The sequence below is a fragment of the Coptis chinensis genome, chromosome 7, assembly GCF_015680905.1.
Source record: "Coptis chinensis isolate HL-2020 chromosome 7, ASM1568090v1, whole genome shotgun sequence".
Taxonomy (NCBI): domain Eukaryota; kingdom Viridiplantae; phylum Streptophyta; class Magnoliopsida; order Ranunculales; family Ranunculaceae; genus Coptis; species Coptis chinensis.
In genome coordinates, this window is record NC_141462.1 from 28,160,021 (window position 1) to 28,223,657 (window position 63,637).

Below are 63,637 nucleotides of genomic sequence, written 5' to 3' on the forward strand. Positions count from 1 at the left end.
GCATGAAAAAAAAGGGTTTTGGAGGTTTTTAGTCGGGTTTTGGAGGTTTAATATAATTTGGATGTTTTTATCTATTTTAGAATATTAGGTAAATAGGACTCTTCAAGCAGACACTTTAGTATTAGGTAAATAGGTTTTGGAGATTTTTGTCTATTTTAGAATATTAGGTAAATAGGACTCTTTAAGCACTCTTTAGTATTAGGTAAATAGAACTCTTCAAGTATTAGCACAGATCCCGAGAAAATCAGGACCACCACTTAAGCCTTTATAACTTTGCTTAAAAACTGAACTATTTTGTATTATAGATAGATATAAAGATAATTTACATAGGGATCAACTAGTTTAGTGCGTGAGCTGTGTTTAGAAGCCCTCGATTAAAATTACGGTTCCTAATTTTTTCGAAAGAAGATTTTACATAATAAGAAGTAAAGGTTGAAATTGGAGGGTAGTGGGAACTGGTAAATGGTGTGAACGGGAGCTGCGGATATATATGTGATGGGGGGTTGTTGGTTTTGGGAGTTTGGTGAAGTAATAGAGTGCACGAAGAAATGAAGGTGGCAGTAGGTAGAGAGCTTTGTGTTTTCAACACTTAGGGCGTTGAAGAAAGCTACTGCTGTCTTAATAATGACGTAATAATCACTTCGAAGTGACCTATATGGCTACATGCTCCGTTGCTTATAATTGGATGAAAATTAGGATGTAGGCGTGCACCATACTTACCAACTACCAATTCCAAATTTCCTGCTTTAAGCCTCTAACTAGTAACTACCACACTTCCTGTTAGGGCCTCTGAATTCGTCTGGCCGTTTTCGGTTGTATTTTTTTTTTCTTCTGAATAATGTACATGTCCAAACATTTGTCTCAATCAAAGAAGTCACCCTCAGGTGTTATTCTATGATCAGTTGATCACCCTTCCTATTTTTTTTTTTTTTCCTAAAAGCTAAGCAAGAATGAAATTACAATTCGGACTTCGGAGTAAGTTTAGAAATTTGAAAGCAGTAGCAGATAAAATCAAATTGGTACAGTCTATTATGGGCCTCCAAGCCCAATATCAAAGGAATATGATCTTTCCTACAGATGTGTCATGTGGATAACTTGTGTGGCGTCTCCCTCAAGAATTACACAAGTCCATTACGTCTGTTCTAACTTTTTTTTTTATAGAAATATTTGTTAGAAAAATAGATTTGTAATATGAATGAGTAATTTGTCTCCCAAGTTACCCCACTTGAGATGAAATGAGTTTTTCTTGAAACAATACGTAAAGTGAGAAAAATCTTTCCAAAAGGATGCAGTTGTTCTAAACAGTGCATTATGCCGAAAAGGTATGACCTTTCGAAATGTGTACTGGTTCGAAACAGTGTATCATGCCGAAAAGGTGTGACCTTTCGAAATAGGCACTAGTTAGAAACAATGTTTTATACCGAAATGGTGTCTTTTTGAAACATGTGACTTTTCAAAGAGTTGCTTATTTTTTCCCAAGAGTCACTGTGTTGTTTCGAAGAGGCACCACTCACCTATAAATAGTGGATGAATTTGGAGAGAAAGACACACCAGATCACACAGAGTTCTGATCTATCTCTTTTTCTCTCTGTTCTTAGTCAAATACTATGTTGTGTTCGCTGATTCTATAGAATTGAAGTGCTAGCTTTATATAGAAGGAAATCCGTTCTATCTTGGGAGATAGTTTCACATCAACCTTCAAGCACTGTGAGGGGGAAAATATGTCTTAAGAATATAGTGTATCTACACTAGACTTGGATTTAATTAAGAAGTGCAAGACAGTTACAAGACAAAAGTTTTGTATAGTTTGGTAATTGATAAAGAGTAAGTACAATTAAATTGTATATTCCTAACAATATTTAGAGGGTTAAAGCAGACCACACCGGTTACCGAAGGACCCTAGCCCGAAGACTCATTAACCCCGGAGGCAGTGGCGGAGCCAGAAATTGTCTCCACAGGGGCCTAGTGCTTAGTACACTGTAGAACCTAAACAAGTACTTTTTTTTTTTACACTATGGAACAATATACACTGATCCATGAGAAGGCATGGTAAGCAAAATAGGTATGCATCTGATAAGGCAAACAAGTAGCACTGTGGGCTAGCTTAAACAAGTACTACTACTTTTTTTTTGTCACATGTTCAGGAGGGCCTACGCCCTACCTGGCCTCCACATAGCTCCGCCATTGCCCGGAGGGACACTAGTCCGAAAGTTTACATTGCCCGAAGACTCATCAACCCCCCGAATGGAACCTAGCCCGAAGTCCCTTGCCGATGCGCCATTTTGAGTAGACCCAACCGCCTCCACCTTGCTAACTTAAGTGAATGCAACACATAATATGAAGACTAGATGGGTTTGGCAAACCAGGATGGCAAGATCAAGTGATCAACGTATCAAAATAGGTGTATCTCTAGTAATGACATTGTTGCTAGAAGATAGGGTGGATTTTTGGGGCCTTTAGGTCGCCGCATCATGACGTAGGGGCGTAAACTCTCTTTTAAAAGAGCTTTACAGAAATGCTAGAGAAATTAGGTGGTGTCTAGTCTGCTTATGCACTGGTTGTGCCGTGTAAGTGTAAGTGAGATTCTCTCTCACACTTGTATTTTTTTGCAACCAATGAATAAAATTTACTTACAAAAAAATAGACAATTTGCGAGAAGCTATGAATAATATACTTCACCAACATGTCTATGATATACTTGTGATATTCAAGGTTATGACTTACTTTGTTAAAGCCATGATAAGGATTGGTACATGCAGTGGCGGAGCCAGGGGGGTCCTAGGGTACACCCTGGCCCCCCTCAAATTTCCTTAACAAAATATATATACTTCACTACAAACCTTTGCTTGGTCAGTGACAAAAAAGAAAGACCAACATCTCTTTTAGTGATGTAAGAAAACATGTTTAAAAAAAAAAAAAAAAAAAACAAGAGCTAGTGAATGAGGGAGAGTTAAGTTGGCAGACCTGAACCGGACCGTGCCTCATTTTCCCAGTGAGGAAGATGATGACGTCATCTTTCTTTTAAATCAAGTCTTAAGTTGGGCAGCTCATGTCTTACGCCCATATATATCAAGTCTTAAGCCCATACAATTGTTAAAAAAGTTCATAAACCCTACTCGAATGTAATTCCTTTTGGCCCACATAGCATTAAATCATATTCGGGCCTTATTTCATTTTGACCGATCACACTCAAGCATACTAACTATCCAACCCATATACTAGAGTAATAATAAAAATAAAAATAAAAGCCAACAAGGAAAAAAAAATAAAAGGAAAAGATCTTCTTTACAATTATTAATGATATTTGTTACTGCCGGACCCCAATTTGTGTTGGGCGGACTCCCACAAAAAAAACGATTATTACAAGTGTGCCATTAGTTTCAAAAATTCAAAAAAAAAAAACAATTATTACAAGTATGTCATTGATTCCCAAAAAATTGAATTCGAAACCCCAAACTTAAACGACCCGGCTAGGTCGTTTGGACGAAGTCCCAAACGACTTGGCCACACTGTTTGGGACTTAGTCCAAACGACCCGGCCATAGGGGTGGAATTTGAGCGAGTAGCTCGGGTTCGGCTCGGGCTCAGCTCAGGCTTGGCTCGTTTAACTATGTGAGCCGAGTTCAAGCTCCATTTAAGACTCGGCTCGTTTAACTATTTGAGCCGAGGCGAGCCTGAGTAGCTCACGAGCCAGCTCAATAAATTAGTTGTGATACATTTTGCACAAGCCCACTCAAAGTAGTCCATTACCCAAGAGTCTAAGTCCGAGACCCAAGATATAAAATGGCAGTTTCTTTTTTCTAGGTTTCCAACTTCCATTGTCTCAGCCTCCATAACCTTTTCATCTTTTTCCCACTCACGTACTAAGACACTAACACTAGTACCAAGTCAGGTACTTTTCTAGTTTCTTACTCAAATTACTAAGCCATCTTCCTTCGTTACTCATTTTACATTTTTTTCCTTTTTAGATCCTTATTTAATTTTAAAAAGTATTGTTATGAATCATTTTTATTTCTTGTTCTTTAACTGATTTTTGTTACTATTACTTCACATAGCCTATTGATTTAAATGTTTGTTGCATACAATTTTTTTGGTCGGCATGTCTCATTTACAACCTCAGTTTGTACCCGACATAGATGGGTCGAATATCACATTACCCCTCCAGGTCGAAAATATCCAAAGTGAAGTGATGAAGTTCCAAATATAGGTAAAACCAAAGAAGAGGCCCAGACCTAAGGCGTCAAAAACTTGGACTGAATTTACTGTGGTGCTTGAAAAAAATGGCGAAGTAAAGGGTGCTCAATGTAATCACTGCAAGCAACCATTTTCTTATAAGAAAGGAGGGGCAACAAGTCATCTTACAAGGCATTTGGGTACATGCATTCCTCATGGTGCTGCTAAGAATGTCAAAGGCAAAGGTATGAAACAAGGTTTGTTGGCATTTGAATTTGGTGAAGGTAATTTAACTGCATATAGGTATGATAAGGATAAAGTAAAAGATATATTAGCAAAGGCTATTATTGCACATGAGTACCCTTTCATGATGGTTGAACATGAACTGTTTGTGTTGTTTTGTAAAGCTCTAAACCCTCGTTTTGATCCAGTATTTCGAAAACCCATTAGAGACTATTGCTTGAAAGTTTATGAAGTTGAAAAAGAAAAATTAAGATCGACATTTGCGAGTATTGGAAAGATAGGTCTAACGTCAGATTTATGGACCTCAAACCAGACTGTAGGTTATATGTGCCTTACAGGTCACTTTGTAGACTCCGAGTGGAAGCTCCAAAAGCGTGTGTTGAACTTTTGTTGCTTACCACCTCCCCACACTGGAGTTAACATAGCTTATGGCATTTTCAGTTGTCTTAGTGAATGGGGGATTGAAGATAAAGTGTCCTCTATTACACTTGACAATGCCTCAGCAAATGATGCAGCGGTCACTTGCTTGAAAGAGAGTTTTGGGGATAGACTTTACTTTGGTGGTAAGGTATTTCATGTTAGGTGTTGCGCACACATTCTTAATCTTATGGTACAGGATGGGCTGAAACAGATTAAAAAAGTTGTAGAAAATATTCGTGAAACTGTGAAGTACGTCACAATGACCCCTTCACGTCTTCACAAATTTGATGAAAATGTGAAACAACTAAAGTTGCCAAGCAGCCAAGGGTTGACTCTTGATGTACCCACGAGATGGAACTCAACTTATTATATGTTGAGGAGTGCACTTATATTCAAGGATGTCTTTCCAAGGTACAAGGAAAGAGATCCTCATTACGATTACTTACCATCCGAGGAAGAATGGAAAAGAGCTTCAGATGTGTGTCAGTTTTTGGAGATATTTGATGATGCGACACTTGCATTTTCGGGACAATGTTATCCAACATCAAATCTGTTTTTTCCTGAAATTTGGAAAGTTAGGGAAATTTTGGATGTAATGTCTTTAGATTCTAGAGAATGGATGATATGTATGGTAGCTGCCATGAAAGAGAAATTTGACAAATATTGGAAAGAGTGTAGCTTATTGATGGCTATAGGTACTGCTTTGGATCCATGGAACAAACTTAAGTATATTGAATATGTTTTTAAGAAAATTTATCTTGAACAAGAAGCCAAGGATGAACTTGAAGTTGTTCGGAAAGCATTAGTAGCTCTTTATGAGGATTATGTCTCTAAAGAAGTAAGTATAACAAACAATGTTAGCAGTGAGAGTGGTGTTGGAGGCAGCAGGTCAAGTGGAAAAGCGAAGTCGAGAGATGAGTTTGAAATGTGGGCCACATAAAATAATAGCACTCAATCTTTACTTAAATCTGAGATAGATGTGTATTTAGATGAAGGCATTTATGTTGGTGATGATGGGCAGCATATTGATATTTTGGATTGGTGGAAAGCAAACACTTTAAAGTTTCGTATCCTTTCGAAGATGGCTCGTGACATTCTTTCGATCCCCGTGACTTTAGTTGCTTCTGAGAGTGCTTTTAGTGCAGCAAAAAGAGTCATTGATGATCATCGAAGCTCATTAAATGAGGACACAATAGAAGGTTTGATTTGTACTGGAGATTGGTTGTGCACTGAATTTGGGATTGGTAAATCAAATGTAAGTTCATTTTATTTGTTCAAGTTTACCATTATTAATATTTCTTTACGCATATATAAATGTGTTTATATAGTGTTGTGTTCTTTATAGGGTTAGATGTAATTTTCTTCCTGTTCATCATGTTCTTTTTCCTTGATATGGTAAGGTCTTATAGAATTTTCAATGTTGTTTTTTTTAATTTCGATTTTGGTGCTAACTTATATCTTCACTGAAGTTGTTTTGGAGATTTTTGGTTGTGTTAGCATGAAAAACTTTCTGAACTTTTGGCCTGTTAAGGTACATTTCATTTCTTTCTACTTCTTTCTTTTTTCTTCTTCTTCTTCTTCAGTTTTCCACTTCCTTTTCTTCTCCTCTCCTACTTCTCTACCTTTTTTTTAGGTGTAAGACCGCACTGCCGCAGAGGACTAAAGCTTGAGATGTTCAAAATGTATTCAAGCAGAATGAAGTAGATCAAATGGTTTAAATGTGTCCAGTGTGGTTGTTGATAACAAATAACTTCTTATTTTGTAGTATGTACTGGACGATGCAGTTGTATGTAACCACCTTTTTGATATGTTTGGAATGAAATTTGAACCTTAATTTGTTCTATTTTAATTCGAACCTGGCATTCAATTGTAAAACAATTGCAGTTTTAAGATGAAGTATTGAAGTGATGAGATGACATGTCGGGTTCAAATTTAGTATACTAAACTGCAGTTTTACAATTTGCAGTTTTAATGTGTGTCGGCCGGCTCATATACTAAAGGAGCTTGTAAAACTAAAACATGCTAGGTTCAAATTTAGTATACTAAATTTAGTTTTACAATTTGCAGTTTTAAATGTGTCCAGCCGCAGCTTTCTCATTTTTGGTTTATCCTGCACTAATCCTCACTTATGGAGGTCAAGGTGCTTTTCTGATAAAGAATCCAGATAAACTAAGTACCACGTTTTACAGTTCTGTGCCTACTCATACTAAATGAGCTTGTAAAACTAAAACATGCCAGTTTCAAATTTAGTATACTAAATTTAGTTTTACAATTTGCAGTTTTAAATGTGTCCAGCCGCTCATATACTAAATGAGCTTTCCAAGCTCAAGCTCGGCTTGGGCTCGTTTGGGTAACTGAGCTTATTGAGCTTGAGCTGAGATTTTCCTATACCCACTAAGCCGAGCTCAAGCTCAATTTGAAGCTCGAAACTTAACATGAGCCGAGCTTGACCCTTCACTAAAATTTACCGAGCCGAACCCGAGCTCACCAATACTCGGCTCAATTAGCTCAAATTCCACCCCTACCCGGCCACACCGGTCAAGAGCCCAAAAAACAGAACTTTGAATTTTTTTTCAAAATTCAAATCCCAAACGACAGGACCACACCGTCTGGACTAAGTCCAAAATGATGTGGCCATGTCGTTTGGGATTTGGACTTATAAAAAAATGGCCACACCGTTTGGACTTAGAAAAATCCCCAACGATATGGCCACACCGTTTGGACTAAGTCTCCAACGATATGGTCACACCGTTTGGACTTAGTTCAAAACGATGTGGGCATGTGGCCATGTCGTTTGGGATTTGAACTTTGAAAAAAATTCAAAGTTCTGTTTTTTGTGCTCTTGACCTGTGTGGCCGGGTCGTTTGGAATAAGTCCCAAACGGTGTGGCCAAGTCGTTTGGGACTTAGTCCAAACAACTTAGCCAGGTCGTTTAAGTTTGGGGTTTCGAATTCAATTTTTTGGGGACCAATGGCATACTTGTAATAATTGTTTTTTTTTTAGATTTTTTGAAACCAATGACATACTTGTAATAATTGTTGTTTTTTTGGGAGTCCGCCCAACACAAATTGGGGTCCGGCAGTAATAGGACCCTTATTAATTACTCTACTTAAAGATATCTCGTGGACTCATTTTACTATGGAGGAGCATGAAGAGCGTATACGTATTGTATTGAGATATTGCTAGACCAGAAATTGTACGCTAAGTTCAGCTCACGCTTTAAGATTTGTAGGAATGACGCAGAAATAAAGTAAAATCTATTTGTTGTCGATTTGGATTCTATAAAAAAAAAAATCGGAGCGTGACAATTACTCATAGGAAGTACAGTAGATGCGAGTTTTGATCTAATACTTCCAAATTTAAAATTTTGTTACCTAAGCTATAATATGATTTTGTAATTGATAACATACACTACAAAAAAATTGTTGTTTGTATAACAGTATTAAAAAAACAAATAAAAAAATAAAATAAAACGATAGACTCACAAATATTAAACTTAAGAGAAAAACAAAAAAAAAACGCATATACGTTTTAATTGAATTTGCGCTGAAAAATTTGTAGTACTAATCGGCTCACCCTGGAATAAATTCCTGGCTCCGCCACTGGGTACATGAAAGTTTTTCTTGCAATTGAGGATATAAGTATATACACTACCTAAATTATGGGGTGGATCAATGACGTACATAAATCACTAGCATGTTCTGTGTTTTGGTTAACTCCATTGATATGTAAGGGTATTCTTTAGAAAAAGACGTGGCTGAAAAAAATGAAAAGAAAAACGTGCATGTGCTAATTAGTAAATTTGGGAAAATTGTTGGGTGATTGTGAGGGAGTAATAATATCACACACTTGTCCAACACACACATAACTACCAACCGACCTTGTATTCTCGTCCTCATAGCTCACTTCATAATGACTCAAATCAGGTAAGCAACATATTCAATTCACACCTAGAGCGACCACACCACCAACTGATCTCACCCAGTCGTACTGGGAGCTCACTTCAAAGTGACTCGAGTCGAGTGGGCGATCACGTTGAGCAACGACCTGCATAGCGCTCACTCCTCTCGTTCCGCAATAGTTTGTAACGTATGTCTTTATTACAACCATCAAGACCAGATCTTCAGGCACGCTTCATGATAAATATCCATAACTCACCATCAAGGCTGGATCTGACCTGACGGGAATGCAAAAGGCGCGGGCACCTTGCCTATATAAAGAGGATGAGAAACTACGTCTGACCTGATTCAAGTCTCCCTCTAGAAGAGAGAACTTGATATGTAGGTAGTTCGTACAAACAAACTCGGTCAAACCCAATCAATCAACCCATCTCCCTCGAATTGCCTACATCAGTAAGGTTAACCAAATATAACATTTACATTGGCGCCGTCTGTGGCTCGATTTCTTGAGTTCATAACCCTTCAAACAGAAAAACCTTCAAACAAGTCTCAAGCCCACGAAGCATGGACAGCCAACAAGAACAAATGAAGAGCATGGACGAACAACATCACCCTCTTACGATAGGAAAATGCCGCACTAAAAAGCCAGGTAGCAGCCCAGAACCCCAATGGAGTCACCGCTGAGGACGGTATTAACGAAGTGAACCAACAAATCAACGAGCTGTCCCAGCGAATTGACCAGAGTACTGTGAAGAAGGACGCCACTCAGATCGTCCAGAAGATGCTGAAAACTTATCGAACATCACTATTCACACCGGAGGTACTCAGTAAACCCTCCTCGCACGATTTCATTCAGCCACGCTTTGCGATGTATGATGGTAGTACGAGTCCTGGTCAACACGTAGCTCGCAACATCCAGAGCCTCGCACTCTATAGTGCACAAGAGTTCGACTACTTGCAATGCCGCTTGTTTCCTACAAGTCTGAAAGAAGGAACTCTTGACTGGTTCTACTCACTGGAACCAAACTCCATCGATAGCTTCGAGAAGCTAACCGACCAGTTCGCTAATCATTACGTCCACAACAGACGTAAGAAAACCGACGTTGACTCACTCTTCATGCTGTCTCAGAAGAAGACGAGTCAATCCGCTCCTTCTTAGGGCGATTCAAGACAAACTTGCTGTTTATAGAAAGTAACCTCCAAGAGTCCTTTGCAACCTTACCATTTACCAAGGCAATCTGGAAAAACACCTGGTTATACAGGTCGCTCATGAAGGAGCGTCCTAAAAAACTGGAAGACTTGTACACTTGCGTGTACAAATATATAAAGCTACAAGAAGCTTTAGATCACGAAGTTGAACAAAAGGAAGTCGCAGCAATCTCAGGATTTGCCCGCCCTAAAAAAGCGACCTGGACCACAAGGACGAAGTCGGTACCGGACGATATGGCTGCGAAGTTCAAGTTGTCGACAAGATCTCCAAGCTACATACTTGAGAAAATAAAAACATCGGCCTATTACCGACCTAAGATAAAACGGCCAGAAGACACACCAGGAAAGCCATATTGTGCTTTCCACAAAGCAAAGTGTCATGAGACCAACGAATGTCGTAGACTCAAGCACTACCTCCAATACCTCATTGAGGCAGGCCATATCAAGCATTATACTGATATAGCCAATGGTGACCTGCGCCACAAGCTCATGGCTCGTAGAGAGTGAAGCCGAACTCCTCCACGCAACCACAACCAAGATCACTCCCGCGCTTGAGGACACTCTATGGACCGATCTCGTCATGATCGTCGCCAACATTTATCTGACAGAGATAGCAATAGAATGATCAACATGATCACCTTCTAGGATGACTCTGTCATGTCCACAAGGGAGAAAAGGAGACAGGTAGGCGCCCTCCAAGAAGTCTACCAGTTCTCCTCACAAGTGCCTCCTACCCCACACGCAATTGCCCGCAACTCAGGAGACATCACTTTCACTGAGGCTGACCTCAACAAGGTGTGCCTCCCGCATAACGACACTCTGGTCGTCCATGTCAAAATTAGTGACTAGACAGTAAAGCACATCCTGATCGACCCAGGCAGCTCATGCGATATTTTGTTATACCAGGCTGTCAAAGAGATGAACCTGCCCAAGTCGGTTATGATTGATCCAATAGCCCCCCTCTATGGCTTCAACGGATCTCGAGCTGACCCAATTAGAGACATAATTCTACTTATCTTAGTCGGATCTCGCGAAGATAAAGTCAGCATCAACATGCGCTTCAACGTTCTGGATGTCAACTTGTCCTATACTGCTATTTTAGGATGTTGGTGGATTCACAAGATGCAAGTAGTGCCATCAACACTCCATCAGGTTTTATGCTTCCCTGGCCCATAGGCATGATAGAGCTCAGAAGCAACCAACTCGATGCTCACAATTATAACCAGGTCCTCTTAGTCAACAAGCTTGCTGGGGCTTCCCTAAAAAACAAGGGAGAGATCGCCAAAACTAAGCTGGCAGAAGACTTCATCTCTAAGGTCAACACCCTGACCAAGACCCCATGAAGTGAATTGGAAAAGAATAACATTCAGGGCTCAGTAAAAAATGCCCCTTTAGAAGCTCAGACCCCAGAGGTCGCCACACCCCTTCCGGTCAAGGAGACACCACAAAAGACCAAGACCCCAGAGGTTGCTCAACCCACTGAGGCGGATGCTCAGACCGAAGCTGAAGGAAAAGCTCAACCTAGGAACTGAGGATGACCCCAAGTTCGTTTATGTAGGAGCTAACCTTGATCTTACTCTCAAGGCACAACTTGTAAGCTTTTTATCATTAAATAATAAAGATGTTTTTGCTTGGTTGTACATCGATGTTCCTAGAATGGATCCCAATATTGCATGCCATAAATTAAATGTTAATGTAAATGCTAAACCAGTTCGCCAACGACCTTGAATGTTATCCCTTAGATTTCAAAAAGCAATCAATGAAGAAGTAAAAAATCTCAAAAAAGTTGGCTTAATTAGGAAGATCGATTACCCTGAATAGGTCGCTAACATAGTAGCAGTCCCAAAAAAGAATGACACAGTTTGCCTTTGCGTGGACTTTACCAACCAAAATCTAGAAACTCCTAAGGATAGCTTCCCCTTACCAAGAATCGACTGACTTGAGGACCAGACCTGTGGCCATGAGCTCTTGTCATTCATGGATACCTACATTGGCTACAACCAAATCCCACTAGCAGAAGAAGACCAAGAGAAAACCTCATTCGTGACAGAGCAAGGAATTTACTTTTACAATGTCCTCCTGTTCGGCCTCAAGAATGCTGGAGCGGCTACCAGTGACTCGTCACCGATATGTTCCAAGACATGTTAGGTGACACCATGGAAGTCTACATAGACGATATGGTCGTCAAAAGCAAGAAAGCTGGAGATTACTTAGATCATCTCACACAAGCGTTCTCCAGACTTCGGTGAACTCAAATGAAACTTAACCCTAAGAAATGCCTCTTTGGAGCGTCCTCTGCGAAGTTTATGGGGTATCAGGTCTCACAACGTGGGATAGAAGCAAACCCAGATCAGATTCAAGCGTTCTTGGACATCCCCGACCTAAAAATAAAGAAGCAGATACAGAAACTGTCAGGAATGGTGGAAGCTCTAAACCAATTCATATCGAGAGCATCAGACAAATGCCGACCTTCCCTACAAATTCTCAAGAAGGGCGAACAGTTCTCATGGAACGAGCAATACTACCAAGCGTTCTTTACTCTCAAGTAGGGCAGGGATCGGGTTGGGTTCGGGTCAGATATGGCTATATCCGAATCCGAATCCAAATCCAAATAATTTCACAGTATCCGAACCCGAACCCAATTATATCTGAAATTTAATATTCGAACCCGACTAACCCGATCGGATAACACTAAAAATTAAAAAAAAAAAACCCAAAAATTATATCAGAATCCGAACCCGAACCCGACATACCCGAATTCGAATCCAACCCAAATACATAAACAGATATGAAAATCAACCCGAACCTGATGTATTCGGTAATCAGGTCGGGTCGGATTCAGGTCTACCCGACCCGATTCCCTACCCTACTCTCAAGTTCTATTTGACAACACCAGATGTGCTGGCAAAACCGATTTATGGTGAAACGCTGGGGCTGTACTTAGTTGTGTCTGACTTCGCTATTAGGTCAGTTATCTTCAAAGAGGAACAGAACGCAGAGAAACCACTACTACAGAATGACACTTATACCACTGTTTTTAAGTGTGATATAAATATATTTACCACTGTTATACAACCGTGACAATAGGTGGTGTGGTATATAATAATAGCAAAACTGTGGTATATATGTTTAACGAATACCACGGTTTTTCAAAGAACCGTGGTTTGTATGCCCATTATATACCACGATTGGCAACAGAACCGTGGCATATAAACTATTGAAACCGTGGTTTATATTAGTGTATGTGTTATAATACCGTGGTATATAGTTATACTAAACACTACGGTTTATGCCAAACCGTGGTATATATATATATATATATATATATATATATATATATATATATATATATATATTTTAATAATAATGCTAGCAACAGTCTTCCACTTAAAACCGAACCTGCATAACAAAATTTACAAAATTTACACATACAACATTTACATACAACATTTCCATCTTCCCAACAAATTCCAAAATATACAATAAACTATCAAACATTGCAAAAAAAGATAATAATAATAAAAAAAAACTTCCATTAATTTTTTGAGTGCACTAAGAAAACAAACTTTAAATTCCTTTTCATAAATTAAAAAGGTAAGACTCATAAATTAAACTGGAGGGGTCCGAACATAGCTAAAACTCATCCTCATTCGCTTCCGACTGAAACACCCCATTTTCCTAGATGAACTAAATAATATCGAGTATAACACCGACAAGTTCATCTTGCGTGTATGTCTCCTTCAGTTCTAAATTTGTTATCTGGATGAGTCAAAGCACAACACTAGCAGATTGATTGACAGCATCTTTCTCAGTCTTACACCTGCAGAGTGGAATGCATTAAACAATCAGCTACTACCTAATTCTAAATTGTAATTGTAATCTAGAGGGAACTGGGAAGGAACCAAAAAGATTTAGGAATAAATATTTCGAAAAGAACACAAACTTAGAAAGCGCAAAACATACAAAACTATGGCTCAGTCAGGCACAATCACGAACATGATGTGATATTGATGGTAAATCCAGAGGTTGATAATTTGAACGTAAGTTTAGCTTGACTTTGATTGGAAAAGTAAAGATTTCTTCGAAAATCTCAATATATTTTTTCACCCAGTATTTTTACGCCGCCATAACTTCATCCACCATATTCATGGCGAGTTTATCATGATGGAGAAGTATATATTTTCACCACGTGGCATGAAATTTGTGTACGCTTATTGGAGCATTTTAAGAAAACTTAGAAGCGGGGGTTTTCCTTTTTCAGAAAACACAGAGGCGGCAAAGGACCATAAGTTTTGTCCTCAGCTTACCAAACGCAGCCTTACATATCATATATAAGTTAGTAGAGATTCGTCTATGAGTTTGAGAGAACAACACGAAACATTCAACTTTGCTAGAGGCAGACATTTTCCCTTGACAAAACCTCAGATAATCATGGAGTCATGGAGAGATGACAGAGTAACTTAGTTGTAGAGACCCAGAGGACAAATAGAGAAGAACGAACACATACCTATTGCACTGCGGACCGTGATGCATAGTTGTGGTTGTTGCAGTTTGTGCACATCCAATCTCCATCACGCCATTGCTTTGCTCTAACACAGAGAAAAGATATGGTTGTACTTTTTCCTCAAACATAAAATTTTTGGCAAACAAATGTGCACAATTGCAAATGAATGTCTCTTTAGCTTGTTAAGATTAAGTAGCAAACAAACATCCTTGAAAGCAATGTTGTTAAAAACTACCGGTTTAGGGCAAACCTCAAAGCCGGTTTTTTATTGTAAATAATTCTTGGGGGTATGTTGTCGGCATTTACATGAACAAATAATTGTTTCATACCCGTTAATGAAACAAAAGTAGACTAAATTAATACAAAATATTCTGAAACAAAAGTAGAATTGGATATAACTACTCGGTTTGGGAACTCAAGGCGGTATACCTGCCAAGGAGGCAATATCTGTGGCCAAATACAACATATTAGCAGCAATCCCCTGACGACGAGCAAACTTCGACACACAAAGATTTGCAACGTAAGCATACTTGTGCATATCATAAGCCTCGTGACTTGCCAAAACTGCGGAATACTTTTTGTGTTCCTGGAGATAAGATGTGGATTTAATATGGACAATGGCTACCATGTTGATTGATGTATTAGAATCAAAGCGATGAGAATCCATAATACAAACAAATAACAGAACATGAAGGAGTTGACATCATGAGGTTTACCCCTGGGTATGTTTCTCCTTGCAAAAACTGGCGGATCCGAGGTCCGATGTTCCCACGACGCTATTTAAGGCAATACGCTTTACATTTTTATCATCCTTGACCTGAAATGAAGAAAGTGTATCGTACCACACCTAAAATTGTACATCATTACAAAGTAACTAAAGAAACTTCTAATGTGGATCAAAGCTTTACCAGGGACTTTCTTAGTTAAGGATACTCCAGGCTATTGATTTAGACTCTTCTGTAACTACTAATGACTCAATTCTTCAAAGAGTTGCAGATAGTGTAACTTACTTCAAAAGTTCTTTAACAAAACAATATCCGTGTGGATATCAGAACACACTTTAATTATTTTTATTTGAAAAATTGATAATATTTCTTCCCCTTTCAACTTGACCCATAAAGTGGCAAGCCAAGTAACCTTCCACTTGTCTTATCTTCCTTATTAGATATATTCCAATAAAACTGCCACCTTTTTAAATAAAAAAGCTTTGACATTAGCATGTGACCGATCATTCGTATATAGCTGGGGACGAGGATAGCTTCCCCATTTAGAAAGTAATTAGTTGTCAGTTGCAAAGATAGGCTTTAACTGCATGTTGTAATTTCACCCCAAACAATTTCAACCGACGGCACCATTCTTCTTATAAATGATTTATATTTTCACATTACTATTCACACAAAAACTACAACCAAGAAATCAAATGCATAAATAAGTGTAGTCGTCAGATGAAACATACTGTAACCATGCAAAAACAGCTCAACGAATTTCCATCCCTCCCACCACACCGGCGTTTCAAGGCATAGAACTCCTGCAACCACAACAAACAAAAAGGTAATTTCCCATACGGACCAGGTAAAAACAGAAAAATTCTCTTGGGAAAAGAATGTGTTGAGGTAGAAATTGAGTCAAATCTAAAATGAAAAGGCTGAGGCGAGACCACCACACGTTTTTGAATGACCTCCTAAAGGGAGAGAGGGTTTTACAATTTCAAAGACACTTCCTTTCTTCAGAACTATCGACATGCCTGGGGGAACATATAAGTTTCTTTTTTAGAATTCATATTAAATCACTTGAAGCTGTAAAATAATGATGTTACTGGGTGCCAAAAATATTGTAAGGAAGGTCAAGTTTATAACAGAAAACGAACCTCATGTAAGATCTGGACTCCCGATGTGCCGCGCCCATGACCATGATCTTTGTCGCAAAGCAAAAACGAGATAAAATAACAGCTCAAAGTAGCGACCAAAGCGAAAACAACTCAATGATGAGGCAGCCACCTCGACACAGATGGGAGTATGGGGCATAACCCAAAAGGATGGAGCACAAGCCCTCAAGCTCCATCTTTGTGGCAATAAGTTCCGTAATTAAAGATTTAAGTTGGAGGCAAAACAGGATAACCTGAATAAATAAATATCTACATTGCATATAATCCTCTAGAAAATCACCCTTGCACTTCACGGTGCCATTCCATTGAAGAATGTGACCTACTGAACCTACACCTTTACAGATATGTCACAAATGTAGGAACACACCATAGGAATGCAATCTAAACACCAATCACATCGAAGTCAAAAAAACGTACTCACCCAGTACTCCTCATCCAAAACAGCTCCACGAGCAACAAATCGACCAAATCTTCGTTTTTGAATACCACAAGTTTCAGTCGTGATGCATGGCGACCAAAAGCAAGCTCAAAGGCGGTGTTGTCTTTCATGTCACTTGTACATACAGATGGTTGTAGGATACTGTGTGCACTATCATTACAATGGACTTCAATAGGTTTCCATCTATGGTATGACATTGGAAATGTCTCCCTGTACGTAATCACACAAACTAAATCACAACCACAAAGAAAATAAACTACCCATTCTCAATTGATGTATAATATACCTGAATTGGTGTGAAGATGAATTCCTAACAACACAAAGAAAAGTGTTAAGCTTCCGCTTTTTAGCAAACACTAATGGAAGTCGTAGAAATTCTGGTGAAACTATCCCTTTCAGCTCCATTTATTACAAATTCTTCAACGATCGACCCATGAAGCTCAGATCGTTGAAGAATTATTACCGATTGATTGATTGGAAACTCAAACTTCAGAGACGATAATAATACAAGCTAAAAAGGGATTATTTATAGGTACTGCTCTATATATTAGTGGATAAAAATCGGTTCTTTTTGCAATTATGCGACTTTTTAGAGATGATTTTTTTGTCTTTTTGTCCACGCGAGCTGTTGCAGAGTTGCAGCCGGTCGATTTGATTAGTGGCTTTTTGAATTTCTCCATCATCTATCCGGTTTACATAAACAATTCGCCGGCCATATCAAACTTGGATAATTGAATACTCTATAAGAAAAATCCGGACGATTTCCACTTTCGTTTTCTTTTTGTTATGTTCTCTATTCACATAACTACCTATCACTTTTCACAAATCCTAAATCTTGATTTCAACAAACCAAACATACTGTAGAGGTGATCGTCTACCAAAGGAAGCCAAGGCAGAGATTGAAGCTTCTGTAAGGATTGATCTATCTCCTGGTCAACCCGCTTCGAGACTTCGGAAGGGACGACTAATCCCGAATCCGGTAGATATAGTTTACTCGCTACAATTCGGACACACTTTCGGTCCACTAGAAAGTGATGAGAAGAAGCATCGTGCAGCCCCCGATGAGCCTAAGGATCAAAAGCCTTGATGAGTATAAGTGGTACAAAGACGCGTTTTTCCTAGAACGCGCGTCTTCTTCATGCCCGACCGCAACCGAAAGCGGTCCGGAAGGAGAAGTTTATCGCAGGATTGCCGAATGGCCTAGGAGATTTGGTTGAAGCAGGCTAAAAGAAGATGATGTAGACCTAATGACATTTGGTGAGCTCTTTTGCGGCAGATAGATCGCTATCGATAGAAGCGTTACGCGAGAAGAAGGTAGAGAATGCCGAGAAGAAAGCTCTTTCTTCGGAAAGAACATCGTTGGCGGTTCGGATTGAGCCAAAAGGAATGGAAGCCTTCGAAGAGCTATCGACGTTCAAAGTATCGCCGGAAGCGGTATAAAGAGCAACACACGAAGTGGTCTAGTGAGAAGAAAAAAGTTCAGCGAGAAGCATAGCAGCCGCCGCCAAGCAAGGGTGGCAAGGAAAGGCGTTGTTACAAGTGCAACAAGATTGGTCACTACGCCAAGGATTGCAAAGCAAAGCGTGTAGGTGCTGCTGTACAAGACCAGGAAGATACTAGTCGGACAAGTGATGACGGCAAGCGCAGAGGGAGGCAACTATCTCGCCAGTTCGGATTCCTCATCATCCGAATCATCCAAGGTCGATAGAAGGAGAGGTAGGTTTGTCGGTTTAGCCCGTTTTTAAAGTAATGAGCCTCCCATTTTGAAAAGATGAAAGGAATCTTCCGTAATGGCGTGAGGGAACCAGCCATGATGAAAACCTCTGCTCACTACGAATAAAAGGTTCAGTTATCATATATGAGAAATCAAAACTCAAATTAAGATCGGAAAAAAACCTTATTCCGGTGTGAGCCATAGCACGGGGACTCTCGGGCGGGGATTGCTACCATACTTAGTAGGGCGTGAGGCTTTAACAAAGCAGCAAGTGGTCATGGTTAATGAGCCATAAGCCAAGGTGATGATAAGCGGTAGTTGCAGGTGGTGACTCGAAGCGAGATGCAACACCCCATGTGCACACCCATAGACACCATGTATGCAACACCCCCACAGGCAGAGAGAGAGAGTTAGGAAGAGGAGGGGAGGGGATTAATTGGAAGACTCTAATCAAACATTGCATGTCATAATGTAGTGTTAGGTTATCTCTCTTTTAAAACTAACATGCTAAATGTTGACCCTCAACAAGTAAGGGTTAATATCTGAGACAAGTGTTAATAAGTGGACATATTGAACAAGTATCATGACCACAATTGTTTGGAGTGAAAAGATGAGATCAGTGTTAATAATGACTAACCTTCTCTATCCGATCCTCGAGATCATTTCAGTTCCACATTTTACGACTTCTTTATCTTCTTTTCTCAACACAAGTTACGTCAACAAGTAATCACGAGTTGAGCTTTAGAAGCAAATGCAACAAATAAATAAAAAAAAAAAAAAAACATTTCAAATTAACCTTGAGAAAGAAAAAAACATACCTCAAATTTTAAAACACTCTTACACATAAGGTGTGCCTCGCGATATCGAGATGTATGCAAAGTAATAAGGTCTGGACATTAGAGAATGCGCAGAAGCCAAATTACGAGTAAGTAACAAGACCTGAGCTGAGCTGATGGAGTTTTGGGTAGCAGACTCAAGTTTCTGAGCTGATGGAGTTTCAGCTTGACATAATGTTTGGCCTCCAACATGCAAAGAATGCTACATTACGAAATCAATGAAAAAAATAAGAGAATCAATACACTCAAAGCAGGAAAAAGGCTGACCTGATGCCAAACTGTGTGACAAATATTGAAGTGAATAATATTTTGGAAGAGTGAAGACTTGAAGGATGACAAATTTGGATTGGGGGTTTCACAGTTCACACTAACAGATTAATGGATATTAATTAAGTGAAGACTTGTGTAAATCTGACTTAATTTTGATTCCTTATAGGGGTACACACTATAGCCAGTACATCTATTGACAATAGTGATCAGTAAATCTGAATAGCAACATATATAGAATGGTGGGTCTACTTGAACTGAAAACAGAATACCAAAAACCACATGTGAGCATTTGATCAAATATTTAATACACATAAACCCATTAGCTACAAAGGAGTATAGATAAAAATCAGAGAACAATGTATCAAAATACCCTTCCACTTAAAACACATACACACCCAATTATAATTGTATATTACATTTGATTATACTCAACTCAGGAACTATTGTTTGAATGGCCCAAATAGTATAACAATTTGTAATCGTGCCTGTTGCTAAAGGAGTAAACTTTGTGCAGCAAATCAACAAGAAATAGGAAATTACCTTCTGAATATGTTTTCCTCGCAGTATTTCTCGTGTCTTTCTTCTGAATAGTCGTCTTCAATTCGAGTTTGAGTGTTTTGAAAGAAGAAGTTACAAAAAATGAGAAAGCAAAGAGGAGAGGATCGATAAGAAGATATGTGAAGATGGATGGGAGATCCAGGAACAGAACAAATGAAGGAGATGAAATTAAACTGTAAGACGTATCGGGACATCGGGTTGATAATTCTTCAACATCTAGCCCTGATGAAGAGCATGAGTTCAATTACCACCGAAATTTGAAGCCCCACCCCGATATTCAAAGCTCAAATCACAATCGACTTTGATAGATACTGATAATTCAAACCCGTAATAGCAGGAAAGAGGGAGAGCTTTTTTTAACGAAGTGGAAGTGAAGATAGAGAAGAGAAAGCTTTGTCTTTTGAGTTTTGAATGAAGAAGATGAGAACTGTGAGAGAGTGGTCCGTTTAGACTTTAGATAAAGAAACTGATTTTCACGGCCTACTTTCTATTTTTTTTTTTTGGCAAAATAACTTCACTACCCTTGTAACAATGATGAGAAAATGAGAAATACCACCACTAGTAATTTCTGGTCTATACAAACAGTGACAAATTGTGGCCTGGGTCACTATGCACGTTCTTTAGAAAAATAACATTTGTGACTATTTCGAAAACGCACGTCATCAAAAACATTTTAAAACAGTCATAAAAACCCTTTTCTGCTATTTGTGACCGTTTCAAACATAACAGTCACAAATAACATTTTAAAACAGTCACAAAAGTCCTTTTTTGTACTAGTGAACAGTTGCAAAATGATCTAAACGCGTGGTTTCTGTTTGTGCAGCTTCCACACTCCCAATCCTCTCTCTCTCTCTCTCTCTCTCTCTCTCTCTCTCTCTCTCTCTCTCTCCTTTGCAATTTGAGGTAACACAATTTGAACGAGAGAGAGGAAGACCACGGACGTCTGTAGTGACGGTGGGTTTTCTCACTGTTGCGGGAATCCTAAGAGTCGTAGAACTGTAGAAGTTGTGGGGAGAGACCGAGAGAATAGCGAGAATCCAATTTGAATGAGTTTCGTACTGTGTATTTTTTTTTTTCGTGTATTTGACTATTTGACATAAAGTCATAAACCACGGTAGAAAGTGAAAAATTTATATACCACTGTTTATGTTTAAGGTAGTGGGGATGTGGAGTACTCTCATGCTGAAAAAAAAACTAACCATGGTATATGGCCCAACTTATCCCACGGTTTTCATGTAACTGTGGCATATACTAGTAAACCAATGACCAAAGAAATTTCCGCCGTGGTATATAAGTATTTCCCACGGTTTTTGGAAGAACCGTGGTATAAACGTTCTTATTGACCATGGTATATGTGTCATTCTGTAGTAGTGAACCAATCTACCTCACAAGCAAGACATTGTTGCCAGCTGAGAAGAACTACTCCCACATTGAAAAGGCAGTACTGGCACTACTTTATTCAACAAGAAAATTCAGGTCCTACTTCCAAACACATCCAATCAAAGTGCTCACCGACCTGCCACTAAATAAGATCCTTCTCAAAGCCAACAAGACAACTCGCATGACAGTATGGGCAGAAGAACTCGGTGAACACTACATTGAGTTCACCCCAAGAACCTCTCAGAAGGGTCAGGTCATCGTTAATTTCTTAGCAGATTTCCCAGTTGACGACCTGAACTGGGAACCAGAGGACAACACCCCGACCTCTAAACAACACGACCTGGCAGTATGGTCACTCTTTGTGGATGGAGCTAGCAATCCAAGTGGCAGCGGAGTCGGAGTAGTCCTAGTGTCACCATATGGCTCTATGGTGGAAAAATCTGTTCACATCGATTTTGCGACATCCAACAATGAAGCTGAGTACGAAGCCCTGATAATGGGACTCCGTATGGCATTAGACCTCAAAGTTTAAGAGCTCAAGGTGTTTAGCAATTCACAACTAGTTGTTCGCCAGATCGCCAATGAGTATACCACCAATGAAGGCAACCTTTCTAAGTGCCTTCAAGTTGTGAATCAATTACTGCCTTCTTTCAAGAAAGTTACCATACACCATTTCCTACGGGAAGAGAACCGCCACGCTAATAGCTTGGCGTACCTCATGATCCAAACACCGAACTGTGACCCTAGGAAACTATTCATCGAAGTAGTTGATCGACCTGCTTACCAAAATGAGCACGTCTTAGAAATTACTGACCTATGCCCACTCTCTGACACTCAAATGAGTCAAACATGGATGCAACCTATCATAAATTATATCCAATTTCGGCAAAGCACCAAGAGATCGACTAAGGCCGACAGTTCAAATACCGGTCATTATCGCTTAGTAAACGACAAACTTTTTAGAAAGTCAGCCGGAGGACCCCATCTGAGGTGCATAAGCCCAGAATAGGGTCAGATGATTTTCGCAGAGATCTACGAGGGAGAATGAGGAAACCACGCAGGAGGTCGCTTTTTGGCTCACAAAGCAATCTCACAAGGATACTTCTGGCCAAGAATGCAGATCGATGCCAAGAAGTATGTACTCAAATGCATTAAGTGCCAAACATTTGGCCACAACATCATCCAACCAGCTCGCGAACTCATCAACATTGCCAGCCCTTGCCATTTCATATTTGAGGCTTGGACATCATGGGTCCATTTATTCCACAGAAAAGCATAGACTTCCGGTTCGTCCTAGCTGTAACAGACTACTTCACCAAATGGGTGGAAGTGATTCCCTTGGCTCAGGTCAAAGAATCTAATGTCAGATACTTCATTTGTACCAACATCATCACCAGATTTGGCTTACCCAACACATTAGTGATGGACAATGGCTCCCAGTTCAAGGGGAAAATAGTCAAGGAATTTTTGGCTAAGTGGAAGGTCGTTCACGCGTTCTCCACCCCTCAGTACGCTCAAAGCAACAGTCAAGCAGAAGCCAGCAACAAGGCAATCCTAGAGAACTTAAAGAAGAAGATTGAAAAGAACAAGAGTCAATGGCTAATACAACTAGAAAACATCCTATGGGCTCATAAAACGATAGCTTGTTCTAGTACGTATAGGCAAGTCACCGTTCTCACTATGTTATGGTACTGAGGTCGTTATTCTTACTAAGCTAACAGTTACAACGACTCGATATGAGATCATCGAATCTAAGCAGAATGATTCAATTCTTGCTCGAGAGGTCGACTTACTTGAAGAACGACGCAACCTAGCATCCATTCGAGTAGCATCCTACCATCAAACTTTGAGAAAGACATATAACAAGCGCGTTAACCTTCGAAGTTTTCAACCTGGCGACCTAGCATTGAAAAAGACTAAGGATGATGATAGGAATTTAGTCGGTCTATATAAATAGACTAATCTAACCCTAGTTAAACCGCAAGCGCACAGCTATCGTTGAAAATAGTTGCGGCAAACGGGTCGATTCCACAGGGATTGCTACTTCAGACAAACAAGTATTAAAATTATACTTAACTAATTCTACCGGATTTTTGATATATGATTTAATCTAACTATTGACTAAGCAATATAATTAAACTATTAACTACGAAAGCAATAAAAATATGGATTAACTATCAATGAAGAAAACACTAAGGCTTTCGAATCCACCCTAGACCGTTATAGATTATCTTAGTTTAATTAATTTTAAAAGTTCTCTTTTTATTACGAGTAGCATGAGGGAAAGGCAACCCTTGCTTGCTCGAAGATGTGAGCGTGTAATTCTTAAAAAATTCTAACAAATCGTATTAATTGAATTTCAGCAAACAGATATAAACCCCTAGCAAAAATTGTCTTTTTACAGCACAACTTCTCACAGGTTTAAATAAACTTTAGAACCGATGATTCGATATCAACAGAAACTTAATCCAACAAATTGACTAGTCTAGACATGGATTAAACATGCATGATATAATCAATGATAGAATTTCTACAGAAATCAGAGAATTCAATTAATTATTTACTATAAAACTTAAGTCAGAGAACAATAACCCAAATAAACATAGAAAAACCTACGCAAGTCTAGGGCTTCATCTAAGCCCTAGCTTGGATTTTAGCTAGACATGATAATTTGCAACACGAAAATATAAGAAGAATAAATCATCGAAAAAACCGTAATCCCGCTTTGATAACTTCTTCTCCACTTCGTCTGCTGCTCTGGCTCTAATTTGTGCTCTCCAAAGATTATCTGGTAAAAAGAAAAAGAGCCCCCTTCCTTTCTGTTTCTCTGGTATATATATACTTCTCTCAACTGAACTCAGAAGAGTTTAATTGGAATTGTGACTTTTCTAGCGGTTTTCGAATTGGGCCCCGAAACAATCGAATAGAAATTGAGAAAATATATGGAAGTAATAGTGGTACCATGGCGTATAATAATTCGGTATTGTTTAGGATTCTAATTGGAAGGAAATAGAAGTGCATTGGGTTACTATTTCGGTTGTGATGATTCGATTGTTTCGCCGGAATAAGAGAGGTTTTGGGTGCTGTTCGTAAAAAATAGGAGAGATAGGTGCTGGTGATCCAATGCTCCCAATAGCTAGGTAGATAGTAGCTTATGGTAGTTGGGCTTTAGTGGTTGGCCTTTGGTGTTGGGTTGCACATGGGCTGGTCCTTAGATCTTGGACCTAAACTTAACTTCGGTCCATATTTAAACTACCTTGCTAGTCACGTGCTCATCCAAAGTTCCTTGGCTTTATTTGATTCTTCACTTCCTGATAATTTAAGCCTCATCTTGAATATTTTGACCACAAACCATATAATATATATTTCATGCCACCAGTACCTTGACACCAATGCTGCAACCTTTACGTCATTTTAATGTATTACACCTATTTTCTGCAAATTCATCAGAAACACACTTTATTATATAAAAGTAATCAATTAATTAGACTAACTAATATAAAATTGAGAATAATAATATAGGATTTACATGCTTATCAGATGACTCGAAACTGGTACCAACATAGGAAGACCCTTACATAGTGGAACGAGTCGTTAGCAATGGAACATATTAGATCAAAACCCAAGACGGACAGGCATTACCACGTCCTTAGAATACTTTCTTGTTAAATAAATTTTATCAATAAAAAATTCTGTTTCCATTGAGTTCTTACTCTTAACACTGTACACATAGTTTTTATTTTGCATCAATGCACTGCAATCTCTCAATGTTATTAAATAGACGCACAGCTCGCTCCCTAAGAGCAAAACGCTAACTTGAACTAAAACGCTCTCAAGAGCTCAAACGTTCTCCGTGCGAAAACGCTCACTCGAGCTCAGGGATACATAGCTCACCTACTTCTCACTAGTTGGATACCTACATTTCTAAGAGCAGAACGCTCTCTAAGAGCCAAATGATTATTTGAACTTAAACGCTTTCCGTAACTTAAATGTTCAACACAATAAAACGCTCACTCAAGCTAATGGCTACATAGCTCGCACAATCCTCAATAGTTGGAGACCTATACTTATAGGGCCAACTAAGTATAGAACACTCTCTAAGAGCAACACGCTCACTCGAGCTCAAGGCTTCGTAGCTCCAACACTTCTCACTAGTTGAAGACCTACAACTCTAAGATCAACTTAGCATAGAACGTTCTTTGGTACATTCCAAACGCTCTCCTGAGTAGTACGCTCGCTCAAGCTCCAATGCTTCATGGAATTCTAAGTCTTTTTAGACAACGGAACATACATCCCTAGGTCAAAATTCCTATTGTGATGTTAAATCAACATGCAATAAGCATTCAAACAAACATGCATTTCATAAGTGCAAAATACTTCAACGCCAACATGCATTTCATAAATGAAAAATACGAACTGCCTGAACATATACTCTGGAAACCACTCCTTTAAAGTCTATCGAACTGTCACTTATGTGGAAACCAGTTCGTTCAAATCTCCAAATAAATCGGGAAATAAAGCGAACTGCACAGGTTACCTTAGGTTATCAACTCTTAATGTATCTGGCCCATGCTACAACAAACATAAAAAGCGAACTGCCCAGGCAAGCACAAGAAACCAGCTCTATTGTATCACTACCACTTACATCAAGAAACATAATGAATAGAAAGATACATTCACTCACCACTAACAAGATTCAAGAAATATTGGACAAATTCTCAGTGGCTAGGGGCTCCAATACGCTCTCCACAACGGCTCCAACAACAGCATCAGAAGAAACACCAGCGACGACCTTGTCAGGACGACTTTCCACTAAATCAAAAGAAGAAGCACCCAAAGGTAGAACACCACCTGCATCTTTAGGTATGCCTAATACTGGTGTACCCGAAGCCCTGCGTTCATGTTCTTCCTTTAGAGCAAAGTACGCCTGCTCGAGTTTTATGTAGTCAGCATCCAGAGTATTGTAGGCGTCATTCGCTTTTTGGGTGACTTCCTTGCAGTGTTTGGCATAATTAGTAACAGTAGCGAGCTCTGCCTTCACCTGAGCAAGCTCGTTACCCATCACGATCTTATCCAGACACTCGTCCTGGTACTTGAACTTCATCTCATCAAACTCCTTCTTCTCAGCAATCTGAACGTCCTGCACATTTTTCATCTCCTCCTTCAGCTTGTCCACAAGACCCTTCTCCCATTTAGTGATCTGAGCAGTCTCTTTCAGCTGTTGGTACCCGCTAATGAGCTAGCAGACAAACAAAGGAGATAATCATGTCGAGCCTAACTAAATAGAGGTCGCACACAAAGGACTCTGAATAGCACTTATCAGGTATTGAGCAAGATCCATTAACCTCAGATTCTCGGCAAGGTCCTTAGAATCGAGATTGCTCCGGTCACCGTCCAGAGCGATACTCTCGAGCAAGCAGGACGCTAGCATCATAGACTTGTAGCTACAATCACCTCGCTGCACAGTACGCTTCACCCCCAGCTAATCTACATACACAAGATTCTGGTCCAGATCATCATTACCCATCACACACTTCCCAGTTACCTTACCAGATACTCTCACCTTCACACCCGAGGTACGTGCACCAGGGACTGCGGGCTGGCTCTAACTAGCCTTAAACGCCTCTAAGTTCAAACTGCCCAGATCGGGAGCAGGCCGTGACCGATGAGAGGACCCAGGACGCCCACCAGTTCATTCAACCCCAAAGGCAGGTCGGCCACCCTCCACCCTGGCACTTTTACCAGGCCTAGTGTCAGACGAACCAACTTTCCTCTTCAGTTGAGGCTCATGCACCGTGACAACAAGGTCGTCCATCACCGGTGGGAGCTTTCCTTTTTGCTTCCGGGCTCCCTTTGCGGCGACCTCTCGAGCTCAAAGACGCGCCGCACCGGGCCAAAGACCAACTCCTGCACCCGAGCTACCAACATTCCCACTTGTCCTCGCTGGCCCGGTACGTACCCAGCGGCAATCTTCTCAAGTTATCAGCCTCCTCGACCTGACACCTTCACCACCACGCTTAGTGAAATAGCCTGAGACAACTACAAGAAAATCTCTCTTCTCAGATCGATGAAGTCTGACAAACCTCTCGATCTCCCCACGAAATCCCCGATTCAAAATAACAACGTCTGCCACAAACAAACAATAATCAAAGTCAGTATTACCAATGAAAAAGAAACACGAAAACATTACAAAAACAAACATCAGTACACATGTACCATCAAAGTTACAACTCATACACCTCAAACTACTTCCAATGACACAGTAGTTACCCTTAACAACAACGGTCTTTGCTCCCAAGACTCATTGCTTACCCCATCTAGAATAGAAGACTTACTAGTTATAGTCTGAAAACTAAAGTTGTTTGACCTAGATCGCTTTACAGCGAAGTGCTCAAGCACATCATCGAGTCTTATATCGTACTCTCCAGACTCGTTCAACAAGTCAAAAACCTTAAGAAGCCTCCAGCTGTTCCCAACAAACTGACATGGAGCCTTCCCACATAAGTTCAGGATATCACAAGTCAATTTCGAGAACGGCAGACGCAACCCCGCTCTCAATTGCCCTGTACGCACAACAGCCCCTCGATTTATCCTTACAAAACTACTGCTAAATACGTTATCTACATTACCCAGGTCGTGTATCTCAAAGTCGGGGATGTTAATATCAAATCTAGCACTAATTTCTCCAAAGCTCGTAACTGCACTTCTATTTACAACACTAACTGGTAAACTACTGGAAGAAGAACCATCCTCCACAAGATCATCACTCGAGATAGCAAAAACAGACCCAGAAACTTTGTCCTCCATCATATATTCAGATCCTAGCGATCTCTTAATAATCTCATCAGAGCGTGTGTCATTGGAGTCCGACATCCTTTACACTAGGAAGGTTACAAACCTAAAATGAAAACAATATCTACGAAAGCGAGAGAAGCAAAAATAGCAGAGAAACTAACCTGATACTCTAAAAGCTTCGCAAAGTTCTGAAAAATGTGGAAATGGTCGCTCTTCAGATCACCAGCAGTGTTTTGTGTAAAAAACCTTTCAGTTCCAAAGACAAGTCATGATTGCACTGAAAACCCTAGACGACACGTCACCGTATTTTCCATCTTTTCAAATTTCACGAAATGAGGCGGTTGCAATTTCTGCTCACACCTGTTCTTATCCTCACATGTGCTGAACACGTGTCATCGTTCTCTATCATCAGGTCGTTCCACTACAAAAAACCGACCTACTGAGATGGGGCTGTGTGAGGGAGTAATATTCACATCCAATGAATATCACACACGTGTTAAACACACACATAACTACCAACTGACCTTGTATCCTCGTCCTCATAGGTCGCTTCATAATGACTCAAATCAGGCAAGCAACATATTCAACTCGCACCCAAAGCGACCACACCACCAACTAATCTCACCCATTCGTCATGTGAGCTCGCTTCAAAGTGACTCGAGTCGAGTGGACGATCTCGCCCAGCAACGGCCTGCATAGCGCTCACTCCTCTCATTCTGCAACGGCTCGTAACGTATGTCTTTATTACAACCATCAAGACCGGATCTTCAAGCACGCTTCATGATAAATGTCCATAACTCGCCATCAAGATTGGATCTGACCTGACAAAGAGTTATTATTGATCTCATTTAAAACAGACTTACTAATAAAAAAAACATGAACAAAAAATGCTAACTAATAAGACATTTTTAAAATATTAAAATCTAAGCGGATTGGCTAACACATCTGACATTTGTGAGGACATTAGGGTGTGTTTGTTAACTGGCAAATGGGGGTGGCTAATTGTATTTTCCCACTAGAAGCACCATTTGCCAGTGTTTGGGTGTATTTAAGATCCCTGGCAAACACTATTTGGAATTAGTCTGCAAATCAAATTATCCCACTAGAAGTGGGAAAATATAAAACACCTCCCCCCAAAGTTGAATTAGTCACCCGTTATTTTCCCACTAGATAGAGAAAATATAAACACCTCTCCCTCTCGATCTCTCTTCTCTCTTTCTCATTTGGTCGCCTCTCTCCTCGATCAACTCGCTCTCTTCTCACGTATTCTCTCGCTCTCATCTCTCATCTCTCATCTCTCATCTCTCTTTTCTCTTTCTCTTTCAAACTATGGGTCTCTCTTTCTTTTCTCTCTCTCTTTCTCTCAAACTCTCGGTCTCTCTTTGTTGTTGTTGTGGTGCTGATTTAGTGTGTGTGTGTCAATTGTGCGTGTGTGTGGGTAGTGGGTAGTGTGTGTGTGTGTGTGTGTGTGTTGTTGTGTGTGTGTAGTTTGTTTTAGCTAGCACTTCTTTGTAATTAGGGTCGTCTTTGGGTTAAGATGCAAGTTTGGAAAACAGTCATGTGTGTGTGTAGTGTGTAGTGTGCAAGTTTCAAGCATGTTATTTTTTCATTTTGTCATGAGAGAAATGTATGAACGAAGTAAGTAATTTTAGAATATATACCAAAATAAAGTACAATTACAATGATGCGACCAGAGAAAAATCGACTCTTAAGTTGATTTGTAAGTTCTAACTCAACGATGACACCTTCGGGCTCGTTGTATCAACACAAAGAAGGACAATATCTACAGACTTGTATATAGACAATGGACACGTAGAAATCATTGCATTCTTCTCCCTCCGGTTTTTCGTCGCCCCTATATGGCTATATATACTCTTAGTCGGCTCAACAACTCCATTTCTTTTTTGTGAACCAATGGCAATGGTCTCCGATGATGGACTCGCTAAGATTGTACTCATAGACAAAATTACAAGAAATCTTGCCAAGGTGGTCCAAACAAGAGTGCAGGGGTGCTCGTCTACATCTACGCGCTAAGCAACGCAATTTGACGACCTGCTGACATAACACCAATGCCCTCCTAATTAAATATCTGATGAGTAGTGAAGTTTTGGAAACCTGGAGGACCCTGAATAAGAGACAAATAAAAATCTCTTCTTGAACCATAAGCTCCAATCACGATACTGATAGCTTGGAGTTGACTGTCATTAAATGATGACTTGAATGCACGCTGCCACGGTTATGGTAGTTTACTTAATTCAAATTTACTAGTTTCATAATCACCAAGAGGACGACACTGGTAGTTTACTCAATTCAACTTCACTAGTTTCATAATCACCAAGAGGACGACAAGTGGGTTTCAAGATAATTGGAAGTATAGGGATATCCTTCAATGATGAGAGTGCTTGAAACTCGAAGTTGAGGCTTTTATGGCATCTAACGGTTACAAAATGATATTGCTCTTTTGTGAGGGTTGAGGATTCAATTCCAAAAAAATTAACTTGTTGCACGGAAGTTAATTTTATTGTTGTCTTGGTGTTGTGCTATATTGATCTTTGGTGTCTTTTGCGTGAGTGGTGAGTGTGTGTGATCGTGAGTAGTGTGTGTCTTCTTGTGGTGTGTGCTGATTTAGTGTGTGCATGTTGTGCGAATCCATATTTGGCCTTCAAACGTAATTGAATGGACGATCATGATTTATACAAAAAATCTTATGGTGTATCGAGTATCAATTATCTTTGTTTTATTAATTATCTTGATGCACTTTCTTAACTAGGAATTGTTTTATATATATTAACTCGACTTGTATACTTATTAATTAGATATGACATGCAAATGGACAAATGCGATGGAGAGTGTTCTTATCGATACATTCCATAGTGAGCTACTTCTAGGTCATAAGAATGAAAATTGATTTCTTCCAATATCAAAAGAGTGTGCAAGGGAAACACTCCAAAACATATTTACATTTGGTATTGACTTGACTATTAGTCATGTAACTAAACGAATGAAGACCTTACGATGGATAGCACGTGATATTGCTAATGTAACTATGTAAGAGGGGTTTTAATGGAGTTCTGAAGAACATAAGATCATAGCTAGCAACGATGTTTGGGATGGATCAAGCAATATCACGGAATCCGAGTATGTAAAAGCACAAAAATAGAATTTTTCCAAGGCACAATGACATTTTATGTGTTTGGATAATAATAGTTGTTATGGTTCATTACACTTTCACTTTATTTTATGATTATTTGAGAAGACATTTTGTGGATACTATTAAAAAGTTGAGTTGTATACTTGTATTGTCTTTAATTTTATTTTTTGTTATATTTCATTGAGTTTGAAAACCAAAAAAAATATCTCACAAAAGTTGAAATATCATTTGTCATTGGAGAAAAACCATGTAAACAAACACTGACAAAACTGACAAATCTTATATTTTCCCACTATAAATTTTTGCAACAACAAACACTGACAAACTGAAATTTTCCCACTAGAATTTGCCTGGCAAATCTATAATGGGAAAACACTGGCAAATCTTATATTTTCCACTAGAAGTTTGCCAGTTAACAAACACACCCTTAGTTTTTTACATCTCAATGAGACAAAACAAAATTAAGAGTCAAAAGTATACAAACTTGTTGTTGTTGACAGTGGGATTTGAACCCACGCCCTTTCGGACCAGAACCTTAATCTGGCGCCTTAGACCAACTCGGCCATATCAACTTTATGCAATGATAATAATATAAAAGGTATTTAGTTTGACAACATACGCACCCTATGTCAAACTCATCGCCAAACTGGGTCTCAAACCTTCTTGTGATTGTTTGTTAACATAAAAAAGAAGATTGGGAATGCAGTCATATTATTTATCTGGTAATCAGCTCAAACCAGTTGCATATATGATATTTTGCACTAACATGGATCTCATGTGTGACCAGGCTAGTGAAAATTGATCATTTAAATTTAAAAGTGGACAACACTTCAGAAGTTTCAACAATACTAACTGAGATGCCGGACGAGACTCAAGTTGTATTGGACCACTAGGCACTAGAGAAAAAATGGCACCCATAGGAACATCTGAGCCTCTCTGAACTAGGTGAACTAGAGCACGTTCTTCACCATCGACAATTTGGCCTTTAGATGGGATAAACCAGTTTGTGACAGGAGGAATTAAAAGAACTTGATTCTCGGTTCTTTTCCCGTCCTTCGTAGGTAACAATGACTTCCATTTTAGTTCCGTTTCCAGCTCAAAGCAACCACTTGGTAGCCAACATCATGGCTTTCAATATGAGTTAGCATCTCACTTTGAAACTAGGCATTTCACTAGATAAATACCATGTAGATGTAACAACCTGCACAAATATGAGAAAAATTGGAAATACCAAGGTTTTACTTCATTGTCTTATAGAATCATTCCTTTTATTTCACACTAAAAATACAAAGAACTCACTAAAAGAACAAATAGAAAATGATTTCATAATTTGTTTCGAAGTGGATATACAGGTCCCTGTTTGTAGACTTCATTTGAGACGGTTGAATTACAGAATCCAGTTAAGAGTTTGTTAGACAGTTGGGAATGGTTAAAATCAGTTAAGAGTTAGTTATAACAGACTATAGTTAGTTACAACATACTTTAACTCGATCAATTGTATCTTGCTGAGCTGGTGGTGTCCTGCCTGATGTGTCATGATTTGAGTTGTCTTGATCGTTTAGGTGACCGTGACGTGTTGCTGATTATCTTCTCAACAATATATGCTCCTATGTTAACATGTTTATGAAAATTGAAAAGGCTCTGTATTTATCTTCCTGCTAGAAAATTAGCTCCGAGGTCCTAAAGAAAAAGGTAGTGTAGAACAAGCAAATAAGAGCGTATTAACAATGAACTCGATTGAATTGCCAAGAGACATGACTCTGCTCGTTTTTTCAACAAAAGACGGGGAGTTCATAATTTCAATTAACACCTTGCACACTGGAAAGTTATTAATGGTGATCTGGCTTTTCCACATAAGTTTAGGATCGAACCAGCAAATAAGAGAACATCCAAACGACGCCCAAAAGTAAAACAACACAATACACGCTACACGATAGATGCAAAATGCAAAATGCAAATCACTTTCATGGAGATAAGGCCTATCATTTTTTTGGCTAATCAGATAAGACCAATCACATACCAATTAAGCTATATCTCAGGTGATTGTGGTACTCAATGTGAACCTAGGTCGATACATGAAATGCTCATTTGGAACATATATTTATCTAGCTTGACCAGAAGGCCATATTATATAGCGTCTAGAGTGCACAGACCTTGCTTTCTGCCATCATCCTAAATTAAACATTGAAGTGTCTGTAGGATTTCAAGTCACATATCATAAAAAGGAAAGAAGCAGTATAAAGTCGTGCTTTCTGCAGCTAATCAAATTAAGAAATGCAATGGTTTTACAGCACAGGAACAAATAGGTTGTTCTGCCTTTGCTAACAAAACAAATAGGAACAAGTAAAGTGAGAATACATGATTGATTATACATGCAAAAATAAAGTCAGAATACACAGAACGTGTTGGAATCTCTAAGTGTATTACGAAATACTTGTGAGTGTGTGCAAAGTGGAGGAGATGAACCATATGTGTTCTCTCCACTTTAGTGCATAGTAGATAGTCCCACATTGGTTATCCACCACATCGGGTAGGGTTCGGGCTTGGGCTTGGGCTTACTGTTGTGGGTAGTGGTTTGACCAATTGCCTAAACTTGTTTTGTTTTTTTCTTCAGCAGCAAGTTTCGGTGTTCTATTAGGAGTTGGTCTCTCTTCCTTATCTATTTAGGAGACCAACCTAACCTCTATAAATAAGACTGTGAGTCCATAGAGAGGATAGACTTGATCAGAAACTCAACTCAGAGAAACAGAAAACTCAAACAAGTCCTTTTCTTCTTCTCTCTTCTTCCGGCCCTTGAGAGAGTTATATATTGCGTTTCTAGAGGGTAGTCCGCTTTCTAGTGCAAAGTCAGTACTGTTGTTAACCATTGAATCTGTGAGAAAGACGCCCTTTGTTGCCTTTTCGCACCATTGGAAGGGCGAAATCTTTCCTTAAGGACGACCTAATCCGCCTTTGGTTATTCCCGATTCTTCTTTGTCCTTGTTTCTTCATTGCTATCTTTGTTTCTTACGTTTCTACTTTTAGATTCTTTGTGTTCATACAAATATTCTAACAGAACGTTCACTGACAAAACAAAGAGAAAATGACTTTAATGTCCATACTCGTTTTGAAGTCTGAACAAAATATACAGGTCCCTGTGTATGGACTTCATCTGAGCCGGTTAAATAGCAGTATTCTACTAGAGTGTGTTAAGACTGTCGGAGTTCGTTATAACTGACTATAGTTAAGTTCCAACAGACTTAAACTCACTTGTATTTTGCTGAGCTAGCTGGAGCTTACTTGTCCTACTAATGTGTCATGAGCTGAGTAAATTAATACACCTTATACATGAGTCTGGCTGGAATTTGATGACAGTGAAAATTTTTGTACTCACCAACCATTAACATCATACAAGAAAATTAGGCCGAGATAGTAAGAAAAAGGTTAAAGAACAAGCAAATAAGAATATACAGAGTGGACGGACTTGAATTGTTAAGAGCCTAAGAGACATAGTTTTTTCTATTGAGAATTATGGACGGGTCTATAATAATGGAAAGAAGTTAATACAGTCTGCAGGTGCCATCTAGTAAAATTGGTAAAACAATATTTGGGTGATGATACTAAAGGTCTGGGATTCGAACCCACCCCACCAGTATCAAAGAGTTATTGATCTCATTTAAAACAGATTTGCCAAAAAAAAAAAAATTACTACAGTCTACCAATAATGAAAATCCATCGTCCCATTTTTCATGATTGGATTAACAGGTGTCACACTGGACAGTGATGAGTATTACTGGAATCCCAGAAAATCGGGACATAACCAATTTACTATACCCTGAACACCGGTCAACCCCTTTGTTGGAAGCAAAATTCAAACTGGCTATTAAGAATTTTCATGCGAAAGAAGCAAAATCAATGTGCAGGCCACCAAGAACTCAGATCTTAATACCTTATCCCATTCCCTCTGTAATATATTGAGATACAGCAATGTTTGACAAACCTTATCACAGACAAATGAACAACTACTTACTCTTGAATTGTATTATGAAAAACATCTTCTCGTCCATCCTTTAATATTTTCAATTTTACCTTTGACATGATTCAATCCCTAGCACCTTGGATAAGTTGGGAATTTGTTGTGAAATTGAACATTTTACCATGCATTTACGCTTAGACCAATCGATTCTATTGTGACAGGAGCAGATACATCACATTCATCGATTCAAGTGCCCCCTATATAAAAACTCTATATTTGCTATCACTAATGGCCTCACTTAATAACAACACTGTAAAGGTTATATTTGGTTAACCTTACTGATACAGGCAATTCGAGGGATATAGGTTGATTGATTAGGTTTGACCGAATTCGTTTGGACGAACTGCCTACGTATCAAGTTCTCTCTGTTGGGGGGAGACTTGAATCAGGTCAGACGTAGTTTCTCATCCTCTTTATATAGGCAAGGTGTCCACGCCTCTTGCATTCCTGCGTCAGGTCAGATCCAGTCATGATGGCGAGTTATGGACATTTATCATGAAGCGTGCCTGGAGATCCGGTCTTGATGGTTGTAATAAAGACATACGTTACGAGCCGTTGCAGAACAAAAGGAGTGAGCGCTATGCAGGTCGTTCCTGGACGAGCTGAGATCGTCCACTTGACTCGAGTCACTTTGAAGTGAGCTCGTCGGACAAATAGGTGAGATTAGTTGGTGGTGTGGTCGCTCTGGGTGCAAGTTGAATATGTTGCTTACCTTATTTGAGTCACTATGAAACGAGCTATGAGGACGAGGATACGAGGTCAGTTGGTAGTTATGTGTCTGTTGGATATGTGTGTGATATTCATTGGATGTGAATATTACTCCCTCACACAGCCCCATCTCAGTAGGTTGGTTTTTTGTGGTGGAACGACCTGATGAGAGAAAACGATAGCACATGTGAGGATATGAACAGGTGTGAGCAGAAATTGCAACCGCCTCGTTTCGTGGAATTTGAAAAGACGGGACATAGGATGACGTGTCGTCTAGGGTTTTGAGTGCAATCATGACTAGTCTTGGGAACTGAAAGGTTTTTTACACAGAACACTGCTGGTGATATGAAAAGCCACCGTTCCCACATTTTTCAGAACTTTGCGAAGATTTTAGAGTATCAGGTTAGTTTCTTTGCTATTTTTCCTTCTCTCGCTTTTGTAGATATTGTTTTCGTTTTAGGTTTGTAACCTTCCTAGTGTAAAGGATGTCAGACTCCGATGACACAAGCTCTAATGAGATTATTGAGAGATCACTAGGATCTGAAGATATGGTGGAGGATGAAGTTTCTGGGTTTGTTTTTGCTATCTCGAGTGATGATCTTGTGGAGGAAGGTTCTTCTTCCAGTAGTTTACCAGTTAGTGTTGTAAATAGAAGTGTGGTTACGAGCTTTCGAGAAATTAGGGCTAGATTTGACATTAACATCTCCGACTTGGAGATACACGACCTGGGTAATGTAGATAACGTATTTAGCAGTAGTTTTGTACCGATAAATCGAGGGGTTGTTGTGTGTATAGGGCAATTGATAGCGGGGTTGCGTCTGGCGTTCTCGAAATTGACTTGTGATATCCTGAACTTTTGTGGGAAGGCTCCATGTCAGTTTGTTGGGAACAGCTGGAGGCTTCTTAGGGTTTTTGACCTGTTGAACGAGTCTGGAGAGTACAATATAAGACTCGACGATGTGCTTGAGCACTTCGCTGTAAAGCGATCTAGGTTGAACAACTTTAGTTTTCAGACTATAACTGGTAAGTCTTTTGTTCTGGACGGGGTAAGCAACGAGTCTTGGGAGCAAAGACCATTGTTGTTAAGGGGTAACTACTGTGTCGCTGGAAGTAGTTTGAGGTGTAGGAGTTGTAACTTTGATGGTACATGTGTACTTATGTTTGCTTTTGTAATGTTTTCGTGTTTCTTTTTCGATGGTAATACTGACTTTGATTGTTGTTTGTTTGTGGCAGACGTTGTTATTTCGAATCGGGGATTTCATGGGGAGATCGAGAGGTTTGCCAGACTTCATCAATTTGAGAAGAGAGATTTTCTTGAAGTTGTCTCGGGCTATTTCACTGAGCGTGGTGGTGAAGGTGTCAGGTCAAGGAGACTGATAACTCAAGAAGATCGCCGCCGGGTCGTACTAGGCTACCGAGGACGAGTGGGAATGCTGGTAGCTCGGGTGCCTGGGAGGTAGCAGAGGGAGAGCTCCCTGCTGGTGATGGACGACCTTGATGTCGCGGTGCGTGATCCTTAGCTGAAGAGGAAAGATGGTCCGTCCGACAATAGGCCTGGTAAAAGTGCCAGGGTGGAGGGTGGCCGACTTGCCTCTGGGGTTGAGCGAATTGGTAGGCGTCCTAGGTCTGCTCATAGGTCATGGGTTGCTCCCGATCTTGGCAGTTTGGACTTAGAGGCGTTTAAGGCTAGTCAGAGCCAGCCCACTATCCCTGGTGCACGCACCTCAGGTGTGAAGGTGAGAGTATCTCGTAAGGTAACTGGGAAGTCTGTGATGGGTAATGATGATCTGGAACGGAATCTTGTGTATGTAGATGAGCTGGGGGTGAAGCGTACTGTGCAACGGGGTGATTGCAGCTACAAGTCTGCGAAGCTGGCATCCTACTTGCTCGAGATTATCGCTCTGGACGGTGACCGGAGCGATCTCGATTCCAAGGACTTTCCCAAGAATCTGAGATTAACGGATCTCGCTCAGTGCCTGGTAAGTGCTATTCAGAGTCCTTTGTTTGCGACCTCTATTTAGTTAGGCTCGACATGATTATCTCCTTTATTTGTTTGCTACCTCATTAGCGGGTAGCAGAAGCTAAAAGAGACTGCTCAGATCGCTGAATCGAAGAAAGGACGTACTTGTGGAAAAGTTGAAGGAGGAGCTGAAAAATGTGCACGACTTTCAGATCGCTGAGAAGAAGGAGTTCAATGAGATGAAATCCAAGTACCAGGACGGCTGTCTGGATAAGATCATGATGGGTAACGAGGTTGCTCAGGTGAAGGCAGAGCTCGCGATTGTTACTAATTATGGCAAACACTGCAAGGAAGTCGACCAAAAAGTGAATGACGCCTATAATACTCTAGATGCTGACTACATAGAGCTCGAGCAGGCGTACTTTGCTCTAAAGGAAGAACATGAACGCGGGGCTTCGGGTACACCAGTATTAGATGTACCTGAAGATGCAGGTGATATTCTACCTTTGGGTGCTTCTTCTCTCGATTTAGTGGAAAGTCGTCCTGACAAGGCCGTCGCTGGTGCTTCTTCTGATGCTATTGTTGGAGTCGTTGTGGAGAGCGTATTGGAGCCCCTGGCCACTAAGATTTTTTCCAATGTTTCTTGAATCTTATCAGTGGTGAGTGAATGTATCTCTCTGTTCCTTATGTTTCTTGATGTAAGTGGTAGTGATACAATAGAGCTGGTTTCCTGGGCTTACCTGGGCAGTTCGCTTTTTATGTTTGTTGTGGCATGGGCCAGATACATTAAGATCTGATAACCTGGGGTAACCTGGGCAGTTCACTTTATTTCTCGCTTTATTTCGATATTTGAACGAACTAGTTACTACATAAGTGGTAGACTTTAAAGGACTGGTGTCCTGAGTATGTTCAAGCAGTTTGTAGTTTTTACTTATGAAATGCAAGTTGGCGTTGAAGTGTTTTGCACTTATGAAATGCATGTTTGTTTGAATGCTTATTGCATGTTGATTTAACATCTCAGTAGGAATTTTGACCTAGGGATGTATGTTTTGTTTTCTACAAAGATTTAGAATGCCAAGAAGCATTGGAGCTTGAGTGAGCGTACTGCTCAGAATAGCGTTTTGAATGTTCAAGAGAACGTTATATGCTAAGTTGATCCTAGAGTTGTAGGTCTTCAACTAGTGAGAAGTGTTGGAGCTACGAAGCCCTTGAGCTCGAGTGAGTGTTTTAGCTTAACTGAGCATGTTGCTCTTAGAGAGTGTTCTACACTTAGTTCAAGTGAGCTATGTAGCCCTTAGCTCAAGTGAACATTTGATTGTAGAGAACATTTTAGCTCTAAATAGTGTTTTAGTTCTTCAATAGCGTTCTACACTGAGTTGACCCTAGAGTTGTAGGTTTCCAACTAGTGAGAAGTGTTAAGGTTAAGTAGCATGTGAGCTATGTAGCCCTGAACTCGAGTGAGCGTTTTATTGTGTTGAATGTTTAAGCTCCAGAAAGCGTTTAAGTTCAAATAATCGTTTGGCACTTAGAGAGCGTTCTGCACTGAGTTGACCCTAGAAATGTAGGTATCCAACTAGTGAGAAGTAGGTGAGCTATGTATCCCTGAGCTCGAGTGAGCATTTTTGCACGGAGAACATTTGAGCTCTTGAGAGCGTTTTAGTTCAAGTTAGCGTTTTGCTCTTAGAGAGCGAGTTGTGTGTGTATTTAATAACATTGAGAGATTGCAATGCATTGATGCAAAATAAAAACTATGTGTACAGTGTTAAGAGTAAGAACTCAATGGAAACAGAATTTTTTTATTGATAAAATTTATTTAACAAGAAAGTATTCCAAGGACGTGGTAATGTCTGTCCGTCTTGGGTTTTGATCCAATATGCTCCATTGCCAACGACTCGTTCCACTATTTAAGGGCCTTCCCATGTTGGTGCTAGTTTTTAGTCATCCTTAGTCTTTTTCAAGACTAGGTCGCCAGGTTGAAAAGTTCGAGGGTTAACGCGCTTGTTATATGTCTTTCTCAGAGTTTGATGGTAGTATGTCACTCGAATGGCTGCTAGGTCGCGTCGTTCTTCAAGTAAGTCGACCCCTCGAGCAAGAATTGAATCGTTCTGCCCGGATTCAATGATCTCAAATCGAGTTGTTGTAACTGTTAGCTCATTAGGAATGACGACCTCAGTACCTTAACATAGTGAGAATGGTGACTCACCTATACTAGAACGAGCTGTCGTTTTATGAGCCCATAGTATATTTTCTAGCTGCATTGGCCATTGGCTCTTGTTCTTTTCTATCTTCTTCTTTATGTTATCTAGGATTGCCTTGTTGCTGGCTTCTGCTTGATCATTACTTTGAGCATACTGAGGGGTGGAGAACGCGTGAACGACCTTCGACTTAGCCAAAAATTCCTTGACTATTTTTCCCTTGAACTGGGAGCCATTGTCCATCACTAATGTGTGGGGTAAGCCAAATCTGGTGATGATGTTGGTCCAGATGAAGTTTCTAACATTAGATTCTTTGACATGAGCCAAGGGAATTGCTTCCACCCATTTGGTGAAGTAGTATGTTGCAGCTAGGACGAACCAGAAGCCTGTGCTTTTCTATGGAATGAATGAACCCATGATGTCCAATCCCCACGTGTGAAATGGGCAAGGGCTGGCAATGTTGATGAGTTCGCGAGCTGGCTGGATGATGTTGTGACCAAATATTTGGCACTTAATGCATTTGAGTACCTACTTCTTGGCGTCGATCTGCATTCTTAGCCTGAAGTATCCGTGTGAGATCGCTTTGTGAGCCAAAGAGCGACCTCCAGCGTGGTTTCCTGCATTCTCCCTTGTGGATCACTGCGAAAATCATCTGACCCTATTCTGGGCTTATGCACCTCAGATGGGGTCTTCCGGCTGACTTTCTGAAAGTTTGTCGTTTACTAGGCAATAGCGACCTGACTGGTATTGAACTCGTCTGGCCTTGGTGAGATCTGTTGGTGCTTTGCCGAGCTGGATATAATCTATGATAGGTTGCATCCTTGTTTGACTCATCTAAGTGTCAGAGAGTGGGCATAGGTCGGTAATTTCTAGGACGTGATCATTTTGGTAAGCAAGTCGATCAACTACTTCGATGAATAGTTTTGTAGGGTCACAATTCGGTGTTTGGGTCACGAGGTACGCCAAGCTGTCAGCGTGGCAGTTCTCTTCCCGTAGGAAATGGTGTATGGTGACTTTCTTGAAAGAAGACAGTAATTGATTTACAACTTGAAGGTACTTAGAAAGGTTGCCTTCATTGGTGGTATACTCATTGGCGACCTGGCGAACGACCAGTTGTGAATCCCTAAAGAACTTGAGCTCTTGAACTTTGAGCTCTAATGCCATATAGCATGATCAGGGCTTCATACTCAGCTTCATTGTTGGATGTTGCGAAATCAATGCAAACTGATTTTTCCACCATAGAGCCATCTGGTGACATTAGAACTACTCCGACTCAGCTGCCACCTGGATTGCTAGCTCCATCCACGAAGAGTGAACATACCACTGGGTTGTGTTGTTTAGAGGTCGGGGTGTTGTCCTCTGGTTCCCAGTTCAGGTCGTCAACTGGGAAATCTGCTAAGAAATCAGCGACGACCTGACCCTTCTGAGAGGTTCTTGGGGTGAACTCAATGTGGTGTTCACCGAGTTCTTCTACTTATACTGCCATGCGAGTTGTCTTGTTGGCTTTGAGAAGGATCTTATTTAGTGGCAGGTCGGTGAGCACTTTGATTGGATGTGTCTTGAAGTAGGGCCTGAATTTCCTTGCTGAATAAAGTAGTCCCAATACTGCCTTTTTAATGTGGGAGTAGTTCTTCTCAGCTGGCAACAATATCTTGTTTGTTAAGTAGATCGGTTTCTCTGCGTTCTGTTTCTCTTTGAAGATAACTGAACTGATAAAGAAGTCAGACACAGCTAAGTACAACCTAAGCGTTTCACCATCTATCGGTTTTGCCAGCACAGGTGGTATTGTCAAATAGTCCTTGAGAGTAGAGAACGCTTGGTGGCATTGCTCGTTCCATGAGAACTGTTCACCCTTCTTGAGAATTTGTAGAAAAGGTCGGCATTTGTCTGATGCTCTCGATATGAATTAGTTTAGAGCTGCCACCATTCCTGACAGTTTCTGTATATGCTTATTTGTTTTTGGGTTGAGCATGTCCAAGAACGCTCGAATCTTATATGCTTTTGCTTCTATCTCATGTTGTGAGATCTGATACCCTAGAAACTTCCCAGAAGACGCTCCAAAAAGGCATTTCTCAGGGTTAAGTTTCATCTGAGTTCTCTGAAGTCTAGAGAACACTTGTGTGAGATGATCTAAGTGATCTCCAGCTTTCTTGCTTTTGACGACCATGTCGTCTATGTAGACTTCCATGGTGTCACCTAACATGTCTTGGAACATATTGGTGACGAGTCACTGGTAGGTTGCTCCAGCATTCTTAAGGCCAACGGGAGGACGTTGTAACAGTAAATTCCTTGCTTTGTCATGAATAAGGTTTTCTCTTGGTATTCTTTTGCTAGTGGGATTTGGTTGTAGCCACTATAGGCATCCATGAATGACAAGAGCTCATAGCCACAGGTCTGGTCCACAAGTCGGTCGATTCTTGGTAAGGGGGAGCTATCCTGAGGAGTTTCTAGTTTAGGTTGGTAAAGTCCACGTAAAGGCAAACTGTGTCATTCTTTTTTGGGATTGCTACTATGTTAGCAACCTATTCAGGGTAATCGACCTTCCTAATTAAGCCAACTTTTTTGAGATTTTCGACTTCTTCATTAATTGCTTTTTTGAATATAAGAGGTAACTTTCGAGGTCGTTGGCAAACTGGTTTAGCATTTGGGTTAACATTTAATTTATGACATGAAATGTTGGGATCAATTCCAGGCACATCGATGTATGACCAAGCAAAAACATCTTTATTTAATGATAAAAAGCTTACAAGTTGTGCCTTGAAAGTAGGATCAAGGTTAACTCCTACATAAACAAACTTGGGGTCTTCAGTTCCTAAGTTGACATTTTCCTTCAGCTCGGTATGAGCATCCGCCTCAGTGGGTTGAGCGACCTCTAGGGTCTTGATCTCTTGCGGTGTCTCCTTGACCGGAAGGGGTGTGGCGACCTCTGGGGTTTGAGCTTCTGGAGGGGAATTTTTTACCGAACCCCGAGTGTTCTCCTTTTCCAGTTTGCTTCATGGGGTCTTGGTCAGGGTGTTGACCTCAGAGATGAAGTTTTCTGCCAGCTTAGTTTTGGCGATCTCTCCCTTATTTTTTAGGGAAGCCCCAGCAAGCTTGTTGACTGAGAGGATCTGGTTGCAATTGTGAGCATCAAGTTGGTTGCTTCTGAGCTCCATCATGCCTCTGGGGCTAGGGAAGCGTACGTAAAACCTGATAGAGTGTTAATGGCATTGCTTCCATCTTGTGGATCCACCGACGTCCTAAAATAGCAGTATAAGACGAGTTGACATCCAGAACGCTGAACCGCGTGTTGATGCTGACTTTATCTTCGCGTGATCCGACTGAGACAGGTAGAATTATGTCTTCAATTGGGCCAGCTCAAGATCCATTGAAGCCACAGAGGGGGCTATTGGATCAATCATAATCGACTTGGGCTTGTTCATCTCTTTGACAGTCTGGTAGTACAAAATATTGCATGAGTTGCCTGGGTCGATCAGGACGTGCTTTACTGTCCAGTCGCTGATTTTGACATGGACGACCAAAGCGTCGTTATGTGGGAGGCACACCTTGTTGAGATTGACCTCAGTGAAAGTGATGTCTCCTGAGTTGTGGGCAGTTATGTGTGGGGCAGGAGCCACTTGTGAGGAGATCTGGTAGACTTCTTGGAGGGTGCCTACCCGTCTCCTTTTCTCCTTTGTGGACATGACAGAGTCGTCCTGGAAGGTGATATTGTTGATCCTTCTGTTGTTATCTCTGTCAGATGAATGTTGGCGACGATCATGATGAGATCGGTCCATAGAGCATCCTTGAGTGCGAGAGCAATCTCAATTGTGGTTGCGTGCAGGAGTTCGGCTTCGCTCTCTGCGAGCCATGAGCTTGTGGCGCAGGTCGCCATCTGCTATATCAATATAGTGCTTGATATGGCATGCCTCAATGAGGTCTTGGAGGTAGTGCTTGAGTCCACGACATTCGTTGGTCTCATGGCACTTTACTTTGTGGAAAGCGCAGTATGGCTTTCTTGGTGTGTCTTCTTGCCATTTTACCTCACGTCGATAATAGGCTGCTATTTTTATTTTCTCCAGTATGTAGCTTGGATATCTTGTCAGCACAGTGAACTCACACTTCATATGCGTCCTGGTACCAGACTTCTGTCCTTGTGGTCTGGGTCACTTTTTAGGAGGGGTCGTCTGAGATTGCTGCGACTTCCTCTTATTCACCTTCGTGATCTAAAACTTCCTGTAGCTTTATATATTTGTACACACGAGTGTACAAGTCTTCCAGTTTTTTAGGACGCTCCTTCATGAGTGACCTATATAGCCAGGTGTTTTTCCGGATTGCCTTGGTGAATGCCAAGGTTGCAAAGGACTCTTGGAGATCGCTTTCTAAGAAAGAGCAGATTGAATCGCCCTAAGAAGGAGCAGATTGACTCGTCTTTCTTATGAGATAGTGATAAGAGCCCAAAACTGCAGTTTTAAACTTTTAAACCCTTAACAATATTGTTTTTAGACCAATTATATGATTAATAAATACGAGTTAGTGTTGTTTACGTGTTTTTATGTATTTCAGGCATTAGAGTCAATTATGTGCAGAAATGTGTCCCTTTTACGAGATAAAGGAGCAAATGTTGGTTGCTAAGAAGTTCTATGATTAAAGGCCAAAATTCAAGGAGAAAAACACTCCAGTAGAGAAACCCCTTTTGGACCGAAGTAATCAAGTTTTGGGCTCAATTTTATGGCCCAAAACAGGGATCCAAAGCCCATGCACGAATTTGTAGACCTAGTATCTTCTATATAAAGAGGACTAAGGCCAAACTATTATCATATCTTGGATTAGATAGATAATATAGATTAGATCCATAATATAGTTAGTTATTCATAAACTTAGGTTTAAATTAGTTTTAATTTAGCTTTAATACAGTTTGAATTCTTAGACTCTTTCCATTAGATTAATAAAGCAATTATTATTCTTTCAATAATGTCTTGTTCTTATTCTATGAATGATAGTTTGATGAATCAAAGCTAAAACCTCTATTAGAGGGGTTTGATGAAGCTTTGATGAAAACTTGATTGTATAGCGTAGAAATGGTTGTAATAATCTATTCCATTCTAGAAAGTAATTAGTTCACCATAAGAATGGGTCTAATTGTTTCACATGTTAATTATTAGTTGGTAGAGATTGCTATAAATAATTAGAGATTAGAAATACCTAACCTTTACGTGAAAATGTAAAGAATAAGATTACAACAAATTCTGTGCTAGTTTATTAAGTCGAATCAAGGTGGAATCAAATTTCCCTAATTCCTTCCCATATTCACATCGTAGTTTTGAATTGCCATAGTATAATTTACATCATTTATATTAGTATTCAATCACCGCATTAGTATATTTTCATTTCGTTACTCTCATCGATTTTGTTAGAATTAATTAACTATGAAATCTTACGTTTAAACAAACTAGGAGTGGAACGAATTCTCTACTCCAATTATATTCTGATTCACGAGAGTAGAACTTTGATCAATTAGCGTAAATTCTTATGATTTACTTCTGTTTATGTTTAAGTAGGAGTAAACTAGAGTTTTTTAAATATTATCAAATGGTGTCGCTGCCATCTTAGTTTTGTTTAAATTCATTTCCTTTAGTATTGTTAATCCTACCAAAATCCCATTAAACCCACCCACCCTTGTTTGGTTCTAACTATGTTTGTTTGGCTCAGAAACTAATTTTTTTCGCAGGAATACAAAGAGCGTGCCACGCGACCTTCTTAGCCAAATTCTAAGTGCGCCCCACGCTAAAGTGCATGGACATCGTCCAAGGCAAGAGCGCGCCCCGCACCCTGTTTAGGCTAATTCCAAGCGCGTCCCGCGCCCTTTTCTGAATAAGCCCAATTTCACAGGTTAGTTCAAACTTTCATTGTTCAAGTTATTTAGTGTTGCTATCTGCTTGAATACACTGAAATCGCGTATACAAGACGCTATTCAAATGCGTAGCAAGGAGACATTCAGGTACTCTTTCTTCCACTCCTCGCCTCTCCTGTTAGAGGATTTATTATAGCATATCAGGGTTGTTTTGACTGTTATCGCGTTTTCTTTAACTTTCGACTTAGCCTTGCATGAGATTAAGGTCAGGTAAGGAAAAAACGACTAACGTGATCTATTATGAACGTCAACGCACACACCTATCTAGTATACCACACACTACACCTGAATCAATGGCTGAAGAAAAGAGGCTCCTCTCCCTGACTTTTACAAATCCCTGAACGATAGCCCGAAATCTTGCATCGTTCTTGCAAACCCAATGGGAGATTTTCGAATCCCCCAGAATATATTTAATTTGTTACCAGTTTTTCATGGGTTAGACCATGAGAAGCCTTATCAGCATATGCGTAGGATTGAACAAGTTCTTACCACATTCCATCATCCTACGGTAGACGCGAAACAAATTAAACTGAGGGTGTTTCCTTTCACCCTAGCCGATAAGGCAGCGTCTTGGTTAACTGCCCAAGAGCCCAATTCTGTGGACTCATGGGCCAAACTTGTTCAATTGTTTATGGAACAGTTTTACCCACCACTAAAGACAGATGAAATGCTTTATAAGATTCATTTTTTCCGCCAGAATACTCATGAATCCTTTTCAGAGGCCTGGAATCGTTTCACTGATCTTCTTATAGAGTGTCCACATCATAACCTTGCGAAAGACACGTTAGTTCAGGCCTTTTTCAAGGGGATTTTACACCATCACAAAGAGGTCCTTGATATAATGAATGGGGGTAGTTTCCTCAGTAAAGGAGCATCAGAGGCTTATAGGTTTTTAGAAAATCAAACAAAGCGTAATAATAACTGGGGGGTAGTGACGATATCCCCCGCTCCGCTAGTTCTTCTTCAACAGTTAAGGCTGCCGGTATGTTTGAGATTAAATCTGATCCTGAGCTTAAAACTTTAATCGAATCTCTCACTAAAAAGGTAGAAGCTATTTCTGTTCAACAAAAGCCTACCCCTGTCATAAATATCAACTATATTCCATGTAATTTCTGTTTGAGTCCTGCGCATCCCGACTCATATTGTCCTCTAGTCTATGAACAACCATCCGCACAGCCGAACAATGTTTGTTCCATTAATAGTGAACCTAACGTACCTTGGCGACAAAACCCCAACTTCGGTTGGCGAAATAATCAACAAGTTACACCTCCAGGGTTTAATAATCAAAATATTAGGCCAGCAAACAATTACAACCAAGCTCCACCACGACAAGGACAAGGACAAGGTAATTATAATAATTATAACAATAATAATTATAATGCTAATAGAAGTATCATTCCGGTTAATAATAACTATCACAACCCACCCGTTAATAATCAACGTGAGATAGTTCCTGTAACAACCACTCCTCCACAACCAGATCGTTTCGACGCCTTCATGCAAACCCAACAACAGATTTTACAGTCCATCCAACTTTCCTTACAACAATTAACCCAAGAGAAAGTACAACCAAAATGTGTGTTTCCAGGTCAAGCTATACCTAATCTTGAAATGCCAAACACAGCCTTTGAAGTAACCGGTAATACTAGTAATAAAAATAGAAACATAGGTGAGTTAAATGCCATCACCACTCTCCATTCTGGCAAAGTGGTTGATAATGCCGTAACCATGCCCGTTGTTACACCACCAATGGTCATAACAAATGAAAACTTACTAGATACCGAAATAGAAACTGAAGATCCTACCCCTGTAGAGGTACCAGTTAAACCACAACCTAAGAAACAAAAGGCCAAGGTTAAACATCCTGTTGATCCGTATGCTAAATATAGAGAGAAACCACCGTTTCCCTAGAGATTAGTCATGTTAACGAAGGATACGAATTTTGATGAGATTAAGAAAGTGTTTAAAAATCTAACGATAAACCTACCCTTTCTTGAAACGATTAAAAATTACCTCACCATGCTAAGTTTCTCAAAGAGTTGTGCACTACTAGGCATGAAACAAATATTCCTAAAGAAGCCTTTTTAACTGAATAGTTCTCAACTTTATCCGAACATAATAGAATCGTTAAGTATAAGGACCCTGGTCGTCCTACTGTATAATGCACCTTAGGGGATACTCACACGACAACTGCTCTATTAGACCTGGGGGCGAGTGTTAACTTACTCCCTTATTATTTATATAAACAAATAAGTCTACAGGAGATGCAACCTACTAAAATGACGTTGCAATTAGCTGATCATTCTATTAAGTATTCTAAGGGGAGCGTGCTTGTTAAGATTCAGGATTTCTACTATCCGACTGATTTCGTGATCCTCGACAAAGAAGCCGCTAACGACTCTGTTCCTATCATTTTAGGGCGTCCCTTCTTGGCTACTGCCAATGCGCTCATAAGCTGCCTCGACGGTTCGATGTCCTTGTCCTTTGGTCATCTTTCTATTGAGGTAAATGTTTTTAAAACGATGCAACAGTTCCCAAATACGACTATCGATGGAGAGGTTAGCATGATCGAGAGCTTAGCTCGAGATTATTTCGAAAACATATTTCCTAATAATCAGATGCACCAATTTCTTTCCTTCGGAAGTTCCAAAATTGACACCATGACAAAAGAAATTTTTTTAACCCACTATCCCAGTGATTCTTCTAACCTACCTATTGAAGAATGTCTTGTATATCTAAACACTTCTGATGATATAGACCTGAGAGCTTAGCACCATTCACCCACCTCACATTATCCTCTCACTCTTTCACCTTCCATCAATGTTCCCTGCCCTCCACCTTTTCAAAGGAACCTTGAGTTTGCACTTGACCCTCTTGTTTCTCCTGCTGCTTTATGATTTTCTAAACTCTCCTAGTAAGAAACTACTACCTAAAGTACCACCCGATATCTTCATTTTCATATGTGTGATAATACCAACCCATGCCACAAATGAGTTTTATGCTAAACCTACATTCTCATTTTTTCCATTTCTTACTTCTAAAATTCATCAATATCCACCATATCTTCCATAATCATCCATTTTTTCACGATCATCCACTTGGCCACCCTTTCGTTGGTGGAAAAAGAAGACTTTGCATGCTAGGTTAGGTTCTAGATCCATCAGTATTCACTCTCATCCCGCTAGGCCACGTTTTAGGAAATCATGGTGCTTAATTGTGTTTGGGTGTGTTTCCTGTGATCATTATTTATGGAACGATCCACAACTATTTCAGTTGTTGATATATGGTAAATTGCATGTTCATTATATACATATGTTTTAGATAAAGTCTTGAGTATCTGACTATAAAAGACTCATTTTATTTTTCGGTGTACTCCATTCCAATCTTATATTTTGATAAGTGCACCATTCAGGTAACCAGGCTCTCTCTCTAGAGTGTGTGGCTGTAAGTATCGGATCTTAAGTCTATGTTTAACATAATTCACGTTTTCCACTATTGCATGTTTTCTCGGTTTTTGAGTCATGTTTCTCTATGGTGTGAATTATGTCTTTATTACTTTATTGTTTTCCCTTATATTAAATCCATATTCATAAAAAGTAAAAAATAGTAATCTAGCAAGTCTCGGAAATCTGACTTTAAAAGACCCACGTTTTTAAACAAATTTTTTTAAACTATTCTTGTTGTTTATGCCGTTTAATAGTATTTTGATTTGGGTTGACACCATCTATGAATTTAGATTTTAATTGTTCGCATAACTTATGTCATTCACGCACTTTGAGGCATTTTCCATCTTTTTATATGTCAACCATGGTTAGAATAGAGTGTTTTATGGATCATTGGATTGGAAATTCTCTGCTGATCGTTTTCATAGCTCATTCGCAAAAATCGGGCTGTTAACGAATCGAGATTTTCAGTTTTAAGTTTGCACATATAAGGAAAAAATGGGCATTTTTCAAAATTATTTGGGCTTGGGCCCGAAACCTTGTATGCACGTGTTTCGCACGTGTTTCTCCATCACCCTCAAGGAGAAACCCTTCGCGAGTTCTCCATCTTCACGCCTCCATCAGCCTCCATTAACGAAACACCAAACCAAATAAAAAAAAAACAAAACCACCGATTCTTATAACTCCAATTTAACAACCCCACTCCAATTTCGCTATTCCAAATCATCTTTTTCATCTCCACCTCCATTAAACCACCAAAAACCCAACATCCATTGCGCACCCACGCCATTCAAACCCCAATTCAATTCCTTATTTCAATACCTCTCCTCCACCTTACCCTAACCCCATTTTCAAAATCAAAAACAAAAAAATGCCCCAAAAACGAAAAAATTCTCCTGGAACAAGTTTTTACATCGGACCATTTTGCACCATTTTACAATGATGAGATGAGGCATAGGAGTTGGCGGATGTTGTGGAATACGAAGAATGATTTTTACCATCCGGATTTGGTTTTGAATTTTTACAAGAAGTGGGAAATTGAGGGTAGGAAGGTTTTTATTAAGGTGAATGGTGCGAGGATAGAAGTGTGTACGAGGATGTTGTCTAGGTTGCTAGGCATTGAGCCAAACAACTGCCCCATAGTTACATTGCAGGAATCGCATTAGGGTGGGATCGAGGCATCAATGAGAGAGACTATCTTGGAGGGACAGTACAATGCAAAATCACATTGTGTTCGACAGTCGTCACTGAGAACCAACCAACTGGTTGTACCTCAGTGGATTGGTAAGAACATCATTGGCACGTCGAACGTCAGCGATATCGGCTCGTCTTGTTTGCACGTTCTTTGGATTCTTCAGGAGCAGAGGTATCAGTTTTGTATCCTCGACTTTTTGATTTATGAGCTTAGAAGCGTTGGAGTACATTTTGCACCGTTCCCTGCTTTGATTACTAAGATCATGTTGCATTTTGGTGATAAACTGAAATCTGAGCAGATTATGTTGAAGTTGCATTCAAATGCAAAGATTTATTCGGAATGTATTCAAAAGCCGTGGCAGTTGCCTGAGGATAGGGTTGTTGATTCGGATGATGATGAGGAAGGTACGACATGTTTTGAGGTCGATGCCTTGGAAAATGCTACTTCTGATGGAGAACGCATGGCATTGATTCATTAGGGCATGCGTTCTCTTAATACCATTTGTGTGGATCTGCGGACTAGGCAGGTGAACATCCATCAGAATTTTGAGGAGCTCAGTGCTAGTAACCGAGAGCTCTAAGCTATCGTGGAGACCCTAGTCCAGCGTGATAAGGAGCGCGAGGAATCCATAAACGCATATCTAGAGAGTCAGTGGAAGTTCCAAGTGGAAGTTCTACGACGCTTGCCACCCTATCAAAGTTATACTTCTGACAAGTCTGAGAGGCATGAGCATCGTCGACGCAGGACTGATTACACGGAACCATCCTCATCTCGTGGCTCGTAGTTTAGTTATTTTGTGTTTAGGAATTTTTCCCTGTTTTTTGTAGAATTTTATTTTTAGTTGTTTAGTTAAGTAGTTCATTTTGAATTATGTAATTGTTGTCGAATGTTTGGTTGTTAGTATAATTTTAAGTTTACTTAAAATTTTATCCAAGCATGTTGTTGTTGTTTTTTATGAATCCCACCTTCCCGATCTGTTTGGGGGTGGCATTAATTATTCAGCATTGTTTTGTTTCCTCTATCCACCATTTTGGAAGTATTTGTTGCAAGTTTGTGAGAATTTGATTATGTGAGAATGTTACTAATTTGGTGGAGCTAGGATTAGCTAGTGTGTAGTGGTGAAAATTTTAAAGAATGGAATTGGAAAGTTACTATTTTAAGTTCAAACCATTAAACTATTAGGTTTGTTTTTGGAATAATGAATCTGGTCTGTTTCCGTTTTGGTTTTAGAAATATTATATTTCCATCAAGTTGCCTTAACAATCTGGGCAACTTGTGGAACTCAATTAAGAAACTAAACTTCTATAAAACCTTGGTTCCCTCTACACTCCACACCACACCTCTCACCTTGCACCTCTCATTATTATCTCTCACTTTTCTTTTCCACTTTTCAAGTCAGAGCACTCTAGGTACACAGAGCACGTCACACGCCCTAGCTTGCCTATTCCTAAGCGCGCCACGCCCTCAAGTGCCTAGACATCGTCCAAGACAAGAGTGCGCGCTGCCCCCTTCATAGGCAAATTCCAAGTGCTCCCCGCACTAAAGTGCGTGGAAGTCGAGTGAGAGAAGAGCGCGCTCCATGCCCTTCACAGCCAATTCTCGAGCGCGCTCCGCGCCTTGGCCTTTGCAGCACTTCCGCTTCTGATTTTTATTTGTTGATTCTTCCGAGGTTGTTTCCAGCAGTCCTAGAGTGTATTTGTTGAAATGAACTCTCTTACACTCATACCGGATCAGTCTTTTGAAGATTTGTTCTGAAGCGACACCTATGGAGGATGGTTCCACGATATAATCGTGCAGTCAAGATGGCAACATCTATTGGTAAGTCCTGATGACTCGTATTCACCTCAACTTACTGAATATTTCTATAATAATTCAAAGTTCTTTTGTTAACCAGATGGAGAACAAGTGTTCTCTGTCGTAGTTAATGATACGACAATGGATTTCAGCAAGCTTTTAGTTGCTTTTGTTGTGGGAATGCCTATGCCTGTTCATACAAACTCATGGGGATATCTAACTAATAATGCATACCTTTATAACTATAAGTATTTTCACGAGATTTATAGGGGGGAGGGGTTTTTCATGTAATGGACCGAGGGCAGTATAACATAGCCCTTGGTAGCCTGTCCCTGAGCGTAGGCCTTACCATGTTCTTCATTATGATGAATATTTTAGGGGATTGGCAGTTTACTTCTGTGCATAATACCGCTGGTGACGTTTTCCTTGCTTTAGCTAAGGAAAGTTTCCTATATGACATTCCCAAGGTTTTAGTGGCTAGTCTAGCTAGAGGCCATAGTATGAGGCATAAGTACCTTCTTATGCCTATTTTGGTTTGTCGTATCATGTGCTATTTTTTTCCTGATTACCCCCTACACGGATTGGGTTAGGGTTGAAATTATGAAACCCACCAATTGCGTTATTCGTTCGTTTCGTGTTATGGCTTGACCGGGATGGAGGGTACAACCTCAATGGGTTGCTCCTTACACCCGATCAGACCGAGTAACACTTAACAGTTTAGCACGGGTTGATGATACATGGAGAGAGGCTTGGCAAGTTATCATGGCGTGGCAAGACGCAAAAGAACCTCGCTTCTATGTAGAGGGGGATGATGACGCCTAAATGCAAGATAGGAAGTAAGTTTTTTTTTTGTTCGTGTCTGCTTATGTCCCAGGCAAATTACTTTTTTTTTGTAACCCCATAACGGGTGGAATTCATGTAGAGTTGCGTCTGTTTTTTATTTATCTATATTAGTATGTTTTAACTTTGTTTTGCAGATGTTCTAAAATTTCACGTGTTTCCATGGTATTTTCCTACCCTTCTTATGTCTATACTTTGAGGACAAAGCATGCTTTTGTTTGGGGGTGGCATAGAAACACGTGTAATTAAGGCACCTGTTAGGATATAGATATGTACAATATACATTTGTTTTCCCCAAAAATCAATAGTTTATTCGTAGATGGTTGATTATTATGCATATATTAGCTTAGGTTTCGACTTGATTATTCTGTATTCATTGCTAGTGAGATGGATAGATATCTGAAAATAAGTAAGGAAACAATAGTTTTATTTCTTAGTCGTTGTAGTATAGATGAAATTTGTGAGTACCTTCACTGGAAAACTCTCACGAGGCTATAACTCGTTAGGAAATTCCTAGTGGTTTAAGGCTTTGTTGCATATGGTCAATGCAATCGCACTCGGCGAAACGAGATTAGTTAGAACTCCATTTTTGGTCACTTATTCTAATTTCTCATATTTGCTTGAGGACAAGCAAAATACTATTTGGGGGTGGTTTGATAAGAGCCCAAAACTGTAGTTTTAAACTCTTAACAATATTTCTTTTAGACCAATTATGTGATTAATAAATAAGAGTTAGTGTTGTTTACGTGCTTTTATGTATTTCAGGCATTGGAGTCAATTATGTGCATAAATGTGTCCCTTTTGCGAGATAAAAGAGCAAAGGTTGGTTGTTAAAAAGTTCTATGATTAAAGGCCAAGATTCAAGGAGAAAAAGCATTTTTAAAGCCCGGTCAAAGCTGAAAAGTCAAAGTCAACGCGGGCAGAAATAGCGTACAAAAGTCAACAGAACTTTTGCAAGCCGTAGCTTTGGACTCAGACCTTGGAATTGGGCCTACCATATGTCAAAACGACCAGATCGGAAAGAGCTGTCTAATGGTCCAAGATTTGACCCAATCAGAGGAGCATAAGTGGATGAAAAGGCTGTTGCAGTAATTTCCAATAGAAAAACCCCTTTTGGACCGAAGTAATCAAGTTTTGGGCTCGGTTTTATGGCCCAAAACAGGGATCCAAAGCCCATGCACGAATTTGTAGACCTAGCATCTTCTATATAAAGAGGACTAAGGCCAAACTATTAGCATATCTTGGATTAGATAGATAATATAGATTAGATCCATAATATAGTTAGTTATTCATAAACTTAGGTTTAAATTAGTTTTAATTCAGCTTTAATACAATTTGAATTCTTAGACTCTTTCCATTAGATTAATAAAGCAATTATTATTCTTTCAATAATGTCTTGTTCTTATTGTTCTTATTCTATGAATGATAGTTTGATGAATCAAAGCTAAAACCTCTATTAGAAGGGTTTGATGAAGTTTTAATGAAAACTTGATTGTATAGCGTAGAAATGGTTGTAATAATCTATTCCATTCTAGAAAGTAATTAGTTCACCATGAGAATGGGTCTAATTGTTTCACATGCTAATTATTAGTTGGTAGAGATTGCCATAAATAATTAGGGATTAGAAATACCCAACCTTTACGTGAAAACGTAAAAAATAAGATTACAACAAATTCCGTGCTAGCTTATTAAGTCGAATTAAGGTGAAATCAAATTCTCCTAATTCCTTCCCATATTCACATCGTAGTTTTGAATTGTCGTAGTATAATTTACATCATTTCTATTAGTATTCAATCACCGCATTAGTATATTTTCTCATCGATTTTGTTAGAATTAATTAACTAGGAAATCTTACGTTTAAACGAACTAGGAGTGGAACGAATTCTCTACTCCAATTTTATTCTGATTCACGAGAGTAGAACTTTGATCAATTAGCGTAAATTCTTATGTTTAACTTCTGTTTATGTTTAAATATGAGTAAACTAGAGTTTTTTAAATATTATCAGATAGCATGAAGTGTGAGTCGACGTCGGTTTTATTAAGTCTGTTATGGATGTAATGATTAGCGAACTGGTCGGTTAGCTTCTTGAAGCTATCGATGGAGTTCGGTTCCAGTGAGTAGAGCCAGTCGAGAGCTCCTTCTTTCAGACTTGCAGGAAACAAACGGCATTGCAAGTAGTCGAACTCTTGCGCACTATAGAGTGCGAGGCTCTGGATGTAGCGAGCTACGTGTTTACCAGGACACGTACTGCTATCATACATCGCAAAGCATGGCTAAATGAAATCGTGTGTGGAGGGTTTACTGAGTACCTCCGGTATGAATGGGGATGCTCGATAAGTTTTTAGCATCTTCTGGACGATCTGAGTGGCGTCCTTCTTCACAGTCCTCTGACCAATTTGCTGGGACAACTCGTTGATTTGCAGGTTCACTTTGTTAATATTGTCCTCAACGGTGACTCCGTTGGAGTTCTGGGCTGCTACCTGGCTTTTTAGTACGACGTTTTCCTATCGTAAGAGGGTGATGCTATCGTTCATGGTTCCCATCTGGGCGGCCATGCTCTTCATTTGTTCTTGTAGGTTGTCCTTGCTTCATGGGCTTGAGACTTGTTTGAAGGTTTTTTTGTTTGAAGGGTTGTGAACTCAAAAAATTAAGCCACAGACAGCGCCAATGTAAAGGTTATATTTGGTTAACCTTACTGATGCAGGCAATTCGAGGGAGATGGGTTGATTGATTGGGTTTGACCGAGTTTGTTTAGACGAACTGCCTACGTATCAAGTTCTCTCTGCTGGGGGGGGGAGACTTGAATCAGGTCAGACGTAGTTCCTCATCCTCTTTATATATGCAAGGTGCCCACGCCTCTTGCATTCCCGCGTCAGGTCAGATCCAGCCTTGATGGCAAGTTATGGACATTTACCATGAAGCGTGCCTGAAGATCCGGTCTTGATGGTTACAATAAAGACATACGTTACGAGCCGTTGCGGAACAAGAGGAGTGAGCACTATGCAGGTCGTTGCTAGACGAGATCGTCCACTCGACTCGAATCACTTTGAAGCGAGCTCACAGGACGAATGGGTGAGATCAGTTGGTGGTGTGGTCGCTCTGGGTGCGAGTTGAATATGTTGCTTGCCTGATTTGAGTCACTATGAAGTGAGCTATGATGACGAGGATACGAGGTCGGTTAGTAGTTATGTGTATGTTGGACACGTGTGTGATATTCATTGGATATGAATATTACTCCCTCACAAGCACCCTCATGAAGTCCTATAACGTAAAATCTTAGGCAAGTGGAACAATAAACTTATATAGAAAACAAAATATATTGTTGGAATTGGAAACCCACATTCAGAGCTAAAACTGGAAAGAATTCTATTTAGAAAGTATAACTATTCAGCAGAAGATAAACAAGATGTCTTACCAGTAGACACACCATATACTGAAGCTGTCAACAAACTGCAATGACAGGTCGACAAATCCAAATGCGGGACGTGTTGAATCTAGACATCTGAAAACCTGCAACGAGCAAAACTTCAAAATTCGTATTACAATTTTTTAGACTTACGTCCCCACCAACTTATCGAATTAGATTTATGTCCCCAGTTCTTCACATATTAAACTTATGTCCCCAATTTCACAGCTAACTCAACTTTTTCCATTTTGTACATGTGTAAAGACACATTTACCCCTAAGTAGGCAAAATGACGAAAATGCCCATTGACTCTATCAAGACCAAAAGCTTGCAAATTGACACATGGCATCATCCCTCTCATTTAATCCAACAAACCCAAATATTTTCCCTAAATGACACCCAATACCCTTGCTAACTTGAATTGACCAAACTACCCTCAATCATTTTCCCTCATGTGCCATGTGTCAACATCCTGTGAAGTGAAATCAATTCAATGGTTAAATTGGTTGAATAAGTTGGTTCATGCATAATCAGACCGTTAGATTTTAACGTTGGGATCTTCCATCTATAAGTAGGAGACGCATCTGTAACTGGAAATTGATGCAATTGACTCGTCCAAAGCACAAATGGGAGGTTGTGGTGAACTTGTCTTGTCCAAAGCACAAATGGAGAAGGTATTTCCTCGACTTTGTACCTTAATTCAGGTGGCAATAAAAAACTAATTAAAGTTGCATACTGTTAATTTCAGGCTCGTGCTTGCTTCTCATGTGGAAACTTGATCATTGATATGATAGATGCCCTTAGATTGGCTCTCCTTGCAAGAGATGCAATACAGGTCGTTTTGTGAAAACTTCACAACAACCTCATTCATGGGGTCAAAAGTTTTTAAGTTTCCCAAAATGCCAGAATTTTCAATAGATGATGGATGCTCTGAAGGAGTTAATGCCCAAGCAAAAGCCTAGTCAGTTGTTTTCTCAAGTTAGGGGGAGCTCGTCTGTAAAGAGTTCTAATTGGAAGTCCAAAGTTTGTGTTCAAATTGAAGTGGATAATTTGTGTGAAGGATTTGAAACACAAGTGACTGTGAAAGGGAAAGGGGTGGTTTGAAATGTTTGTATTTGGCTTAGTTTAATCATCAGTAGTGTAGTTTGAAGTTTGAAGTTTGAAGTTGAAGTTGAAGTTGTAACTTTCATGTTTGAAGTTGTAAGTTTCATGTTTGAAGTCTAATTGAAAGAGTTGTAGTACTATTGTTGTTGTTGTTGTTCAAAAAGAACACTTGAATAATTGAAGCAACATAGAACACAGACTCTAAACAGAGACTCTAACATAGAACATAGACTCTAACATTCAAACTACTTCAAACTAACACAAACATCAAACTTGGACACATAAAACATAACACTAGACCATGACACATTACACATTAGGTCCTCTTGTTCTTGTTCTTCTTGTTGCTCATGTACACTCCAGCTGATGCTAATGCCAATACAATTTTTTTTGCTTCACGTGATTGTGATTGACCAAGTTGTGATGGTCCTGGAAGTGGAGTGTGTAATCTTCCTAATTGCCTGGGTGAAGGAGAGGCTGATGTTGGTTGTGGTGGTGGTGGAGGGACTTGTTGTGGTTGTGGTTGTGGTGGTGGTGGTGGTGGTGGTGGTGGAGGGATTGCTGCTGGTTGTGGTGCTGGTGGAGGGACTGGTGTTGGTTGTGGTTTAGCTTTTGGAGCAAATTTCAAACTGAATCCCTTTGCTGGTGGTGGAGGAGCAAAACCTGGTGGAGGATATGGTAATGCTGCTTCTTCTGCTTGACATTGCCCTATGGTATCAGTCAACTCTAAATAACACATATTGATGCATTCCTTGGAAACCTTGAAACTCATTTGACCCTCATTTTCCATCAACTCTAAAAACACCCGCTTATCTTTCTTTTCTTTTAACAATGCTTTGATCTACTCAAAAGAATCATCAATTTTTTTTTTATCAAGCTGAATTCTTGTTATTCTTCTTACAGCCATGACTTCCAACTGTTGCAACTTGAGATGAGAATAGAGTTAAGAGATGAGAAAAGATTGATGTGAGATGTGTTGGGGGGGTGTAGTCTGATTTTATAGAAAGTGAATAGGGTGTTTTGATGATTCACGAGGCATTGACTGAAATGAATCTGCCAATATAAGCCAGCCTAGTAAAATGAATCTGTCACCCTATGCATAGTCTAAAAACTGCAAGTAAATATCTCACACTTAAATCACCAAAACTGCAAACATTTTCTGATTTTCTACCACCCTATGCATAGTCTAAAAACTGCAAGTAAATATCCCATACTTGAATCACCAAAACTGCAAACATTTTCTTAATAAAATTTAACATAATATTTAATGCAATTTAAATAGAAAACTGAAATATAAAATATACCATATAATTATTAAATACTGCAAAAGAGATCACTGAAAAGAAATAGAACATTCTATACACATTGCAAAAGAAATTGTCCAACTTTGTACACATATTCCAAAAGAAATCTTTCCAAAACCAGTTGTACATGAATATCAAAAGCAAACTGGCTGGTGCTTTGAAAGAAGATGTAACATATATTCATCCAAGTCTAGCTTGTACTGACTTCACAAGTGCTGGTGCTTTGACAGACAGGAGCTGTAGCACTTGCTTGTGCTTTATTTCTTGTTGTTCCCTTCACAACTGCTGGTGCTTTGAAAAGAGTTGTAACACTTGCAAAAGTTGCTCCTACTCCCTTCACAACTTGTCTTGTAGCAACTAGCACACTTGCACTATTCTTTTTCCCCTATCCTTGCTTTCTAATCAAGTCACTCATGGTATGTCTATGCTCTGGTGCTTTGAATAATGTTGGTCCATAGTTTTGGCTCTTTTTAGGGTGTTCATGTCTCACTGGTGCCACTCTTACTGGTGCATTGCTTGGTGGTTCTGATATGGACTCACTTAGAGGAGCATTGCTTGGTGGTTCTGCTATGGACTCACTTGGAGGAGCATCACTTCCACTTTGCAAACCACTTTTTTTTTTTTTTTTTGCCTTCATAATGCCACCCTGTGTCTTTCTTACAATCTTTCTGTCAAGGTTTACAAAGTATAAACTAAGTAGTAAAAACATTTTAGTATAAACAAAGTAGCTGAACACATATTAATAAACTTAATTTACTTTGCCCTATCCATGCAAGTGGACTCTCCTGTGACAGTTCTAGACCTTGTCCAAGGTTTAGGTTTGAATCTTGGTGCTTTATTCTTTGCATTGCTTGCTATTTCTGATATAGAAAGACCCTTACACGACCTTGCATTATGCCTTTCTCCTTTACATTTGCTACAAGTCATTTTCCTCTTTTTTTGCACATGACCATTATTATTTTCATCCTCAGCACGCATTCTCTGCTTTTTAGGCCTTCCAATACCCCTCACCAAAGGAGGTGGTTTGACAAGTTTGGTTGGATCCTAAGAAAATTTAAGATTAATAGAAGATTAGTTACTACAATTTAGTGTAAATAACATAAGCATATTAAACCAGGCAAATATATAAACACTTACAGGTTTAGGCCAGTCTTTGACATCTTTCATGGGCTTCACATTACTCATGTAAGCTAGGTTATACTCTGAGACCCAAAAGTAAGAGCTGCAGTACTCAACCCACTCAACTCTTCTTGGTAAAAGCACCCTCACAACATGAACACATACAATTCCAGTCATTTGTCATACCCTACATTCACAAGTGTGGTCCACAATATTGGCCCTCCACTTATCACCATAGTAATTCTTCACAACAAAAAGATCATCATTTGAACCTTCAAAGATGTAGGATGGACATATTTCTATCATCTTGGCTATGTGCTTATTCACTCTAGGGACCAGTCCATTTTGATCCCATCCTTTACAAGCCTGTTTCCTCTTGTACCTCAAACTCATTAATAGAAGGTGATATTAGTCTAGTAAACTGACAATTGGAAGGTCTCTGAGCTCTAAGATGGAACTATTGAAAGACTCTGAGAAATTGTTGCATACATGTTTAGCATTAAGTTCCTAAAAAAAGTGAGATCTAACCCATGTTTCATATCCCTCCTTTTGCAGCCACTTCCATGCATCAATGTTTTCTTTCTTTATCACTTCCATCCACCTTTCAAAGTCTTCTATTTTATATGCCTTTGATGCAGCCAGGCAAGTTGTTCCATATAGTCACCCTTGAAAAACTTTTTGAAGTTCTTATACATGTGCCTGAAACAAAACCTATGTTGTGCTCTAGGGAATAGAGCCTTAACAGCTTGAATCAAACCCTTTTGCCTGTCAGAAATAAAGGTAATAGGCCAAGGGTGCAGTTCTAGCTTTTCAGCCATGATACTCAAAATTCACACCATGATTGCTTACACTCAAATCTACAAATGTATATAGCCAAAGGAAATAGACCATTATTTCCATATAAAGCAACCATGCTAAGCACCTACCCTCCATATTCCCCTTTAAGAAAACAACCATCCAACCCCACTAATGGCCTACAACCAACTGTAAAACCCTGAATACAAGCATCAAATGCAATACAGACTCCTTCAAACTGAAGTGTGTTAGCATCTCTTGAGAATTTTGTAATTGTAGAAAGACCATTACTCTCATGAATCTACAAACAACCATCAAACATGCAATCAATTTGATAGTTGAAATCACACAAAAAGATATGTAAATTATGAAAACAATTCAAAAGTGTATACCATATTACATAGCACTGGGACCATGTTGTAGCTTTCCCCATAATCCCCATAAATTTGTTGTAGACACTTGAATCTTGCATTCCAAGCTGTCCAATAACTTATATTGATATGAAAAACCCTCATGACTTCTCCTTTTATGAAAACAGGAGTCATGGTTTTGAAATGAACCTTAGACAAAACAATATAAAAGTTACTACATTAGTACTATTTAAACTCTTTTAGTGAACTCCAAACACTTATAATGAACTGACTTTCATTTGATCTTCAATTTTTCTAACAACCCAATTCGCATTGGCCATTCTATTAAACATATCACAATTAGCCTTACAAATATGTACTGCCTTCAGTGTATTCAGCCTCATTGTGAATCCATCATCTTGTCTCCTGAAATAAGCCACCCATGAACATTGTACATTCTTTTTGTCTTCCCCCAAACATTTTAATCTAATTTTTAATAGGTCATTCTTCACTAAGTCACCAGAAAACCTATTTGCTACACAAAAATCAATTATATCTTGTCTTAACACATCAATGTTTGGCCACTTCATTCCTACCTCCCAAACTGTTGATTTGTTTACAGACTGTTCACTTCCCTCATCTCCATCTTCCATATTATCAGTGACTGCAATGAAGTCAACAAAATCCACTCTTTCTGCAATTACATGGTCCTCCTCATCCTCGGAAGAATGTGTACTCCTATACCCCTCATCATCCTCAATATCATCTATGGGTCTTGGTGTTGGTGGTTGTGGTGGAGGTGAAAACTGTGTTGGTGGAGCTAACTTGTTTGGTGATGTGGACTTTGAAATGTGTGGAGAAGATGCATTGGCTATAGGTGGTACTGGAGGTAAAGTCTTAGGATCAGGACATGTTGCTGAAATGATAGGTGCTATTGATGGTAGATTTGAAATATCAGCTGGAGCTAAACTATTAGGTGCTATTGGTGGTAAATCATCATTCCAATCTTCCTCTTCCTCATAATCATCTAATGTACTAAGACACTTATTTGTATAAAAATCATCAGAATCTTTGATGATTGAATTCTTCTTCTTCATACTTCTCATTTTACTCTTCTTCTTCACATTCTTCCTAGGCTTTTTGGAGTTGAAACTTGTGGAGTTGGTACAATCATAGTTTCCACTAACTCAATAAGTTCCCCTTCAAATTCAACAAATACTCCACCCACTTATATCTTCCTCCATGTTAGCCCACATTTGCATCAAATCATTATCATTCTTAACATTTACCATCTCACCATTACAAAGGTACAATACTTCAAACACTGCACTAATATCAAACAAATAGTTTTCCTTAAGATCATCTACTAAGTCCATATAATTTATCCTATCCCCATCCACATTCCTCATCTTCTCCATAACACCACCTCTATAATTATCATGGGCATATAGTGAACCATCAGGTGCCTCTTGAAATGCCCCATGATAATGGAACATTAAGTTTCTCTTAGCCAAATAATCCCTTTTCATCTGTGTTTGATACAAATTAATTACAATTAAGTTAGAACAAAACAAACAAAATGCAAAAGTTGCTCCTAGAATATAAGCAAGAATCACAAGTACAAATGTTAGTTCTCCCCCCTCAAGATGCAATATTTAGAAATGTTACACGTTATTAAAGTTACACATTCTCATAAATATTTTACATTTCTTACTTAACATACTTGAAACCACCTAAAAACATGTTCAAGCATTAAAGGTTTGAAATTTAAGTAATTTACCTTGAGCTCAAATTTGCGTTTTTCTTTTGTTAGATAGTGTAGTGTTTGTTTACTAAACCAAAATAAGTTGGATTTGTGAAGATGGAACTAATTTCATCATGTTTGAGTTGACAGTGAAGAATATAGTAAATTTGAGTGATCTTTTGGCTAAGAAAATGTGCTCTTACAGAGCTGATGAGACGTGTTCTGCATGAACCATTATGAACCGTTGATTTCACTTCACAGGATGCTGACACGTGGCACATGAGAGAAAAATGATT

At 39.5% G+C, this 63,637-nt stretch overlaps 1 protein-coding gene, 2 long non-coding RNA genes and 2 other non-coding genes across 6 annotated transcripts; 2 read left to right on the forward strand and 3 right to left on the reverse strand.

The window, feature by feature from the left end:
* Positions 1–4,419: 4,419 nt before the first annotated feature.
* Positions 4,420–5,702, forward strand: LOC147486941 (zinc finger BED domain-containing protein RICESLEEPER 2-like). The gene is made up of 3 exons (XM_086573893.1): positions 4,420–4,983; positions 5,032–5,640; positions 5,697–5,702. The coding sequence occupies exons 1-3, from the start codon at positions 4,420–4,422 to the stop codon at positions 5,700–5,702; spliced, it is 1,179 nt and encodes a 392-aa protein (XP_086430019.1).
* A 16-nt stretch (positions 5,703–5,718) lies between these two features.
* On the forward strand, positions 5,719–6,676 carry LOC147486942 (uncharacterized). 2 transcript variants are annotated; one of them, XR_015202455.1, is made up of 4 exons: positions 5,719–6,090; positions 6,181–6,230; positions 6,305–6,366; positions 6,469–6,676. It is a non-coding gene; the product is annotated as an uncharacterized LOC147486942 (long non-coding RNA). The 2 variants fall into 2 exon arrangements; XR_015202454.1 differs by having other exon boundaries at positions 6,181–6,676.
* An 8,202-nt stretch (positions 6,677–14,878) lies between these two features.
* On the reverse strand, positions 14,879–16,128 carry LOC147486943 (uncharacterized). The gene is made up of 3 exons (XR_015202029.1): positions 15,904–16,128; positions 15,164–15,264; positions 14,879–15,033 (listed from the first exon to the last, which is right to left on the reverse strand). It is a non-coding gene; the product is annotated as an uncharacterized LOC147486943 (long non-coding RNA).
* A 15,838-nt stretch (positions 16,129–31,966) lies between these two features.
* Positions 31,967–32,047, reverse strand: TRNAL-AAG (transfer RNA leucine (anticodon AAG)). Its single transcript has one exon. It is a non-coding gene; the product is annotated as a tRNA-Leu (tRNA).
* Positions 32,048–46,913: 14,866 nt separating this feature from the next.
* LOC147486945 (small nucleolar RNA R71) lies at positions 46,914–47,017 on the reverse strand. The gene has a single exon (XR_015203359.1). It is a non-coding gene; the product is annotated as a small nucleolar RNA R71 (small nucleolar RNA).
* Between the last annotated feature and the right edge of the window lie 16,620 nt (positions 47,018–63,637).

Bases quoted from the DNA above. Each gene is read 5' to 3' on its own strand.
- LOC147486941 (XM_086573893.1), top strand. From the start codon at position 4,420: ATGAAACAAGGTTTGTTGGCATTTGAATTTGGTGAAGGTAATTTAACT. The intron at 4,984-5,031 runs GTATTTCATGTT...CTTATGGTACAG, and splicing joins GACTTTACTTTGGTGGTAAG to GATGGGCTGAAACAGATTAA.